This window comes from Triticum urartu, chromosome 7A (assembly GCF_056163025.1).
Source record: "Triticum urartu cultivar PI428250 chromosome 7A, HENAU_Tu73, whole genome shotgun sequence".
NCBI classification, from domain to species: domain Eukaryota; kingdom Viridiplantae; phylum Streptophyta; class Magnoliopsida; order Poales; family Poaceae; genus Triticum; species Triticum urartu.
In genome coordinates this window covers 92720240-92792328 of record NC_141879.1, presented here as the reverse complement: position 1 = coordinate 92792328, position 72089 = coordinate 92720240, and the positions used below count along the sequence as shown (strand labels likewise).

The 72089-nt window shown below is 45.7% G+C and overlaps 2 protein-coding genes and 1 pseudogene across 3 annotated transcripts; 2 read left to right on the top strand and 1 right to left on the bottom strand.

The window, feature by feature from the left end:
• Positions 1-54347: 54347 nt before the first annotated feature.
• On the top strand, positions 54348-55071 carry LOC125520326 (succinate dehydrogenase assembly factor). The gene has a single exon (XM_048685217.2). The coding sequence runs from the start codon at positions 54468-54470 to the stop codon at positions 54825-54827; it is 360 nt and encodes a 119-aa protein (XP_048541174.2). The 5' UTR covers positions 54348-54467; the 3' UTR covers positions 54828-55071.
• Positions 55072-61803: 6732 nt separating this feature from the next.
• LOC147958165 (non-specific lipid-transfer protein 3-like) lies at positions 61804-62570 on the top strand. Its single transcript, XM_087537677.1, has one exon. It carries the CDS (start codon positions 61861-61863, stop codon positions 62269-62271), a length of 411 nt encoding a protein of 136 aa, XP_087393803.1. The 5' UTR covers positions 61804-61860; the 3' UTR covers positions 62272-62570.
• A 3100-nt stretch (positions 62571-65670) lies between these two features.
• On the bottom strand, positions 65671-70987 carry LOC125532128 (medium-chain-alcohol O-fatty-acyltransferase-like; annotated as a pseudogene). The gene is made up of 7 exons (XR_015611608.1): positions 69343-70987; positions 68638-69221; positions 68442-68508; positions 68282-68351; positions 67643-67862; positions 67367-67504; positions 65671-66120 (listed from the first exon to the last, which is right to left on the bottom strand). The product of XR_015611608.1 is annotated as a medium-chain-alcohol O-fatty-acyltransferase-like (transcript).
• Positions 70988-72089: the final 1102 nt, after the last annotated feature.

The following is a 72089-nucleotide window of genomic DNA, read 5'->3' as shown; positions in this document are numbered from 1 at the left end:
ATGAGTAAGTACTGTCCCTTACTGCCATTTCCATTCCCCTGAATTAAGCCACTTATCTTGATCCGTTTTTGCTTTTGCAGGGATGCAGAGACGTTGGCCCAGAGGGTGAAGAGGGCCAAGGCCTTGGCGGGCGGCCAGCCCCCGGCCAGTGCTTCAAAGTCGCCACTGGTGGTGCTGAGCAGCCTGGACAGCAGCCCCCAGCACAGCCCCCAGCGTAAGTTCGTCACCCTCCTCTTATCGACACGTGGTGGGCGTTCGATGCTATGGTTTTGACCTTGTCGGGTTTGCAGGAGGGGAGCGGCAGCAGGAGGAGCCGTAGAGGGCTACCCCCATCGACTACACCGCCGCGAGGGGCATCCCCGGCAAGGGCATCAAGCACGGAGCCCACACCCATGGAGGAAGAGGGGAACTTGGGCGCTGGTGACTCTGCCACGGCGCCGAATGCTGGCAGGGAGGGGACTTCTGCTTCACAGCCTGGCACCGGTGAGTCGCCTGTCCTCCGTCTCTGTTTTTCCCTTATTCTTTTTCTTGGCTTCAATGCTCCCATTACTACCCAGGCCCTCCTTCAATAGGTATGGAGGACGTGGATACTATTGTTGGGAATATTGCTGAGGAGGCCGCGGTGGAGGCCGACAGGATTGCCGCCGAGGAGGCCGCCAGGGATGCTAACGAGGTCTCCGCTGATGAGGCCGCTGAGGATGCTGCCGAGGACACCGCTGCGGGGGCCGCCAAGGCGACCGGCGAGGCTTCTGCCGAGGGCGCCAATAGTGGGCCTGCCGGGGAAGCCGGCAAGGCCACTGCCGAGGAAGAGGTGGTTGATGATCAGCCTCCCTCCTCCTCAACCTCGGGCCCCGGCAGATATCTGAAGGTGGGCGACGATCTTTTTGTCCATCTCCCAGGGGCGTCAAGTTCCCGAGCACCCGCCGAAGGGGAAGTCTTTGACGGCGAGGTGTTTGCCGCCACCGGGCTCGAGGTTGTCGATGAGCCGGGCGTTGGCGGTGATGGTTCTCCAGAAGAGCAGCTTTTCTGCGCTATGGGGGCCAACTTCCGAAAACTCCAGGCGCTCTACTGTGTCCGTCTGCACAAGGTTAAGTCCAGGACGGCAACGGTGGACCAGGCGGAGGTGGATTTCAAGGCGCGCGTTGCTGAGACGCAGACCTGGTTCCACCAGACTCGCGAGGAGCAGAGGGCCTTTCAGGAGGAATTGGCCAAGCGCAATGTCGAGCTCACCATGAAGATGGCTGACATCGAGAAGGCCCAGGAAAAGGCGGCGAACTTGGCTGCCGCGGTCGAGGCTGTCCGGAACCGGCATCAAGCCGCACTGGATTCCCAGGAAGAGGACCTCACCGCGCGTGAGGCGAAGCTTGCCGCAGCGCTCCGTGGCAAGGATGAGGAGCTCGAGGCCCTTGTCACGTGGCGGACTCGTGAGCTGGAGCAGAGGCACAAGGAGGCACTCGATGCCCAGGCTCTGGCCCATGCCGGAAAAGTAAGGGAGTTGGAGGTGGAGCGGGACGAGCTGAAGGAGCAGGCCCTCAAGCTGTCCAACAAGAAGAGCACGCTCAACAGCGCCTTGGCGGAGGCACAAGGAGCGGTCATCAGCAGGACTGGGGAGCTCTCCGAAGCACAAAACTCCGTCAGAGATCTCAAGCTGAAGTTGGAGGATCTCGAGAAGATGTTGTCGGAGAGCAGGGCTCAGGAGGAGACCTTGACCAGGAGTCTGGAGGGGGAGAAGCAGCTGCGGGCGAACGAGGCCGCCTCCCACCAGTAATATGTGGCAGGCGAGAACAGATGGATCAGCCGTCTGGAGGACGTCGCCGGCAGGGTCACCTCGCTGTTGGCCACCATGGGGATGCCAAACGTGAGGTACGCCCCTGAGCGCAGCGGGACCGTCAACACCAAGCTGACCCAGTTCTTCGAGGGCGTCCTTGGAGCCTTGGCTTATCTTCACTCCAACCGAGCGGCCACGTTGGCCGGGGAAGCCCGGCGACTTTGCCGGGGGGTCATGACCAAGGTCCTCACCAAGATGGCGTACTGGAATCCCGACCTCGACTTCGATGCCGCGATGGATAGCTTGCCGGATGGTACTGACCTCACGGTGCTCAAGGAGCGCATCAAGCCCGTCGTCAGCAGCATCGACGAAATCAAGAGGGTGGAAGGCCAGCACCGGGATTAGGCATCCCGTTCTTCACCACCGCTGCAGGTTCACGACCAAGACAAATTTCATCTTTAGTTAGAACCGCAGCAATGATGTGATGTAATATAACTTTGTAGTACTCTTAATTTCATGCACATTATTTCCCCGTTCAATTCCTCTTTGTATGCGCGCCCTACGTCGATTGGGTAGGCTCGCCGGCGCGAAAGCCCCTAGCGGCATTTTGGGGACGGATCCCCATGGGCCTGCTGGGTACGCATGCTGCCGGACGAGCCACCTTTCCGTTCTGAACGCGGACGCTCGAACTGTCGAGCTTGACTCGAGTCAGAATCGAGAGCGTTGTTGATCGCGGAAGGCTACTCTGCCATTCTCAATGTAGCAGCTTGAGCTGTTGAGCGGACTCGAAACAGGGCAAGGGCGTTGCCGATCGTGGGAGAGCCCCCTGGCGTGCAGGTTTCTCATACAAAGGTGTGACATCTCCGGGGGGAATAACCTCATATAAGAAGGATAGAACAAATAAGGGTTCAGTGCAACTTAGCTTTTGTTTGAAATCGCTCGAGTGCCGATCTTCTGGCCTCCTTTCTTCTCCAAGGGTCACGAAGATGGAGTGTCGGGCTAACTGCTAAAGCCGATTCTCACAACTGCGCCCCCTACCTGGTGTGCCAAAGATGTCAGTGGGAACGACACCTATGGGATCACAAGAATCCCTATTGTGGTTAGCGGGGCGCGGGGTCGTGAGAAGAGTGTATCAAACAGATAGCACATGGTTCGTTTATCCAGGTTCGGGCCGCGAGGTTGCGTAAAACCCTACTCCTGCTTTGGTGGATTGTATATCTGTGTTCTTGAGCTAGCTATGGGGCATGAGGAGCTCCAAAAAGCCGAATCCTTCCTCTGGTCGCCTCGGGCCTCCTTTTATAGAAAAAGGGGTTGCCACAGTGGCACACAGGAGGTGGAAAGGGTACAGTGATGCGAGGTTATCCCTCGCATTACATGACAAGGCACATTTAATGCGTCTTGCCTGGGTATCCTTGCTTTATCGGGGATGGGGGAGAGATCTATCTCGTCCGTCTCCGCTCCTTCTTGTGTCGACACGCGCCCTGGTCAGCGATGCCTGAGATGCCATGTAGGTAGGCAGGCAGCTGAGGTGGCGCAATGGTGGGTCTTCACGAAGATCTGCATGCCGCCACGCAGGTGCCTACCCAGCTGGTTGGGTCGACAGCTGCATGCGAACGGCGGTGGAGGTTTAGTCGGCGCGGGCCTGGTGGTGGTCCTACGGATGTCCTTGGCAAGGGCCCTGCCGGGGCCCGGGAAAGGGTTTTCTCGAGGCGCCTGCTGTCATCCCCAGTAAGGCGCTTGCAAGGGGCCTTGTGGTCTTCCTCGGCTGGGATCCCGCCAAGGGTTATCGTCTCCTTAGTGCGTATCTGATCTTGAATGTCTTCACAAAGATCTGCATGCCACCACGGGGATGTCTCCCGAATCCTTGCCCTTTGGGGGCAGTGGATTCAAGGGTGATTTGCTCCGTAGGCGCGGGACGAGTCGCCGCGGCAAGGGTCTTGCTGGGGCTGCTAGAACTGTCTCCCGGCAAGGATCTTGCGGGGGGAGTCCGCTTCGTCCCCTTTACTCTTCATGGTCTCGGCCTTGGCGTCGTTCTAGTTCTCTTGAGCTTCGGTCTTACCCTGGCTCACCTCCCTTGCCTTGCTTGGTGTGGTGGTGCCCATGGCTCAGACTGCCCGTGCACAGTTATAGGGGTACAAAAGTGTACCCCTCTTTTTGTACACCGACAATATTGTTGCATTGTTTCTGTATTGATTGCCGGCACCGTTTCTTCTCGATAGGTTCCACTCCGAAAGGTGTTCCCGAGTACCTGTCAGAGGAGCCGTACCCCTTCGTTGTTCTATCAGGAAAGCAACCCCCCTTGAGCATTTCTATAAATCCCACTCTCTCGCCCCTGCTCCTTATACTGCATTAGGACAACAACGATTCAACTGTTACTTTCTGCTGCGGTAGTTGGACACATTTCCTCTGCATGACCTGTCATTGCCACAGTAAATAGTTGAAACCCACTAGCATGAGTAGGAGTTGCTTGAGCCTTGATGTGCCTGCTCATCCATGCTTGTTTTCTTTATGCCAGTTATGCTTAGAGTTGTGTCAGGTCGGATTCATCGGGAATGAATCGGAGTGGTGAACATGTCCTACCGATAAAGGCTAAGTGTGTGAACACGTTTTGGTAAAGGTAGCGATGAGAGGCCATGTAGGAGTACATGGTGGGTTGTCTCATTGGAACCGTCCCTAAGCACTAAGTTCTGTGTATGTTATCCAAGTCCAGTTACTACCACACATTGGGTTCCGGTTATCCGGCCCCTCTCGGCTTATTAATCCACTTGATCTCTGTCCAGGAGTTGCAACTAGTTTCTGGCATTTGTAGGTAGTGCTACTTGTCTACCAGGTGGTGTCTGATGGGACGGGCTTGGGACAGACTAGGCACCGTGGCACGGTGTACCAAGTGGCACCCGGATGGTGGGCTTGGGAACCCTGCACACATCGTTTGGGGCCGTATTGGAGACTTCGGCCGGAACTCCTTGCGGATGGAACTCGAGTAGGAGATAAACCTGGACAGAGACTTGTGTGGTTAGTCAGGTCATGGCCGACACCCTCGCCCGGCTTCCGCTTGAAGGTTGCCGAGGTACATGACGTGTACAGGGCGATAAGTGGCGAGAGCGTGTGTGAAGAAGTACACCCCTGCAGGGTTAACCTTATCTATTCGAATAGTCGTTTTCCTCGGATATGGAAACTTGGAGGACTTATGTAGTACATAGACAACTTTAAGTGGATACTCTAAAATCCGCAAGATAAGCGTGAGTGCTATGGATGGCCTTCTCGTAGGGAGACGGGAACGGATCCGTAGTGGAGTATTGATATGGTGAATATGTGGACTCGTGTGCGTCTTCTAACCTCAAAGAAGTTTCTGATACTCGTAGTATAGGTTAGCCACTGAGTCAAAGCTGGCTTGCTGCTGTTAAGACTCCACCACCCCCTTTGTTGATAATGTTGCATATGTAGATAGTTCTGATGTAAGACTTGTTGAGTACCTTCGTACTCACGTTTGCTTATTTATGTTTTGCAGTTGGTTACACTAGTGACTTTGACGAGTAGCTTGTATCCCAGCTACGATCTTGTACCCTTTGGAGGGTCTTGTAGGTAGTCAGGCTTCTCAGCCCTTTTCTTTTATAGTTGTGTGTACTCAGACATGTAATGCTTCCGTTGCTTGTATGCTCTGAATGATGGGTCATGAGACCCCTATTTGTATTGAATGCTATGTGGCTCTTCCGGGCCTTTATACATATGAGTTTGAGTTATGTTGTGATGCCATGTTGTACAGCACATACTTGCATGTTATGTGTACGTGTAACGTGTATTGCTATGTGTGGATCCGACAATCTAGTTGTTTATCCTTGGTAGCCTCTCTTATGGGGAAATGTAGTCTAGTGCTTCCACTGAGCCTTGGTAGTCCGCTATAGCCCGGTTTACTGGAGTCCTGTTAGCCCAGCACTACTGCTCCGGAACACTTAGACTGGCCGGCATGTGATTCACTTCGTTCCTGTGTCTGTCCCTTCGGGGAAATGTCATGCGGAGACATCCGGAGTCTTGTTAGCCTGCTATAGCCCGGGTTCCCGGAGTCCTGTTAGCCCAGTTGCTACAGCCCGGATTCATACGCTGTTGACCGACATGCTCGAGGTTGATTCATGTATGTTTGTCCTTGTAAGTTAGTGCCACTTTGGGTTCATGACTAGTCATGTCGGCCCGGGTTCTTTGTCATATGGATGCTAGTGACACTATCATATACGTGAGCCAAAAGGCGCAAACGGTCCCGGGCCATGGTAAGGCGACACCCGTGGGGATACCGTGCGTGAGGCCGCAAGGTGATATGATGTGTTACATGCTAGATCTGTGTGACCTAGGATCGGGGTCCCGACAGCGTTGGTATCAGAGCCTGACTAACTGTAGGATTACCAAGCCAAACTGGTCGAAGTTGAGTCTAGAAATGCTTTAGTTATATAAGGGAATTGATTGTGGAAGGGAACGTAAGGCTCTTTTTACTCCTTTACCTCATGTCATTCTTTCTGAGTCAGTCTCTTCTTTTCTATGAGGGTTAAGGACTAGGATTCTCCTCTATCTCTGAGGATGACGTGTTACTAAACCGTAAAGTCTTAGGATTGTTGGGTTTGTGTCTCTGTTCAGTTCTACTACTTCCCTGTGTCATCAGTTTGACCCAGAACCTTGATATTATGATGCTGAGTGATTATGCTATTCCTTTGATGAATGTCTCAAAATCCTTTTTGAGCATTCACAGCTGTTATGCTGCCGCAATTGTCCTAGGATTTCAAGAGTTTCCAATGCTTTTGCATTACATTCCGCATCCTTATGTCGATGCTAATTCCATCCTTGTTTCCTTGGTTTCTATGCCAGGATGTCATCTGCTAACCGAGGTTCAGTTGCTCATAGCAAGAACCACGGAGATGGTAGGGATGAGGATCCTCCTGACCAGCCTTCGATGGCAGAGTTCTTGTTAGCATCCGAGAGGAACAAGCGTGAGACTAACCGCTTGCTGGCACAGATTGAGCAGAACACCGCACATCAGTGTAAGAAGTTGGTTTCCATCACCGACTTCATTGGTGTGAAACCACCCACCTTCCATCATTCCATTGAGCCACTCGATGCAGATGACTGGCTCCGGAGCATCACTCACAAGTTGCATTCTTTGAACGTAGCTGAAGGTGACAAGGTCACCTATGCTACCTATCACCTGGAAGGTCCTGCTAGTATTTGGTGGCAGAGCTATGAGGCTATGCTTCCAGGTGGCCAGATTCCTACCTAGAGGGATTTCACCGAGGCTTTTCGTGAGCACCACATTCCTCAGGCTCTCATTGACCGCAAGAGGGAAGATTTCTGTAGTTTTACCCAGGGTAAGCTGCCTGTTGATGCTTACAGTATAGAGTTTGGAAACCTCGCCCGCTATGCTATAGAAGAAGTCTCCACGGACGCCAAGAAGCAGGCTAGGTTCCGGAAGGGTCTCAACCCTAAGTTGCGTCGTGATCTCCACATGCATCATTGTGATACTTTCCAGGCTCTTGTGAATAAGGCCATTAATGCAGAGACAGCTCAGCTCACTTACGAGGAGTCTCGTAAGCACAACCGTGATCTGGGTTCTTCCTCCCGCTCTGGCTCTCGGAAGCGACGAATTTGGATCCCGAACTCAGCTCTTCCACATGGATATGCACAGAGGCCATCCGATGTGGTGCCTCACCCAACTCAGCAACGTGCTCCACCCAGGCCTATTAGTGGACCACTTGCCAATGTAGGACCACGTCCTACCTCAGGAACTTGCTTCACCTGCGGAGAACCAGGACACTATGCACGTGACTGCCCTCAGTCTAGTTATACTGCACCCCGGTATGAGAGGTCTGTTGGCCGTGAAAAGCCACCAGGCAAGATGATCAGTACCAAGCCAACCACCACTGAACGAGCATGTGTGCACCATGTCTCAGCTACAGAAGCTCAAGATGATCCCGGCGTCGTATTGGGAACGCTTCTTGTCAATTGCCACCCAGCTTCAGTTCTGTTCGATACTGGAGCATCCCACTCCTTCATATGCAAAGGTTATGCTCGGTTGCATGACATGTCATTTTGTGATATGCCAACTCCACTAATAATCCAGACTCCTGGTTCCAAATGGCAAACCTCCAAGGTAAGCCATGGAAATGAAATCCTTGTTGACAGACTGGTATTCCTTGCTTCTTTGATATCTCTCAAGTCTTCAGATGTTAACATCATCTTGGGCATGGATTGGATGACAGCTCATCATGCCAAGATCGATTGTTACACTAGATCTGTTCAACTTACACATCCATCTGGCAAAATAGTCACTATCTCCACTAGAGTTGCAAGGCGTCAACTCTATTCTCTTAATGCCAGCCCTCTTCCAGACCTTGAAGATATTCCGGTAGTCCATGACTTCCCGGATGTCTTTCCAGAAGAACTGACAGGTGTCCCACCTGACAGAGATGTAGAGTTTGTCATAGAACTTATCCCAGGAACTGTTCCAATCTCTAGGAGACCATACAAGATGGCACCTTTGGAGTTAGCCGAACTTAAAAAACAGCTTGATGAGTCCTTGCAAAAGGGTTTCATCCGTCCCAGTTCTTCTACTTGGGCTTGTCCTGTCCTCTTCGTCAAGAAGAAGGATGGTACGGATCGGATGGTTGTAGATTATCATCCCGTTAATTTGGTCACGATAAAGAACAAGTATCCGCTCCCCAGGATCAATGACCTGTATGATCAGCTCGCGGGATCCTCAGTCTTTTCTAAGATGGATTTGAGGTTAGGCTACCACCAAATCAAAATCAGAAATGGGGACATCCCCAAAACGGCCTTTGTCACTCGTTATGGTCAATACGAGTACACCGTGATGTCTTTCAGCCTAACCAATGCTCCAGCTACTTTCTCCTGCTTGATGAACTCGATCTTTATGGAGTACTTAGATAAGTTCATCGTGGTTTACCTCGATGATATTCTTATTTACTCTAAGAACGAGGAAGAGCATGCCGAACATCTTAGACTTGTGTTAGAAAAACTCAGAGAGCACCGCCTTTATGCCAAGTTCTCCAAGTGTGAATTTTGGTTGCCGGAAGTGACCTATCTAGGCCACGTGATCTCTGGTAAGGGCATTGCTGTCAATCCCGAGAGAGTTAAAGCCGTTCTCGATTGTACTCCACCCGAAACGGTCAAACAAGTTAGGAATTTCCTTGGTCTAGCCAGTTATTGTCGCCGCTTCGCTGAAAACTTCTCCAAAGTGGCCAAACCCCTCACGGAACTTCTCAAGAAAGATAAAAGGTTTGAGTGGACCCCATAGTGTGAACACAGTTTTCAGGAACTGAAAAGACGCCTGACTTCTGCGCCCATACTCGTGCCACCGGATTTCACTAAAGACTTTGTTATCTATTGCGATGCTTCGCGTCAAGGACTAGGTTGCATTCTTATGCAGGATCGTTGTGACGCCCCCGATTCAATCGTACACTAATCATACACGCAAACGTGTACGATCAAGATCTGGGACTCACGGGAAGATATCACAACACAACTCTACAAATAAAATAAGTCATACAAGCATCATATTACAAGCCAGGGGCCTCGAGGGCTCGAATACAAGAGCTCGATCATAGACGAGTCAGCGGAAGCAACAATATCTGAGTACAGACATAAGTTAAACAAGTCTGCCTTAAGAAGGCTAGCACAGACTGGGATACAGATCGAAAGAGGCGCAGGCCTCCTGCCTGGGATCCTCCTAACTACTCCTGGTCGTCGTCAGCGGGCATCACGTAGTAGTAGGCACCTCCGGTGTAGTAGGAGTCGTCGTCGACGGTGGCGTCTGGCTCCTGGGCTCCAACATCTGGTTGCGACAACCAGGTAGAAGGGATAGAGGGAAAAGAAGGAGAAAGCAACCGTGAGTACTCATCCAAAGTACTCGCAAGCAAGGAGCTACACTACATATGTATGCATTGGTATCAACTGGAATAAGGCTATTATATGTGGACTGGACTGCAGAAAGCCGGATTAAGAGGGGGATAGCTAGTCCTTTCGAAGACTACGCTTCAGGCAGCCTCCGTCTTGCAGCATGTAGAAGAGAGTAGAGTGAAGTCCTCCAAGTATCATCGCATAGCATAACCCTAACCGATGATCCTCCCCTCGTCGCCCTGTGAGAGAGCGATCACCGGTTGTATCTGGCACTTGGAAGGGTGTGTTTTATTAAGTATCCGGTTCTAGTTGTCATAAGGTCAAGGTACAACTCCAAGTCGTCCTGTTACCGAAGATCACGGCTACTCGAATAGATTAACTTCCCTGCAGGGGTGCACCACATTCCCCAACACGCTCGATCCCATTTGGCCGGACACACTTTCCTGGGTCATGCCCGGCCTCGGAAGATCAACACGTCGCAGCCCCACCTAGGCACAACAGAGAGGTCAGCACGCCGGTCTAAACCTATGCGCACAGGGGTCTGGGCCCATCGCCCTTAGCACACCTGCACGTTGCGTACGCGGCCGAAAGCAGACCTAGCCTAGTGGCGTTCGAGTCCAATCCAGCGCGCGCCACTCAGTCGCTGACGTCATGAAGGCTTCGGCTGATACCACGACACCAGGATACCCATAACTACTCCCGCGTAGATGGTTAGTGTGTATAGACCAAATGGCCAGACTCAGATCAAATACCCAGATCTCGTTAAGCGTGTTAAGTATCCGCGAACGCCGACCAGGGCCAGGCCCACCTCTCTCCTAGGTGGTCGAAACCTGCCCTATCGCTCCGCCTCAAAGATCCACTCACGGGTGCTCCTACGAGCCGACCCGTCTTTAATCACCACATGTATCATGTATAAAGTATATAGTATATACCCTTCATCAACTCCTAAGTGATCACGGCCCGATAGTATAGCATGGCAGACGGACAAGGATGTAGGGCCACTGATGATAAACTGGCATCCTATACTAAGCATTAGGATTGCAGGTAAAGGTAACAACAGTAGTAGCAAGGACAGGCTATGCATCAGTATAGGATTAACGGGAAGCAGTAACATGCTACACTACTCTAATGCAAGCAGTATAGAGAAGAGTAGGCGATATCTGGTGATCAAAGGGGGGGGCTTGCCTGGTTGCTCTGGAAAGAGAGAGGGGTCGTCAACTCCGTAGTCGAACTGGGCAGCAGCAGCGTCGGTCTCGGTGTCTAGCGAGAGAAGAGGGGGAAGAAACAATAAATATTTAAGCAAGCAGGTGCATAGCGATGCATGACATGACAAGTATCGGTGCTAGAGGTGCCCTAACGCGGTATGAGGTGATACCAGTGAAGGGGGAAACATCCGGGAAAGTATTCCCGGTGTTTCGCGTTTACGGGCAGAGGAGCCGGAGGGGGAAAGTTGCGAGTTTGATAGGTTAGGGGGGTGTGGCGGACGAACGGGTTGCGTATTCGGATTCGTCTCGTCGTTCTGAACAACTTTTATGTATAAAGTTTTTCCATCCGATCTACGGTTTATTTTATATTAATTTTCAAAGTTTCTAATTCATTCTTAGAATTAACAGAATTAATTTAATTTAGAAAATGCCATTATGATGTCAGCATGAGGTCAGCATGATGCCATCAGCCAACCAGTTAGTTGACTTAGTCAAACTGACAGGCGGGTCCCACATGTCATTGGCTGAAGACTAATTATTTGTTAACATTTAATTAGCAGGTTTAATTAGAGTTAATTAACTAAATAGTGTTAATTAAGTTAATTAATTATTTTAATTAACTAATATTTTTATTTTAATTCCTTTTAATTCTTTTCTCTTTTTTTAACAGTGCAGGGGCGCGGGCCCCACATGCCAATGGCCCAGGAGGCCACTGGAGCGGGCGCAAACAGGCGCGCGAGTGCGGGCGCCCGGACGGGGCGTTGCCAGTCGGTGCCACTGGAGGGGAGGACGACGGCGCCGGCGTGGTAGCGGCGAGGTCGGCGAGCGGCGGCGATGCTGGGCAGTGCACGGGGGCTGCGGACGAGGCCAGGGGAGCGTGGGCGTGGGCAAGCACGGCTGCAACGGCGGGGCTCAACCCCGAGCGACGTGTAGGGAGCGAGCGGAGCGCCGGAGTGCGCGGGGAGCGGGGACAGGGGAAGGAGGAGGGCGGAGGCCGTGGCCTCACCGGGCTTTGTAGGGTCGGGGAAATGGGCGCGGTGAGGTTCGGGGAGGCCGACGGGGATGACACGGCGGAGCAGGAGGCAGTCCGGTGGGGGAGGGCGAAGCAGGCCGGCGATGGAGCGCTCTGGGACGTCGGCGTCGGGAGTGGTGGGGCGATGGCGCGCGATGGGTCGGGGCGTCGGTTGCCCCGATCCAGATCCACTCGGGGCGGGGCCAGTCGCCGAAGGACGGAGGGAGGAGTCGCTGGGCGGAGGCGATGGCTCCACGGCTCGCCGGAGCGAGGGGAGACAGAGAGGAGATGAGGACAGGGCGGAGGAGCTCCAAGCAGCGGCGATAGGGTGCCGGGTTCGAACCCCTCCCGATCCAGATGAGATCGAGAGGTGGGGGCTAACGAGAGGGAGTGGGGAGTGGGTGCGATGTGGGGGTTAGGGTTTCCTGGGGTGGGGGGATATGGGAGGCCGGTTGGGCCAGGGAGGAGTTGGGCCGGATGGCCCAGTTGGCCTGGGGCTTTCCATTTTTTTATAAACCTTATTTTCTTTTATAGTTTCTGTTTATTTGTTTTCTTTTATTTCTCATTTTAGTAAAATACTACAGTGGCACCAAAATAGAGGTTGCAAACTAAGCCACAGCCACAAACCACTTAGCACCGAAACAAAATAGTTTTGAAATTGTTTAACATTTTGAAAGCATTTAAATAATTATTATTGTTACTATTTTATTCATTTTAGAGTGTTTAAACATTTTATCAAAGTTTGGTTTCTCCACCATAATTACTTACGATTTATTTGTCACAACCCGAACATTTTAGTTTTGACGTTTGAAAACTTTTCTAGTTTGACTTTATTTAAAATTTGAATTTGAACGAGTTTTGAATCATCGCGAGATTAGGAACAGTAATCGAGGTGACGTGGCACCAATAGCAAAGGTTCACTGTAGCTTAAATATCCGGGCGTCACAATTCTCCTCCACTACAAGAAATCTCGTCCCGAGATTTAAGAGGGGAAGTAAGGGGGAAAGATCTGGTCATGAAATTCTAACGAATCTTCTCGGTCTTGGATGCTCTTCTCGAAGAGGTCGATCCATAACATTGATGTCTTCATACCTCAGCTTTGGGTCACCATGAGGAAGTCATCATATTTTTCTCCGGGAACTCCAACGTACTTACGAATAGGTAAGGGGCCGCTTGGCTACGACAGCATGCTTACGAGGGAAACAATCTGGGGTTAACCATGAATGAGCATAAGATTATCTCTCAAGTTGAACATATAAAACACATCGAGAGTACGATACGAAGGTATAATGGGAGGGTCCAAGCGGGTAGCTAGCTGCTCAAAGTCTGAACCAGAGTGAGAAAGGGGTTCAGAGCGGCGAGAGTAAGCGTTGCGTTTGATACCAGAATAGAGCAGTAGGAAGGTGGCTCAAGAATTACCTATGATGCCAAGCATAAGGGATAACTTTGAAGCAGGGATGTACAGGAGAGTCAGGTTTCGATCTTGTGGAATGGTGGGTTATGGGCCCACCATGTGGGTAAAGTAGGGGGGCACTGACATCTTGCACGGTCATGATAGCAAGGCATCATGATAGCCAGGCATGTCAGAGAAGAGACTGTCGGTTATGTTGGCAACAACGTTGGTACCAAGGGCGAGGGACGAAGAGAACCATTTTCCTGCTCGTTGAACGAGGCGGACCAATAGGCAAAGTTCTCGTCCATCGGTGGCTACTGAAATGTCATCAACAATAGTAACAGGGTCTTGCTGGCAAAATTGTACACTGAGGTGTTTACATAAGCAGGAGAATATTTCTTCTTGGATCATATAGATCACAAGAAAGGTTAAACCAAACAATGGAAAGGAAAATATGATTACCACATTGACAGAACAATGGAAAGGAAAATGTGTTAAAACACATATTCCCGGGGTAAATCCTTCCCACGGACAAGTAGGGCATGATATCCATGACAGGATTTAGAGTAGAAATCTCTTTAGGTAAGGGGAGAGAAATTTCATGATATTACCCATACAATGGTGTTTGGATAATTGAGCGAGAAACATTTAGCATTGGGCTTCAAATGTTCTTTGTGGAAAATTGGAGTACCACAGACATGCTTCGAGATAGTATTGACAAGGTCTTCAAGCGATGGTCGGACCTTGGATACACAAAGAATCCATCAGGAAAAATTTATAAATCAAATCATCCAATTCCCTCATGGAAGAAGGGTTCTCCTTGCCAAAAAGGAAATTATAACAATAGGTCCTTCGGTCAGGTGTGCTAGGCATGACATCACCTTACCGAGTCATATAAGGACCAATGTTATAACTCTTGGAAATATGCCCCAACCATCATATCTGACCGAGGTTCAGATCCGATTGGTGTCAGGATACCTCTAACTTAGGATGCCAGAGAAGAAAAGGTGCAACACAAATTGACGAGATGGCAATGTGAGATTCTCAAGAAATGAACTATGGGAGCGAGTTCTGAAACCAGAGTTCATCATTAAACCAAGGAGAGGATGAGGGGGTGGCTGATGAACTCAGCGACAGTTCCTCGAGACTTCCAAAAGAGGGGTTTCCACAATTATGTGAACAAGGAGATAACATTAGTCAGATCAAATGATATTATGATGTATGCTCGAGGAAATCATACACAATTAAAAAAAATGGTTGAAAGGTGCACCCGACATATGGGCTTAGGTAGCACGATCAATGTTAGAATGGTGATTCAATTATCGGAAGACTTAGAATGAAACTATCGCACATTCACTTCAAATCAATAGGGTTGCTTAGAAGTTTTGAATTCACACGTCATAGCTCAATTGTCGGTATTCCGGTCAAAAACAATACGGGGACCAAGGAATGTACGGAGATGGCGAGAAGTATTATCATACCAAGAATTTTTTAAGAGGTGGTGAAATTCTCACCACATTCTTGACAAAAGAGATGGTAATACTTCCAAGGTGAAGAAGAACAACTGCGGGGTAGCAAGGATCTCAACGTGTAACACAAAACACAAACAAGTTTATGTTGAACGGAAGGCAATAAAGTGGTCGATGATAATATAGATCACCGAGGGAAAAGAAGGTAATTCTCATCATGAATTCGATGGATATCCTGGAAGAGCCCAAGATGTTGGTGCTGATCTCGACACATTTGTCGAGAGATTTCATGAAGATGTAATCTATCGGCGATGACATCAAGTCAAAGGAATTATGAAGCAAAAGGTTATCGGAACCATGGGTACGACAAAAACTCAAAATCAAGCTTGTTGTCCAAGGTGAAAGATATGACGAGAAAGATCGACGTAAGCTTAGCTCATCGTCGAAAGTTGTGTTCCGGGAAGAAGGACCAGGTAGCACAGTTAAAATTTAGCACGATAATGATATAGCCAACCGGGCTAGGAATGACTTGAAGGATTATTAAACTCATAAATAGTTATTGATTTGGAGTACAGACTCGATTCACTGTCGGTGTCCTTGAGTGTCTAACAATTCAGAACCCGGGGAAAATTTTGGAATCAGTGAGAAATAATACTTGAAGAATAACTCATAAGAAGTTATGCAGTTCCGCGATAATCTCGAGATACCAGAGTGGGTAATACTCGATGACGGACCAAAGTAGAGGTTGGACTGGGGTATTGCTCTGCAGAAGACAAGTGCTTAAACTTGCACGAGAAATGGTATTTAAAGGAGAACATGGTCGGAATCCACGATCATAAAGGATCGAACCATGGATACAAGATGAACTTATAACAAGGGGTAATTATTTTTACGAGCAGCTTCCATGATAAGTTATACATCGTGTCCCTGGGCATGAACGCAAGGTTCAAGGTCGACTCCCACTTCTTCAATGTATAACCTTCCATTCACTTTTCGCTTTGATAAAGGCCTTAGTGTTGAAAGTTTTAACTGGTGAAATACCAGATGAGTATGACTCGTGAAAACTTCCGAGTTCACACATATAAAGGAAGGCATCGGATCAACCCATTAGGGTATCGTGGAAAAATATAACACAATCTTCAAGAGTAGATATCACCAGCTCGAAAGCAGAGCATGGTTGGCAAAAGGAGAGGATACAATTTACCAAAGGCATTATGTATCGGAGAAAGAACTCACAAGGTGATTAATTATGAAGGACACTATCAGATAATAATCCAACAGTGGATATGGCGATCCACAATGGAGCTGATGTGAGTATCAATACCCAATCAGAGGAAGAAAGAATGCAAATGCATCAATTTATAGAACATTTGAATAATTCAACATCTAAATAGCATAGTAATTATGATTTTCAATTCAAGGGATCAGGAGCAAAAGCTCTGATCAAGGATGGATAAGTCAACTAGACTTAGGGGTAAGATCGATGGCAATCTGATTGGCCAAGAACCAGCTCATGTTCGAAAGACGTCTGAGCCGGAAGGTAATTTATAATGATCAACTGATGATTGCGTGCATTCACACACATATAGAATCAACGAACTTAAAATGATAGTGACAAAGGATGCCAATAGGATTACTAGACTTATTGGATTAACCAAAATGTAAGCAAGCAGGAATTTCAAGAGCAATAGTCTCCTGAGGATTTTTGAAAGATCGAAAGGTATTTCAAAGTCCTTTGCGGAACACATGAACAACTGGGAATGAGCGGATACTCGATAAGTGCGAGGATTTATCCGTAGAGGTATTCATGTGGGTAATGAATTGCAAGGCAGTAGGCACAAAGTATTCTCGGAGCAATAGAGAGAATTTCCGAGGTATCTTGTAATAACAAGATCAATGGGATTGAAAGGACAAGTGTATGTAGTTATCCATAATAATATAACAGTGGTAGGGAATTTGCAAAGGCGATGGGCACAAGTGTCTCAAGAGACCAACGGAGATTATCTTTGGAATCTTCTGGTGAAGCAGTCGATCATCTGTAATGAAGGGGCTCTCCGGCAGGAAGTGGTAACGAGAACCTAGAGTTAGATTTTAGCAAAATCATTTAACCCGAATAGAAGAGAGATTAGAGTCCCAGAGTATAGGTCGAGGAATAAAAGATCCTAATACCACCCAATGGCGACGTGGGCCCATGGGCCACACAGTCATGTTAGTAAAGCAGTTTTCATCGACTAGACTCGACTTCGGCCAAGGAGTGTGGAAGAGGGATTCCTACAGGCAGTCGGCTCTGATACCAACTTGTGACGCCCCCGATTCAATCGTACACTAATCATACACGCAAACGTGTACGATCAAGATCAGGGACTCACGGGAAGATATCACAACACAACTCTACAAATAAAATAAGTCATACAAGAATCATAATACAAGCCAGGGGCCTCGAGGGCTCGAATACAAGAGCTCGATCATAGACGAGTCAGCGGAAGCAACAATATCTGAGTACAGACATAAGTTAAACAAGTCTGCCTTAAGAAGGCTAGCACAGACTGGGATACAGATGGAAAGAGGCGCAGGCCTCCTGCCTGGGATCCTCCTAACTACTCCTGGTCGTCGTCAGCGGGCATCACGTAGTAGTAGGCACCTCCGGTGTAGTAGGAGTCGTCGTCGACGGTGGCGTCTGGCTCCTGGGCTCCAACATCTGGTTGCGACAACCAGGTAGAAGGGATAGAGGGAAAAGAAGGAGAAAGCAACCGTGAGTACTCATCCAAAGTACTCGCAAGCAAGGAGCTACACTACATATGTATGCATTGGTATCAACTGGAATAAGGCTATTATATGTGGACTGGACTGCAGAAAGCCGGATTAAGAGGGGGATAGCTAGTCCTTTCGAAGACTACGCTTCAGGCAGCCTCCGTCTTGCAGCATGTAGAAGAGAGTAGAGTGAAGTCCTCCAAGTATCATCGCATAGCATAACCCTAACCGATGATCCTCCCCTCGTCGCCCTGTGAGAGAGCGATCACCGGTTGTATCTGGCACTTGGAAGGGTGTGTTTTATTAAGTATCCGGTTCTAGTTGTCATAAGGTCAAGGTACAACTCCAAGTCGTCCTGTTACCGAAGATCACGGCTACTCGAATAGATTAACTTCCCTGCAGGAGTGCACCACATTCCCCAACACGCTCGATCCCATTTGGCCGGACACACTTTCCTGGGTCATGCCCGGCCTCGGAAGATCAACACGTCGCAGCCCCACCTAGGCACAACAGAGAGGTCAGCACGCCGGTCTAAACCTATGCGCACAGGGGTCTGGGCCCATCGCCCTTAGCACACCTGCACGTTGCGTACGCGGCCGAAAGCAGACCTAACCTAGTGGCGTTCCAGTCCAATCCGGCGCGCGCCACTCAGTCGCTGACGTCACGAAGGCTTCGGCTGATACCACGACACCGGGATACCCATAACTACTCCCGCGTAGATGGTTAGTGCGTATAGACCAAATGGCCAGACTCAGATCAAATACCCAGATCTCGTTAAGCGTGTTAAGTATCCGCGAACGCCGACTAGGGCCAGGCCCACCTCTCTCCTAGGTGGTCGGAACCTGCCCTGTCGCTCCGCCTCAAAGATCCACTCACGGGTGCTCCTACGAGCCGACCCGTCTTTAATCACCACATGTATCATGTATAAATTATATAGTATATACCCGTCATCAACTCCCAAGTGATCACGGCCCGATAGTATAGCATGGCAGACGGACAAGGATGTAGGGCCACTGATGATAAACTGGCATCCTATACTAAGCATTAGGATTGCAGGTAAAGGTAACAACAGTAGTAGCAAGGACAGGCTATGCATCAGTATAGGATTAACGGGAAGCAGTAACATGCTACACTACTCTAATGCAAGCAGTATAGAGAAGAGTAGGCGATATCTGGTGATCAAAGGGGGGGGCTTGCCTGGTTGCTCTGGAAAGAGAGAGGGGTCGTCAACTCCGTAGTCGAACTGGGCAGCAGCAGCGTCGGTCTCGGTGTCTAGCGAGAGAAGAGGGGGAAGAAACAATAAATATTTAAGCAAGCAGGTGCATAGCGATGCATGACATGACAAGTATCGGTGCTAGAGGTGCCCTAACGCGGTATGAGGTGATACCAGTGAAGGGGGAAACATCCGGGAAAGTATTCCCGGTGTTTCGCGTTTACGGGCAGAGGAGCCGGAGGGGGAAAGTTGCGAGTTTGATAGGTTAGGGGGGTGTGGCGGACGAACGGGTTGCGTATTCGGATTCGTCTCGTCGTTCTGAACAACTTTTATGTATAAAGTTTTCCCATCCGATCTACGGTTTATTTTATATTAATTTTCAAAGTTTCTAATTCATTCTTAGAATTAACAGAATTAATTTAATTTAGAAAATGCCATTATGATGTCAGCATGAGGTCAGCATGATGTCATCAGCCAACCAGTTAGTTGACTTAGTCAAACTGACAGGCGGGTCCCACATGTCATTGGCTGAAGACTAATTATTTGTTAACATTTAATTAGCAGGTTTAATTAGAGTTAATTAACTAAATAGTGTTAATTAAGTTAATTAATTGTTTTAATTAACTAATATTTTTATTTTAATTCCTTTTAATTCTTTTCTCTTTTTTTAACAGTGCAGGGGCGCGGGCCCCACATGCCAGTGGCCCAGGAGGCCACTGGAGCGGGCGCAAACAGGCGCGCGAGTGCGGGCGCCCGGACGGGGCGCTGCTAGTCGGTGCCACGGGAGGGGAGGACGATGGTGCCGGTGTGGCAGTGGCGAGGTCGGCGAGCGGCGGCGATGCTGGGCAGTGCACTGGGGCTGCGGACGAGGCCAGGGGAGCGTGGGCGTGGGCAAGCACGGCTGCAACGGCGGGGCTCGACCCCGAGCGACGTGCAGGGAGCGAGCGGAGCGCCGGAGTGCGCGGGGAGCGGGGACAGGGGAAGGAGGAGGGCGGAGGCCGTGGCCTCACCGGGCTTTGTAGGGTTGGGGAAATGGGTGCGGTGAGGTTCGGGGAGGCCGACGGGGATGACACGGCGGAGCAGGAGGCAGTCCGGTGGGGAGGGCGAAGCAGGCCGGCGATGGAGCGCTCTGGGACGTCGGCGTCGGGAGTGGTGGGGCGATGGCGCGCGATGGGTCAGGGCGTCGGTTTCCCCGATCCAGATCCACTCGGGGCGGGGCCGGTCGCTGAAGGACGGAGGGAGGAGTCGCTGGGCGGAGGCGATGGCTCCACGGCTCGCCGGAGCGAGGGGAGACAGAGAGGAGATGAGGACGGGGCGGAGGAGCTCCAAGCAGCGGCGATAGGGTGCCGGGTTCGAACCCCTCCCAATCCAGATGGGATCGAGAGGTGGGGGCTAACAAGAGGGAGTGGGGAGTGGGTGCGATGTGGGGGTTAGGGTTTCCAGGGGTGGGGGATATGGGAGGCCGGTTGGGCCAGGGAGGACTTGGGCCGGATGGCCCAGTTGGCCTGGGGCTTTCCATTTTTTTTATAAACCTTATTTTCTTTTATAGTTTCTGTTTATTTGTTTTCTTTTATTTCTCATTTTAGTAAAATACTACAGTGGCACCAAAATAGAGGTTGCAAACTAAGCCACAGCCACAAACCACTTAGCACCGAAACAAAATAGTTTTGAAATTGTTTAACATTTTGAAAGCATTTAAATAATTATTATTGTTACTATTTTATTCATTTTAGAGTGTTTAAACATTTTATCAAAGTTTGGTTTCTCCACCATAATTACTTACGATTTATTTGTCACAACCCGAACATTTTAGTTTTGACGTTTGAAAACTTTTCTAGTTTGACCTTATTTAAAATTTGAATTTGAACGAGTTTTGAATCATCGCGAGATTAGGAACAGTAATCGAGGTGACGTGGCACCAATAGCAAAGGTTCACTGTAGCTTAAATATCCGGGCGTCACAATCGTCATGTGATTGCCTATGCATCTCGACAGTTGCATCCACATGAGGAAAATTATCCTACACATGATCTAGATCTTGCAGCCATAGTCTATGCACTTAAGACTTGGCGACATTACCTTCTTGGTAACCGATGCGAAATCTACACTGACCATCAGAGTCTCAAGTATATCTTCACCCAACCGGATCTGAATCTCAGACAGAGATGTTGGTTGGAGTTGATCTCGGATTATGACTTAGGAATCACCTACACCCCAGGCAAAGCCAATGTCATGGCTGATGCTTTAAGTTGTAAATCCTATTGCAACAACCTCATGTTGCAACAATGTCAACCAACCCTACATGAGGAATTCTATAAGCTTAACCTTCACATAGCTTCTCATGGTTCCCTTTCTACCTTGGTGGCGAAACCTACCCTTACGGATCAGATAATAGAGGCTCAGAAGCATGATACGGGAATCTCCCGGATCAAGAAAAATATTTCCAAGGGAGTTGCCGACTGTTTCTCTATGGATGAATGAGGTGTTGTTTACTTTGGAAACCGTTTGGTGGTTCCCAAATGTCAACAGATCCAGCAACTGAGCCTTAAGGAGGCCCATGAATCCCCTCTCACGATTCATCCCGGTAGTACAAAGATGTATCAGGACCTACGCCAGAGGTTCTGGTGGACTAGGATGAAGAGAGAAATCGCTCAGTATATTACCAATTGTGATGTTTTTCTTCGCGTTAAGGCAGAGCATCAAAGACCTGCTGGCACCCTTCAACCTTTAGCTATTCCCGAGTGGAAATGGGACAAAGTTGGTATGGACTTCATCACCGGCTTTCCCAGGACCAAGAAAGGAAATAATGCTATCTTCGTAGTCATTGATCGTCTTTCCAAAGTGGCTCACTTCCTACCTGTTCGAGAGAGTATCACTGCTAGTCAGCTCGCTGACTTATATATCTCCCGAATAGTGTCATTCCATGGTGTTCCACTAGAGATCAATTTAGACCGTGGCAGTCTTTTCACCTCTCATTTCTGGGGAAGTTTCCAGAATGCCATGGGAACCCATCTTTCTTTCAGTACTGATTTCCACCCTCAGTCAAGTGGTCAGGTGGAAAGGGTCAACCAAATTCTTGAAGACATGCTTAGAGCTTGTGTTATCTCATTCGGTATGGATTGGGAGAAGTGTCTTCCTTTCGCCGAGTTTGCTTATAACAATAGCTATCAATCCAGTCTTAGGAAAGCACCCTTCGAGATTCTGTATGGACGAAGATGTCGAACACCTTTGAACTGGTCAGAAACCGGTGAAATACAATTCTTTGGATCGGATATGATCCAGGAGGCAGAAGAGCAAGTTCGCATCATTCGTGAGAATTTGAAAACAGCCCAATCTCGTCAAAAGAGCCAGTATGACCGTCGTCATAAGGAAGTGGCTTATGAAGTTGGCGACAAGGCTTACCTTCGGGTTACTCCTTTGAAGGGTACCCATCGTTTCGGTATCAAGGGCAAGTTGGCTCCTCGTTTCATTGGTCCTTTTCGCATTCTCGCTAAACGAGGAGAGGTTGCCTACCAGTTGGAACTACCCCCACATCTTTCTCGAGTTCATGATGTCTTCCACGTCTCTCAACTCAGGCGTTGCTTCTCGGATCCCATCCGCGGAGTGGACCACGAAACGCTTGATCTCCAAGATAACCTCACTTATCGAGAGTACCCCGTTCACATTCTGGATCAAGCAAAGCGTGTCACTCGATGTCATAACATCAAGTTTCTCAAGGTTCAGTGGTCTCATCATTCCGAGAGAGAAGCTACTTGGGAGTGAGAAGATCGTCTTCGACTTGAGTACCCCGCTTTCTTTCCGCCGACTCCTGAATCTCTGGACGAGATCCTTTTGAGTGGGGGCGAGTTGTCACATCCCTAGTTCTAGTATGATCTAGGCTTGCTTTTTTGCATCATGTTTAAGTTTCATATGAATTTGAAATGGGGAATGTTTCAAACCCTAGCACCAAAGCAAATCAAATAGGTTCAAATTAAAAATGGAATTTCAATAAACCCAAAATGCTCTTCAAAAATGTTCATGGTCTTTGGAAAATGTTGCAAACAACAACCAGAGGTGATGCACATTTTTGCTAAACATTTTGGATTTTTGAATGAACCCATATGTATTTGAATTGGAGCTGTTTAAAATAATATAAATATTTTAAAGGCTCCAAAAATGTTGGAAGTTGGTGAGGGCCTCTGGTATATTATAACTAGTGGTCACAAGGAATCCCAACATTTTTAGAATTGTGCTAGTATTTATTTTAAGTCAAAAACAAATGTCAGAAATAGAAAAGAAAACAAAAAAGGGGGAAACTTACCTGGGCCACTTACCTGAGGCCTGGCACTGTGCGGCCCAGCTAGCCGGCCCAGCCAGCTGGCCCTGCCAGTCATCTTCTCCACCGCGCCAGGAGGACGCCAAGCGCGTGGCCGACGCACGCCGGCGCACGCCGGCCACCTCCTGCTTGCCGCTTTGCCCTGGCCTCTTTGGATGACGCCGCGCAGCCTCCCCGACCCCCTCTCACTCTCCCTCGTCCCTGTCTCCTCCTCTGTCTCTCTCTCCCGCGATCGCCATGACCGCCCGAGAACGCCGACGAGCACCTCCGTGGCCACCAGCTCTCCCTCACCCTGCCGCCAGGTCCAGAAGCTCCGCCGTGTCTCCCTCAACCTCCACTTCGAGCCAGGCTTCACCGGAGGCCCTGTAACACTATCCCCGACGTCTTCTTCAACCTCGGTGCCCGGAGATCCTCACCGTCAATTTGCTGCCCACCGGCCGTCCCAGCGCCTGCCGAGTCCTCCGTTAGCCTCTCTATGAGCTCCGCTGCCTTTTCCCCTCCTCCCCGAGCTTGTTCCTCTCCTCTAGCCGCCTCTGCCACCAGAGCCGAGAGCTCCGGGCCGCCGGCCATGGCGCCACCGTGGCCAGAGCCCGAACCAGCCGCTCCCGCATGCGTCGTCGTTCTCCTCACCTCCCCAGGAGCATGTAGCCACCATCAGCTCCTCCCCACGTGCCCCCTAGCTCCAACCCGAGCATGCCCGAACTCCGGCCGCCGCACTCGTCGTCGCCGGCGCCACTCCGGCCACTCCCCAGCCGCGCCACCACCACGGTTGGATGCGGACGAGCATCCGCATCCCGTAGCTGCGCTCCGCGCGCCAAATGGCGCCCGGTAGGCAAAACCCGCAGAGCACCGTCGCGTCTGGCCTCGCCGGCGTCGAGCCGCCGGCAGGTTTGCCCAGTTGACCAGGGGATTTGACCTCCCCTGGGTCTATGACATGCGGACCCCGCCCGATTAATTAGTCTAGTTTAGGTTTAAAACTAATTAGTTTAACCTAGGTTAGTGCTAATTAAACTAGGTTAGTTTAGTTAGTCACAGACCAGTGGGTCCCACTGGTCAGGTTTGACCTGGACCGCGCCTGTTGACTTGCTGACATCACACCGACGTCATGCTGACGCAATAAGTCATTTCTAGATTTAGTTTAAATTAGAATAATTAGGAAAATCCAGAAAATGGTATAAACTTCTAAATTCATAGAAATTCAACCGTAGCTCAGAATGAAATAATTTATATATGAAAAATTATAAGAAAAATGCAAGGAATCCATTTATGTCAGTTCCATGCATGAAAAACTAACTTATACATGCTGTGTAAGTGAAAACATAATATGGGCATTTTAAATGCTTCATTTCGAGTTTGCATTTGAATCTTTGATTCAAATGGGCTTCAACCGATTTGGTAGCATCTTGCATTAGCCCAAACACTACCATTCGCACATGTCATGTTCATGCATCATATTGTTGCATTGTTTCTGTATTGATTGCCGGCACCGTTTCTTCTTGATAGGTTCCACTCCGGAAGGTGTTCCCGAGTACCTGTCAGAGGAGCCGTACCCCTTCGTTGTTCTATCAGGCAAGCAACCCCCCTTGAGCATTTCGATAAATCCCACTCTCTCGCCCCTGCTCCTTATACTGCATTAGGACAACAACGATTCAACTGCTACTTTCTGCTGCGGTAGTTGAACACATTTCCTCTGCATGACCTGTCATTGCCACAGTAAATAGTTGAAACCCACTGGCATGAGTAGGAGTTGCTTGAGCCTTGATGTGCCTGCTCATCCATGCTTGTTTTCTTTATGCCAGTTATGCTTAGAGTTGTGTCAGGTCGGATTCATCGGGAATGAATCGGAGTGGTGAACATGTCCTACCCATAAAGGCTAAGTGTGTGAACACGTTTTGGTAAAGGTAGCGATGAGAGGCCATGTAGGAGTACATGGTGGGTTGTCTCATTGGAACCGTCCCTAAGCACTGAGTTCTGTGTATGTTATCCAAGTCCAGTTACTACCACACATTGGGTTCCGGTTATCCGGCCCCTCTCGGCTTATTAATCCACTTGATCTCTGTCCAGGAGTTGCAACTAGTTTCTGGTGTTTGTAGGTAGTGCTACTTGTCTACCAGGTGGTATCCGACGGGACGGGCTTGGGACAGACTAGGCACCGTGGCACGGTGTACCAAGTGGCACCCGGATGGTGGGCTTGGGAACCCTGCACACATCGTTTGGGGCCGTACTGGAGACTTCGGCCGGAACTCCTTGCGGATGGAACTTGAATAGGCGATAAACCTGGACGAGAGACTTGTGTGGTTAGTAAGGTCGTGGCCGACACCCTCGCCCGGCTTCCGCTTGAAGGTTGCCGAGGTACATGACATATACAGGGCGATAAGTGGCGAGAGCGTATGTGAAGAAGTACACCCCTGCAGGGTTAACCTTATCTATTCGAATAGCTGTTTTCCTCGGATATGGAAACTTGGAGGACTTATGTAGTACATAGACAACTTGAAGTGGATACTCTAAAATCCGCAAGATAAGCGTGAGTGCTATGGATGGCCTTCTCGTAGGGAGACGGGAACGGATCCGTAGTGGAGTACTGATATGGTGAATATGTGGACTCATGTGCGTCTTCTCACCTCAAAGAAGTTTCTAATACTCGTAGTATAGGTTAGCCACTGATTCAAAGCTGGCTTGCTGCTGTTAAGACTCCACCACCCCCTTTGTTGATAATGTTGCATATGTAGATAGTTCTGATGTAAGACTTGCTGAGTACATTCATACTCACGTTTGCTTATTTATGTTTTGCTGTTGGTTACACTAGTGACTTCGACGAGTAGCTTGTATCCCAACTACGATCTTGTACCCTTTGGAGGGTCTTGTAGGTAGTCAGGCTTCTCAGCCCTTTTCTTTTATAGTTGTTTGTACTCAGACATGTAATGCTTCCGTTGCTTGTATGCTCTGAATGATGGGTCATGAGACCCCTGTTTGTATTGAATGTTATGTGGCTCTTCCGGACCTTTATATATATATGAGTTTGAGTTATGTTGTGATGCCATGTTGTACAACACATACTTGCATGTTATGCGTACGTGTAACGTGTATTGCTATGTGTGGATCCGACAATCTAGTTGTTTATCCTTGGTAGCCTCTCTTATGGGGAAATGTAGTCTAGTGCTTCCATTGAGCCTTGGTAGTCCGCTACAGCCTGGTTTACCGGAGTCCTGTTAGCCCAGCACTACTGCTCTGGAACACTTAGACTGGCCGGCATGTGATTCACTTCGTTCCTGTGTCTGTCCCTTCGGGGAAATGTCACGCGGAGACATCTGGAGTCCTGTTAGCCTGCTACAGCCCGGGTTCCCGGAGTCCTGTTAGCCCAGTTGCTACAGCCCGGATTCATACGATGTTGACCGACATGCTCGAGGTTGATTCATGTATGCATGTCCCTGTAAGTTAGTGCCACTTTGGGTTCACGACTAGTCATGTCGGCCCGGGTTCTCTGTCATATGGATGCTAGCGACACTATCATATACGTGAGCCAAAAGGCGCAAACGGTCTCGGGCCATGGTAAGGCGACACCCGTGGGGATACCATGCGTGAGGCCGCAAGGTGATATGATGTGTTACATGCTAGATCGGTGTGACCTAGGATCGGGGTCCCGACAGGCTGGCCTCCCCTCCCTCCTTTATATACATGGGGAGGGGGGCACCCTAAAACACACAAGTTGATCAGTTGATCTTTTAGCCGTGTTCGGTGCCCCCCTCCATCATAATCCACATCGGCCATATCGTAGCGGTGCTTAGGCGAAGCCCTGAGTCGGTAGCATCATCATCACCGTCATCGCATCGTCGTGCTGACAGAACTCTCCCTCAAAGCTCTGCTGGATCGGAGTTCGTGGGACGTCACCGAGTTGAACGTGTGCTGAACTCGAAGGTGCCGTACATTCGGTACTTGGATCGGTCGGATCGTGAAGACGTACGACTACATCAACCGCGTTCTCATAACGCTTCCGCTTACGGTCTACGAGGGTACGTGGATGAAGCTCTCCCCTCTCGCTGCTATGCATCACCATGATCTTGCGTGTGCGTAGGAATTTTTTGAAATTACTACGTTCCCCAACAACTTGGATATTAAAATTTTATTTGACTCAAAGACAAGCTTGTAGCCATTTCTACACAGAAGAGATCCGCTAACAAGATTTTTATTGATGGAAGGGACATAATGCATGTTCTCCAGCCGCACGATCTTCCCCGAAATAAACTTCAGATCGACCGTGCCAACACCACGAACAGAAGCACTTGAACCGTTGCCCGTCAGCACAATGGAAGTCCCTCGGTCTGATAAGACAAAAACATGGAAATATCGTTGCATACATGCACATTAGCACCCGTGTCAATCAACCAATCAGGAGAATGACATACTGAAAGAATAGTGGAAAATATACCATACCCAATATCTTTCATGTCAGTTCTTGCCGCCTTACCCAAGATGACGCTTGTCATAACGATTAGGGCAACTATGAGCCCAATGGTCAGGATCTCCGCACACATGACAAACACCTTTCTTCTTGTATTCTTCTTCTTGAAGTTGGTGTGCTGTACAGCCTTGTTCTTCCCATCAAATTTTGCTTTACCATCAATCTTGCCCTTGTTCTTGAACTTGTGGGGCTGGAAGTTTTTCTTTTGTACCAGATTGGCACTAGAACCTCCCTCAATACCTCGAGCACGGTTGTCATTTGCTCTCGCCTTTTCTTCCACATCAAGAGTACCAATGAGATCCAGAACAAAAACTCCTGCCTCTTATGCTTCAGTAAGGTAGCAAAGTTCCTCCACGAAGGAGGAAACTTAGTGATGATACCTCCAGCAACAAACTTGTCCGGTAGCATATAATTGAAGTGCTCAAGTTCTCTAGCAAATGACTGTATCTCATGAGCTTGCTCAACCACGAAGCGCTCTTTAGGCATTCTGTAATCATAGAATTGCTCCATGATGTACAGCTCGGTGCCAGCATCCGAGACCCCAAACTTGGCCTCGAGTGCGTCCCACATATCTTTTCCATTATTAATTGATGCATAAGCATCAACTATGTTCTCACCAAGAACACTCAAGAGAGCAGCCTTAAACAGGGTATCCATTTTCTGAAAAGTGTGTTCCTGTTGAGCATCATACTCTCCTTCAGGTTTGCCAAGAGTGGCGTCATAGCAACTCATGGTTTGAAACCATAAGACTGCTCTCACACGCCACCTCTTATAGTGGATACCCTCAAATGTAGGAGGTCTCATGAAAGTAGCAAAACCACTTGGGGTAAATTGCCTATAATGAGGTTTTTGGATTGTTGGAAATATGAGCAATTTACCATATGATTTTATTAACAGAAATACTAGATAAAGCATGACTAAAATAGCAGAGATAAAGCAAGTCATGCAATCTGACAAAGAGAAGATAAATAACATATGCAAATATGTACTAGACCGAACATATCTAGAGCAGACAGTAGAGCAAGTTGCATATATGAAATAGAACTTAACATATGTAGGGAAAACACTAGAACAAGGAACTGTGGCAGGACCTCTAACAGAAAGAGTAAGAACACGTACGGGATAGCAGCAGCAGCAGTAGCACTGGACTTGCGGTCGGTGTCCTCGCCAGCCATGTCGTCGAGGAGGTTGTCGACATCGGGGAAGAAGTCCTCAGAGTCTGGGGCATCCGTGATGAAGAAGTTAGTGGTTGCGCGGAACGCTCCCCAAAAACCTTATCACCCTTCTCCCGTACAGGACTCAAAGATGTGCGGTTTCGCGGACCTACTGTTCCGACTCGCGGTGCACGCCGCATGCCAGGATGAGGAAGACAACAACAGCTCAGAGATTGGAACCAGTGGCGAGAAGAAGAAGTTCTGGTGCGTCTCTCTGAGAGGAGCGACCTCCCTTTGATAGGCGCAAGAGTAGGAGGGCTCGGCTCATTCCCGCGGCGCTATGTGGCTCTTCCGGGCCTTTATATATATGAGTTTGAGTTATGTTGTGATGCCATGTTGTACAGCACATACTTGCATGTTATGCGTACGTGTAACGTGTATTGCTATGTGTGGATCCGACAATCTAGTTGTTTATCCTTGGTAGCCTCTCTTACGGGGAAATGTAGTCTAGTGCTTTCACTGAGCCTTGGTAGTCCGCTACAGCCCGGTTTACTGGAGTCCTGTTAGCCCAGCACTACTGCTCCAGAACACTTAGACTGGCCGGCATGTGATTCACTTCGTTCCTGTGTCTGTCCCTTCGGGGAAATGTCACGCGGAGACATCCGGAGTCTTGTTAGCCTGCTATAGCCCGGGTTCCCGGAGTCCTGTTAGCCCAGTTGCTACAGCCCGGATTCATACGCTGTTGACCGACATGCTCGAGGTTGATTCATGTATGTTTGTCCCTGTAAGTTAGTGCCACTTTGGGTTCATGACTAGTCATGTCGGCCCGGGTTCTCTGTCATATGGATGCTAGCGACACTATCATATACGTGAGCCAAAAGGCACAAACGGTCCCGGGCCATGGTAAGGCGACACCCGTGGGGATACCGTGCGTGAGGCCGCAAGGTGATATGATGTGTTACATGCTAGATCGGTGTGACCTAGGATCGGGGTCCCGACAGCGTTGGTATCAGAGCCTGACTAACTGTAGGATTACCAAGCCAAACTGGTCGAAGTTGAGTCTAGAAATGCTTTAGTTATATAAGGGAATTGATTGTGGAAGGGAACGTAAGGCTCTTTTTACTCCTTTACCTCATGTCATTCTTTCTGAGTCAGCCTCTTCTTTTCTACGAGGGTTAAGGACTAGGATTCTCCTCTATCTCTTAGGATGACGTGTTACTAAACCGTAAAGTCTTAGGATTGTTGGGTTTGTGTCTCTGTTCAGTTCTACTACTTCCATGTGTCATCAGTTTGACCCAGAACCTTGATATTATGATGCTGAGTGATTATGCTATTCCTTTGATGAATGTCTCAAAATCCTTTTTGAGCATTCACAGCTGTTATGCTGCCGGAATTGTCCTAGGATTTCAAGAGTTTCCAATGCTTTCGCATTACATTCCACATCCTTATGTCGATGCTAATTCCATCCTTGTTTCCTTGGTTTCTATGCCAGGATGTCATCTGCTAACCGAGGTTCAGTTGCTCATAGCAAGAACCACGGAGATGGTAGGGATGAGGATCCTCCTGACCAGCCTTTGATGGCAGAGTTCTTGTTAGCATCCGAGAGGAACAAGCATGAGACTAACCGCTTGCTGGCACAGATTGAGCAGAACACCGCACATCAGTGTAAGAAGTTGGTTTCCATCACCGACTTCATTGGTCTGAAACCACCCACCTTCCATCATTCCATTGAGCCACTCGATGCAGATGACTGGCTCCGAGCATCACTCACAAGTTGCATTCTGTGAACGTAGCTGAAGGTGACAAGGTCACCTATGCTACCTATCACCTGGAAGGTCCTGCTAGTATTTGGTGGCAGAGCTATGAGGCTATGCTTCCAGCTGGCCAGATTCCTACCTAGAGGGATTTCACCGAGGCTTTTCGTGAGCACCACATTCCTCAGGCTCTCATTGACCGCAAGAGGGAAGATTTCTGTAGTTTTACCCAGGGTAAGCTTCCTGTTGATGCTTATAGTATAGAGTTTGGAAACCTCGCCCGCTATGCTACAGAAGAAGTGTCCACGGACGCCAAGAAGCAGGCTAGGTTCCGGAAGGGTCTCAACCCTAAGTTGCGTCGTGATCTCCACCTGCATCATTGTGATACTTTCCAGGCTCTTGTGAATAAGGCCATTAATGCAGAGACAGCTCAGCTCACTTACAAGGAGTCTCGTAAGCACAACCGTGATCTGGGTTCTTCCTCCCGCTCTGGCTCTCGGAAGCAACGGATTTGGATCCCGAACTCAGCTCTTCCACATGGATATGCACTGAGGCCATCCGATGTGGCGCCTCACCCAACTCAGCAACGTGCTCCACCCAGGCCTATTAGTGGACCACTTGCCAATGTAGGACCACGTCCTACCTCAGGAACTTGCTTCACCTGTGGAGAACCAGGACACTATGCACGTGACAGCCCTCAGTCCAGTTATACTGCACCCCGATATGAGAGGTCTGTTGGCCGTGAAAAGCCACCAGGCAAGATGATCAGTACCAAGCCAACCACCACTGAACGAGCATGTGTGCACCATGTCTCAGCTATAGAAGCTCAAGATGATCCCGGCATCGTATTGGGAACGCTTCTTGTCAATTGCCACCCAGCTTCAGTTCTATTCGATACTGGAGCATCCCACTCCTTCATATCCAAAGGTTATGCTCGGTTGCATGACATGTCATTTTGTGATATGCCAACTCCACTAATAATCCAGACTCCTGGTTCCAAATGGCAAACCTCCAAGGTAAGCCATGGTAATGAAATCCTTGTTGACAGACTGGTATTCCTTGCTTCTTTGATATCTCTCAAGTCTTCAGATGTTAACATCATCTTGGGCATGGACTGGATGACAGCTCATCATGCCAAGATCGATTGTTACACTAGATCTGTTCAACTTACACATCCATCTGGCAAAATAGTCACTGTCTCCACTAGAGTTGCAAGGCGTCAACTCTATTCTCTTAATGCCAGCCCTCTTCCAGACCTTGAAGATATTCCGGTAGTCCGTGACTTCCCGGATGTCTTTCCAGAAGAACTGACAGGTGTCCCACCTGACAGAGATGTAGAGTTTGTCATAGAACTTATCCCAGGAACTGTTCCAATCTCTAGGAGACCATACAAGATGGCACCTTTGGAGTTAGCCGAACTTAAAAAACAGCTTGATGAGTCCTTGCAAAAGGGTTTCATCCGTCCCAGTTCTTCTACTTGGGCTTGTCCTGTCCTCTTCGTCAAGAAGAAGGATGGTACGGATCGGATGGTTGTAGATTATCGTCCCGTTAATTTGGTCACGATAAAGAACAAGTATCCGCTCCCCAGGATCAACGACCTGTATGATCAGCTCGCGGGATCCTCAGTCTTTTCTAAGATAGATTTGAGGTTAGGCTACCACCAAATCAAAATCAGAAATGGGGACATCCCCAAAACGGCCTTTGTCACTCGTTATGGTCAATACGAGTACACCGTGATGTCTTTCAGCCTAACCAATGCTCTAGCTACTTTCTCCTGCTTGATGAACTCGATCTTTATGGAGTACTTAGATAAGTTCATCGTGGTTTACCTCGATGATATTCTTATTTACTCTAAGAACGAGGAAGAGCATGCCGAACATCTTAGACTTGTGTTAGAAAAACTCAGAGAGCACCGCCTTTATGCCAAGTTCTCCAAGTGTGAATTTTGGTTGCTGGAAGTGACCTATCTAGGCCACGTGATCTCTGGTAAGGGCATTGCTGTCAATCCCGAGAGAGTTAAAGCCGTTCTCGATTGTACTCCACCCGAAACGGTCAAACAAGTTAGGAGTTTCCTTGATCTAGCCAGTTATTGTCGCCGCTTCGTTGAAAACTTCTCCAAAGTGGCCAAACCCCTCACGGAACTTCTCAAGAAAGATAAAAGGTTTGAGTGGACCCCATAGTGTGAGCACAATTTTCAGGAACTGAAAAGACGCCTGACTTCTGCGCCCATACTCGTGCCACCGGATTTCACTAAAGACTTTGTTATCTATTGCGACGCTTCGCGTCAAGGACTAGGTTGCATTCTTATGCAGGATCGTCATGTGATTGCCTATGCATCTCGACTGTTGCATCCACATGAGGAAAATTATCCTACACATGATCTAGATCTTGCAGCCATAGTCTATGCACTTAAGACTTGGCGACATTACCTTCTTGGTAACCGATGTGAAATCTACACTGACCATCAGAGTCTCAAGTATATCTTCACCCAACCGGATCTGAATCTCAGACAGAGATGTTGGTTGGAGTTGATCTCGGATTACGACTTAGGAATCACCTACACCCCAGGCAAAGCCAATGTCATGGCTGATGCTTTAAGTTGTAAATCCTATTGCAACAACCTCATGTTGCAACAATGTCAACCACCCCTACATGAGGAATTCTATAATCTTAACCTTCACATAGCTTCTCATGGTTCCCTTTCTACCTTGGTGGCGAAACCTACCCTTACGGATCAGATAATAGAGGCTCAGAAGCATGATACGGGAATCTCCCGGATCAAGAAAAATATTTCCAAGGGAGTTGCCGACTGTTTCTCTATGGATGAACGAGGTGTTGTTTACTTTGGAAACCGTTTGGTGGTTCCCAAATGTCAACAGATCCAGCAACTGAACCTTAAGGAGGCCCATGAATCCCCTCTCACGATTCATCCCGGTAGTACAAAGATGTATCAGGACCTACGCCAGAGGTTCTGGTGGACTAGGATGAAGAGAGAAATCGCTCAGTATATTGCCAATTGTGATGTTTTTCGTCGCGTTAAGGTAGAGCATCAAAGACCTGCTGGCACCCTTCAACCTTTAGCTATTCCCGAGTGGAAATGGGACAAAGTTGGTATGGACTTCATCACCGGCTTTCCCAGGACCAAGAAAGGAAATAATGCTATCTTCATAGTCATTGATCGTCTTTCCAAAGTGGCTCACTTCCTACCTGTTCGAGAGAGTATCACTGCTAGTCAGCTCGCTGACTTATATATCTCCCGAATAGTGTCACTCCATGGTGTTCCACTAGAGATCAATTTAGACCGTGGCAGTCTTTTCACCTCTCATTTTTGGGGAAGTTTCCAGAATGCCATGGGAACCCATCTTTCTTTCAGTACCGCTTTCCACCCTCAGTCAAGTGGTCAGGTGGAAAGGGTCAACCAAATTCTTGAAGACATGCTTAGAGCTTGTGTTATCTCATTCGGTATGGATTGGGAGAAGTGTCTTCCTTTCGCCGAGTTTGCTTATAACAATAGCTATCAATCCAGTCTTAGGAAAGCACCCTTCGAGATTCTGTATGGACGAAGATGTCGAACACCTTTGAACTGGTCAGAAATCGGTGAAATACAATTCTTTGGATCGGATATGATCCAGGAGGCAGAAGAGCAAGTTCGCATCATTCATGAGAATTTGAAAACAGCCCAATCTCGTCAAAAGAGCCAGTATGATCGTCGTCATAAGGAAGTGGCTTATGAAGTTGGCGACAAGGCTTACCTTCGGGTTACTCCTTTGAAGGGTACCCATCGTTTCGGTATCAAGGGCAAGTTGGCTCCTCGTTTCATTGGTCCTTTTCGCATTCTCGCTAAACGAGGAGAGGTTGCCTACCAGTTGGAACTACCCCCACATCTTTCTCGAGTTCATGATGTCTTCCACGTCTCTCAACTCAGGCGTTGCTTCTCGGATCCCATCCGCGGAGTGGACCACGAAACGCTTGATCTCCAAGATAACCTTACTTATCGAGAGTACGCCGTTCACATTCTGGATCAAGCAAAGCATGTCACTCGATGTCATAACATCAAGTTTCTCAAGGTTCAGTGGTCTCATCATTCCGAGAGAGAGAAGCTACTTGGGAGTGAGAAGATCGTCTTCGACTTGAGTACCCCGCTTTCTTTCCGCCGACTCCTGAATCTCTGGACGAGATCCTTTCGAGTGGGGGCGAGTTGTCACATCCCTAGTTCTGGTATGATCTAGGCTTGCTTTGCGCATCATGTTTAAGTTTCAAATGAATTTGAAATGGGGAATGTTTCAAACCCTAGCACCAAAGCAAATCAAATAGGTTCAAATTAAAAATGGAATTTCAATAAACCCAAAATGCTCTTCAAAAATTTTCATGGTCTTTGGAAAATTTTGCAAACAACAACCAGAGGTGATGCACATTTTTGCTAAACATTTTGGATTTTTGAATGAACCCATATGTATTTGAATTGGAGCTGTTTAAAATAATATAAATATTTTAAAGGCTCCAAAAATGTTGGAAATTGGTGAGGACCTCTGGTATATTATAACTAGTGGTCACAAGGAATCCCAACATTTTTAGAATTGTGCTAGTATTTATTTTAAGTCAAAAACAAATGTCAGAAATAGAAAAGAAAACAAAAAAGGGGAAAACTTACCTGGGCCACTTACCTGAGGACTGGCACTGTGCGGCCCAGCTAGCCGGCCCAGCCAGCTGGCCCTGCTAGTCGTCGTCTCCACTGCGCCAGGAGGACGCCAAGCGCGTGGTCGACGCTCGCCGGCGCACGCCCGGCCACCTCCTGCTTCCCGCTTCGCCCTGGCCTCTTTGGATGACGCCGCGCAGCCTCCCCGACCCCCTCTCACTCTCCCTCGTCCCTGTCTCCTCCTTTGTCTCTCTCTCCCGCGATCGCCACGACCGCCCGAGAACGCCGACGAGCACCTCCGTGGCCACCAGCTCTCCCTCGCCCTGCCGCCAGGTCCAGAAGCTCCGCCGTGTCTCCCTCAACCTCCACTTCGAGCCAGGCTTCACCGGAGGCCCTGTAACACTGTCCCCGACGTCTTCTTCAACCTCGGTGCCCGGAGATCCTCGCCGTCAATTTGCTGCCCACCGCCCGTCCCCGCGCCTGCCGAGTCCTCCGTTAGCCTCTCTGTGAGCTCCGCCGCCTTTTCCCCTCCTCCCCGAGCTCGTTCCTCTCCTCTAGCCGCCTCTGCCACCAGAGCCGAGAGCTCCGGGCCGCCGGCCATGGCGCCACCGTGGCCAGAGCCCAAACCAGCCGCTCCCGCATGCGTCGTCGTTCTCCTCACCTCCCCAGGAGCATGTAGCCACCATCAGCTCCTCCCCACGTGCCCCCTAGCTCCAACCCGAGCATGCCCGAACTCCGGCCGCCGCACTCGTCGTCGCCGGCGCCACTCCGGCCACTCCCCGGCCGCGCCACCACCACGGTTGGATGCGGACGAGCATCCGCATCCCGTAGCTGCGCTCCGCGTGCCAAATGGCGCCCGGTAGGCAAAACCCGCAGCGCACCGCCGCGTCTGGCCTCGCTGGCGTCGAGCCGCCGGCAGGTTTGCCCAGTTGACCAGGGGATTTGACCTCCCCTGGGTCTATGACATGCGGACCCTGCCCGATTAATTAGTCTAGTTTAGGTTTAAAACTAATTAGTTTAACCTAGGTTAGTGCTAATTAAACTAGGTTAGTTTAGTTAGTCACTGACCAGTGGGTCCCACTGGTCAGGTTTGACCTGGACCGCGCCTGTTGACTTGCTGACATCACACCGACGTCATGCTGACGCAATAAGTCATTTCTGGATTTAGTTTAAATTAGAATAATTAGGAAAATCCAGAAAATGATATAAATTCTAAAATTCATAGAAATTCAACCGTAGCTCAGAATGAAATAATTTATATATGAAAAATTATAAGAAAAATGCAAGGAATCCATTTATGTCAGTTCCATGCATGAAAAACTAACTTATACATGCTGTGTAAGTGAAAACATAATATGGGCATTTTAAATGCTTCATTTCGAGTTTGCATTTGAATCTTTGATTCAAATGGGCTTCAACCGATTTGGTACCATCTTGCATTAGCCCAAACACTACCATTTGCACATGTCATGTTCATGCATCATATTGTTGCATTGTTTGCGTATTGATTGCCTGCACCATTTCTTCTCGATAGGTTCCACTCCGGAAGGTGTTCCCGAGTACCTGTCAGAGGAGCCGTACCCCTTCGTCGTTCTATCAGGCAAGCAACCCCCCTTGAGCATTTCGATAAATCCCACTCTCTTGCCCCTGCTCCTTATACTGCATTAGGACAACAACGATTCAACTGTTACTTTCTGCTGCGGTAGTTGAACCCATTTCCTCTGCATGACCTGTCATTGCCACAGTAAATAGTTGAAACCCACTAGCATGAGTAGGAGTTTCTTGAGCCTTGATGTGCCTGCTCATCCATGCTTATTTTCTTTATGTCAGTTATGCTTAGAGTTGTGTCAGGTCGGATTCATCGGGAATGAATCGGAGTGGTGAACATGTCCTACCCATAAAGGCTAAGTGTGTGAACACGTTTTGGTAAAGGTAGCAATGAGAGGCCATGTAGGAGTACATGGTGGGTTGTCTCATTGGAACCGTCCCTAAGCACTGAGTTCTGTGTATGTTATCCAAGTCCAGTTACTACCACACATTGGGTTCCGGTTATCCGGCCCCTCTCGGCTTATTAATCCACTTGATCTCTGTCCAGGAGTTGCAACTAGTTTCTGGTGTTTGTAGGTAGTGCTACTTGTCTACCAGGTGGTATCCGACGGGACGGGCTTGGGACAGACTAGGCACCGTGGCACGGTGTACCAAGTGGCACCCGGATGGTGGGCTTGGGAACCCTGCACACATCGTTTGGGGCCGTATTGGAGACTTCGGCCGGAACTCCTTGCGGATGGAACTTGAATAGGCGATAAACCTGGACGAGAGACTTGTGTGGTTAGTAAGGTCGTGGCCGACACCCTCGCCCGGCTTCCGCTTGAAGGTTGCCGAGGTACATGACGTATACAGGGCGATAAGTGGCGAGAGCGTGTGTGAAGAAGTACACCCCTGCAGGGTTAACCTTATCTATTCGAATAGCCGTTTTCCTCGGATATGGAAACTTGGAGGACTTATGTAGTACATAGACAACTTGAAGTGGATACTCTAAAATCCGCAAGATAAGCGTGAGTGCTATGGATGGCCTCTCGTAGGGAGACGGGAACGGATCCGTAGTGGAGTATTGATATGGTGAATGTGTGGACTCATGTGCGTCTTCTCACCTCAAAGAAGTTTCTAATACTCGTAGTATAGGTTAGCCACTGATTCAAAGCTGGCTTGCTGCTGTTAAGACTCCACCACCCCCTTTGTTGACAATGTTGCATATGTAGATAGTTCTGATGTAAGACTTGCTGAGTACATTCGTACTCATGTTTGCTTATTTATGTTTTGCTGTTGGTTACACTAGTGACTTCGAAGAGTAGCTTGTATCCCAGCTACGATCTTGTACCCTTTGGAGGGTCTTGTAGGTAGTCAGGCTTCTCAGCCCTTTTCTTTTATAGTTGTTTGTACTCAGACATGTAATGCTTCCGTTGCTTGTATGCTCTGAGTGATGGGTCATGAGACCCCTGTTTGTATTGAATGTTATGTGGCTCTTCCGGACCTTTATATATATATGAGTTTGAGTTACGTTGTGATGCCATGTTGTACAACACATACTTGCATGTTATGCGTACGTGTAACGTGTATTGCTATGTGTGGATCCGACAATCTAGTTGTTTATCCTTGGTAGCCTCTCTTATGGGGAAATGTAGTCTAGTGCTTCCATTGAGCCTTGGTAGTCCGCTACAGCCTGGTTTACCGGAGTCCTGTTAGCCCAGCACTACTGCTCTGGAACACTTAGACTGGCCGGCATGTGATTCACTTCGTTCCTGTGTCTGTCCCTTCGGGGAAATGTCACGCGGAGACATCTGGAGTCCTGTTAGCCTGCTACAGCCCGGGTTCCCGGAGTCCTGTTAGCCCAGTTGCTACAGCCCGGATTCATACGATGTTGACCGACATGCTCGAGGTTGATTCATGTATGCATGTCCCTGTAAGTTAGTGCCACTTTGGGTTCACGACTAGTCATGTCGGCCCGGGTTCTCTGTCATATGGATGCTAGCGACACTATCATATACGTGAGCCAAAAGGCGCAAACGGTCTCGGGCCATGGTAAGGCGACACCCGTGGGGATACCATGCGTGAGGCCGCAAGGTGATATGATGTGTTACATGCTAGATCGGTGTGACCTAGGATCGGGGTCCCGACAGGCTGGCCTCCCCTCCCTCCTTTATATACATGGGGAGGGGGGCACCCTAAAACACACAAGTTGATCAGTTGATCTTTTAGCCGTGTTCGGTGCCCCCCTCCATCATAATCCACATCAGCCATATCGTAGCGGTGCTTAGGCGAAGCCCTGCGTCGGTAGCATCATCATCACCGTCATCGCGTCGTCGTGCTGACAGAACTCTCCCTCAAAGCTCTGCTGGATCGGAGTTCGTGGGACGTCACCGAGTTGAACGTGTGCTGAACTCGGAGGTGCCGTACATTCGGTACTTGGATCGGTCGGATCGTGAAGACGTACGACTACATCAACCGCGTTCTCATAACACTTCCGCTTACGGTCTACGAGGGTACGTGGATGAAGCTCTCCCCTCTCGCTGCTATGCATCACCATGATTTTGCGTGTGCGTAGGAATTTTTTTGAAATTACTACGTTCCCCAACAACTTGGATATTAAAATTTTATTTGACTCAAAGACAAGCTTGTAGCCATTTCTACACAGAAGAGATCCGCTAACAAGATTTTTATTGATGGAAGGGACATAATGCATGTTCTCCAGCCGCACGATCTTCCCCGAAATAAACTTCAGATCGACCGTGCCAACACCACGAACAGAAGCACTTGAACCATTGCCCGTCAGCACAATGGAAGTCCCTCGGTCTGATAAGACAAAAACATGGAAATATCGTTGCATACATGCACATTAGCACCCGTGTCAATCAACCAATCAGGAGAATGACATACTGAAAGAATAGTGGAAAATATACCATACCCAATATCTTTCATGTCAGTTCTTGCCGCCTTACCCAAGATGACGCTTGTCATAACGATTAGGGCAACTATGAGCCCAATGGTCAGGATCTCCGCACACATGACAAACACCTTTCTTCTTGTATTCTTCTTCTTGAAGTTGGTGTGCTGTACAGCCTTGTTCTTCCCATCAAATTTTGCTTTACCATCAATCTTGCCCTTGTTCTTGAACTTGTGGGGCTGGAAGTTTTTCTTTTGTACCAGATTGGCACTAGAACCTCCCTCAATACCTCGAGCACGGTTGTCATTTGCTCTCGCCTTTTCTTCCACATCAAGAGTACCAATGAGATCCAGAACGAAAAACTCCTGCCTCTTATGCTTCAGTAAGGTAGCAAAGTTCCTCCACGAAGGAGGAAACTTAGTGATGATACCTCCAGCAACAAACTTGTCCGGTAGCATATAATTGAAGTGCTCAAGTTCTCTAGCAAATGACTGTATCTCATGAGCTTGCTCAACCACGGAGCGCTCTTTAGGCATTCTGTAATCCTAGAATTGCTCCATGATGTACAGCTCGGTGCCAGCATCCGAGACCCCAAACTTGGCCTCGAGTGCGTCCCACATATCTTTTCCATTATTAATTGACGCATAAGCATCAACTATGTTCTCACCAAGAACACTCAAGAGAGCAGCCTTAAACAGGGTATACATTTTCTGAAAAGTGTGTTCCTGTTGAGCATCATACTCTCCTTCAGGTTTGCCAAGAGTGGCGTCATAGCAACTCATGGTTTGAAACCATAAGACTGCTCTCACACGCCACCTCTTATAGTGGATACCCTCAAATGTAGGAGGTCTCATGAAAGCAGCAAAACCACTTGAGGTAAATTGCCTATAATGAGGTTTTTGGATTGTTGGAAATATGAGCAATTTACCATATGATTTTATTAACATAAATACTAGATAAAGCATAACTAAAATAGCAGAGATAAAGCAAGTCATGCAATCTGACAAAGAGAAGAAAAATAACATATGCAAATATGTACTAGACCGAACATATCTAGAGCAGACAGTAGAGCAAGTTGCATATATGAAATAGAACTTAACATATGTAGGGCAAACACTAGAACAAGGAACTGTGGCAGGACCTCTAACAGAAAGAGTAAGAACACGTACGGGATAGCAGCAGCAGCAGTAGCACTGGACTTGCGCTCGGTGTCCTCGCCAGCCATGTCGTCGAGGAGGTTGTCGACATCGGGGAAGAAGTCCTCAGAGTCTGGGGCATCCGTGATGAAGAAGTTAGTGGTTGCGCGGAGCGCTCCCCAAAAACCTTATCACCCTTCTCCCGTACAGGACTCAAAGATGTGTGGTTTCGGGGACCTACTGTTCCGACTCGCGGTGCACGCCGCATGCCAGGATGAGGAAGACAATAGCAGCTCAGAGATTGGAACCAGTGGCGAGAAGAAGAAGTTCTGGTGCGTCTCTCTGAGAGAAGCGACCTCCCTTTGATAGGCGCAAGAGTATGAGGGCTCGGCTCATTCCCGCGGCGCGGCGGCCGGCGGAGGAGGAGCGAGCGTGAATGTCCCTCTTATTCTCATGCTCATACATGTGGGGAAGCATCTTCCCTTATAAGGTGGTCCAACTTCCATTAAACTATGGGACTAAACTTTAGTTCGACCTCTAGATACAATACGGAAGGATTCCTAAACACAGAATAGAGAAGAAAAAACAATACAGAAGGGTTCCTAAACAAGTTTTACTCTAGATACAAGCTTTCCAAAAACAGAGGCAGAACCTATGTTGAGCTGGCCATTCAAGGGAATGCTAAATGCGACACTCCTTTGGTCTCCCAGTAAGTGAGATGTGGCTATAACGTACATATATGGCTTCACGTGAGTTGGATCAAGCGCTCGCCCTTCTATGGTCAGCAAATGGGCCAGGCCCAACTACCAAGTAGCAAGTCGGTCCCAAACATCGCTCAAGTTCCGGTTTTCTTTCTCTTTGTTTTTCATTACTTTTACAGATCCCCAAAATATATAGTTAGAGTGATATTTTATTTTGCTACGCAAATATGTTCATCATGCAGTTGAAAATAGTTATTCTTCGTGTATTTCAAGAAGTTTGTTGCATGTTTAAAAATTTACTTCGCCTATTACAAAATGTTGATTGTGAATTTCGAAAAAAAATCAACTTGTATTTTAAAGAAATTCATCTCATACCTAAAAAATATTCACATTTTTAAAGTGTTTATTGAATTCAAGAAAATGTTCAACGTGTATTTAAAAATGGTTATCATGTATTAAAAAATTCATCAGGTATTTTCAAATTTATTCAGAAACATTCGCGTGTGCATGAAATTTTTCTTCCAGTTTTTGAAAATGACATAATATTCACAATGAAGTTTTCATTACACAGACGAACATTTTCCAAAAGTGATGAACAATTTCTAAATACACATTGAACAATTTCTATACATGATGAACATTGATGGGAAAGGGATAAAACAATTTCTATAGTGAATATTAAGAAATGGTCATTGTGTCTCTACTCCTATAAAAAAAAACTCAGTTGGTGATGATGGTGTGTCTGCCGTCTGTCGTTTCTAATCATTAGATCTGCATCTAACGACTGCGAGATAAGTTGTGGTCTTTTCACAATAATAGTCCTCTTCTCTACTCCAATTGGTACAAAACCCCTTATTATCTTCAAACCAACCACACCCCTCCCTCACCTCATCAAAACAGCTTGATTAATATATTTTGATTAAAACATAATATATTTTTAATGATATATGTATATCAAAACTAGAGTGTTTTCTTTCAAGCTTGTGAAAAAAGTATTATTCTACTTTGGATCCGTGCAATGCACAGGCACATTGCTAGTAACTCAAAAAAGGTATGTTAACAAGATTGATCACGTATCTAAAAAATGTTTAATGATTGAAAAAAGTGTTCATCAAGTATCAAGAAGATGTTCCTTCTATATTTAAGATACATTCGTACGTGTATTAAAACATGTTACCATACATGAACTTTTAGAAAGTACATGATCAACATTTTTTTAATACAACAGTAAACATATTTTTAGTATGCTACGAATGTTTTTTAGAATATGACATGAGTCTTTTTTTAATACACAATGAATAATTTCTAAAAATACTATGATTATTCTTGTTATACATGATGAAAACAAGAAGAAAATAAAAAGAACAGGGGAATGACAAAATAAAAAAGAAACAAAAATATAAGGAAAATAAAGTGAATAACAAAACAGAAAAGGGATAAAAGAAAAACTAATAGAAAATAAAAAAGCAAAAGCGAAATACTTTTTGGGCGGTCGGTTAGCACGCACAAAGAGGGCGCGTATGACTAATAATTGGTTCATCTAACAAAACCCCAAAAATTGTTTTTTGGGCGGTGGATTATAAATAACCGATGTAGGAGAGTGCTATATCCAGCTCGCTCTATCTATGCGTAACTCGAGTCCTCCGATTGGATACATGTTGGTGTGTCCTCCTAACCGGGGATCCGGCTTGCCTTGTACACCGGTTAGTGGGGCATTTCCTATTTGGCGCCTAGAGCCCGTTAGAGTGCAATTTGCAAACGGGCGCCTGCAGCCGAGTTAGCTGGGCTTGGCCCATTTTTCTTTTTTTTTCTTCTTCTTCTGTTTTTCGAGAAAAAAACGAGAAAAGTGCATGAACGAGGGATCGAACCAGAACCTCAACGCCGCGAGCTCTTCGCTCTAGCCACCCTGCCATGACAACTTCTGTTAATATATATTTCAGTCCACTTATTTATTATCCACGTCAGTTTAGTTTTTCCTTTTTATTTTTTCTTTTTTCCTCATCCTTTTTCAAATTCTGTGAACTTTTTTCAAAATCAATGAATTCCTTTTCAATTTCGATGAACTTTTTTTTGACATCTGATGAACTTTTTTTCAAATCCAATGAACTTTTTTCAGATTCGGTGAACTATTTTCGAAATCAATGAACCTTTTTTCAAATTTGATGAACTTTTTTCCAAAACGATGAACTTTTTCCCAAAATCTATGATTTTTTTCCCAAAACAATGAACTTTTTAAAAATATTGATGAACTTTTTCCAAAATGATGAACTTTTTTCAAATTCGTTGAATTTTTTTAAAAAAATTCATTCAAATTCGTCAACCTTTTTTTAACCTGTGAAATTTTTGTTGTGAATGATTTTTTTAATTCCTGATTTTTCAAAAAAGCATACACCTATCTTTTGAACAGTCAACGGTCAACTAGTCACACCGTTCAATTGGTGAACGCAGATCGCAAGGAGATTCAGAGAGAGATGGAACACTTGGATGAGCTTCTGTACAAGGAGGAGATGTTATGACGCCAAAGATCAAGAGTTGATTGGCTCAAAGAGGGTGACCGGAACACTCAGTTCTTCCACCAGAAAGCTGTTTGGCGTGCTAGGAGAAATAAAATTAAGGGGCTTGTTGACGACATGGGTGTCCTTCATACAGATCAGGAAACAATGCAAGGTATGGCTGTAGACTATTTTAAAGTTCTGTTTGAAGCTGATCCGGGCTTGAATGCTGCAGCTGTGGTCTCCCTGTTTGAGCGTGTGATTACGAACGAGATGAACGACAAATTGTGTGAGCCCTTCTCTGATAAGGAAATTGGGGACGCTATGTTTCAGATTGGGCCATGGAAGGCGCCGGGGCCGGACGGATTTCCGACGCGGTTTTTTCAGAGACATTGGGCAGTTTTGAAGGACGGTATTGTGGCTGCTGTTAGACTGTTTTTTGAGACAGGACATATGCCAGAAGGTGTAAACATGACAACCATTGTGCTAATTCCCAAGGTTGACGCGCCGACCAAACTTACGGAATTCTGGCCCATTAGCCTTTGTAATGTGATATATAAGGTGATTGCAAAATGCTTGGTGAATAGGTTGCGGCAGATTCTTGGAGATATTATATGCCCAGAACAAAGTGCCTTTGTCCCAGGCAGACTTATAACAGATAATGCCTTGATTGCGTTCGAGTGCACACACTACATCAGGCAAGAGGACCCGAACAAAAGTTTCTGTGCATATAAGGTGGATCTATCTAAAGCATATGATCGTGTTGATTGGACTTTCCTGGAGCAAGTGATGCAATAGCTGGGCTTTGCTCACCGGTGGGTGCGATGGATTATGTCGTGTGTCACCTCGGTGAGATATACTGTCAATGTTAATGGAGCCTGCTCAGATTCATTTGCACCGTCACGAGGGCTACGGCAGGGTGATCCTCTCTCACCGTTCTTATTCTTATTTATTGCTGATGGATTGGCTGCATTGTTGAAGCAGGGAGCTGAGCAGGGGAGCATCACCCCACTCAAGGTGTGTGCGAGAGCTCTGGGCATATCTCACTTACTCTTTGCAGATGACACACTCCTTTTTGTTGGAAATATGCCCTAGAGGCAATAATAAATTAGTTATTATTATATTTCCTTATTCATGATAATCGTTTATTATCCATGCTATAATTGTATTGATAGGAAACTCAGATACATGTGTGGATACATAGACAACACCATGTCCCTAGTGAGCCTCTAGTTGACTAGCTCGTTGATCAATAGATGGTTACGATTTCCTGACCATGGACATAGGATGTCATTGATAACGGGATCACATCATTAGGAGAATGATGTGATGGACAAGACCCAATCCTAAGCCTAGCACAAGATCATGTAGTTCGTATGCTAAAGCTTTTCTAATGTCAAGTATCATTTCCTTAGACCATGAGATTGTGCAACTCCCGGATACCGTAGGAGTGCTTTGGGTGTGCCAAACGTCACAACGTAACTGGGTGGCTATAAAGGTACACTACGGGTATCTCCGAAAGTGTCTGTTGGGTTGGCACGAATCGAGACTGGGATTTGTCACTCCGTGTAAACGGAGAGGTATCTCTGGGCCCACTCAGTAGGACATCATCATAATGTGCACAATGTGATCAAGGAGTTGATCACGGGATGATGTGTTACGGAACGAGTAAAGAGACTTGCCGGTAACGAGATTGAACAAGGTATCGGGATACCGACGATCGAATTTCGGGCAAGTATCGTACCGATAGACAAAGGGAATTGTATACGGGATTGATTAAGTCCTTGACATCGTGGTTCATCCGATGAGATCATCGTGGAACGTGTGGGAGCCAACATGGGTATCCAGATCCCGCTGTTGGTTATTGACCGGAGAACGTCTCGGTCATGTCTGCATGTCTCCCGAACCCGTAGGGTCTACACACTTAAGGTTCGATGACGCTAGGGTTATAAAGGAAGTTTGTATGTGGTTACCGAATGTTGTTCGGAGTCCCGGATGAGATCCAGGACGTCACGAGGAGTTATGGAATGGTCCGGAGGTAAAGATTTATATATGGGAAGTCCTGTTTTGGTCACCGGAAGAGTTTCGGGGTTTATCGGTAACGTACCGGGACCACCGGGAGGGTCCCGAGGGTCCACCAAGTGGGGCCACCAGCCCCGGGGGGGCCACATGGGCTGTAGGGAGTGTTCCTTGGCCTACATGGGCCAAGGGCACCAGCCCCACTAAGGCCCATGCGCCTAAGAGAGAGAGGGGGGGCAAACCCTAATGGGATATGGGCCTTAGGGCCCATATTGGTGCGCCTCCCTCTCCCATCCCCTCTTGGCCGCCCCTTGCCTCCCCATCTAGGGCTGCCGCCCCCCCTAGGGGTGGGAACCCTAGAGGGGGCGCAGCCCCTCCCCTTCCCTATATATATTGAGGCATTGGGCTGCCCATAACACACGTGATTCGATCCCTCGTTGGTGCAGCCCTGCATCTCTCTCTCCTCTTCTGTGGTGCTTGGCGAAGCCCTGCAGGATTGCCACGCTCCTCCATCACCACCACGCCGTTGTGCTGCTGCTGGATGGAGTCTTCCTCAACCTCTCCCTCTCTCCTTGCTGGATCAAGGCTTGGGAGACGTCACCGGGCTGTACGTGTGTTGAACGCGGAGGTGCCGTGCGTTCGGCACTTGGTCATCGGTGATTTGAATCACGACGAGTACGACTCCATCAACCCCGTTCACTTGAACGCTTCCGCTTCGCGATCTACAAGGGTATGTAGATGCACTCTCCTTCCCCTTGTTGCTAGTCTCTCCATAGATAGATCTTGGTGACACGTAGGAAATTTTTTAAATTTCTGCTACGTTCCCCAACACTTTTCTTTCGGGCTACAGAAGAGGAGGCTACTCGAATTAAGGGAGTGCTGGACACCTATGCTAATGCCACAGGACAACTCATCAACCCGGATAAATGCTCGATTCTCTTTGGTGAACGTTGCAGGCAAACAGATAAAGAGCTTGTAGTCCGGGCTCTGCAAGTGAGAAACATCAGCTTTGGGGAGAAAATACTTAGGGCTCCCGACGCCCCACGGCCGTATGAGCAAGGGTCGGTTTAAAAGCATTTTGGAGCGGTTGACCAAACATTTGGTGCTTTGGGCTGACTCTCAGCTAGCTCAAAGTGGAAGGGAAGTACTGATTAAGGCTGTTGCACAAGCCTTGCCAACCTACTTGATGAGTGTGTTCAGACTCCCCGCTTCCATTTGTGATGAACTCACCCGCATGATCAGAAGCTATTGGTGGGGTGCGGAGAAGGGGAGACGGAAGACTCACTGGCGAGCTTGGGATGTATTGATCCAACCAAAGTCCCATGGTGGTCTCGGGTTTAAAGATTTCCGCCTATTTAACCAGGCACTCCTCGCGAGGCAGGCTTGGCGCATTCTCACAAAACCTGAGTGCCTCTGTGCACAAGTTCTAAAAGCACGATACTTCCCAACTGGAAATATGGAGGATACAGTTTTTTCAGGTGGTGCTTCGGCGACTTGGTAGGCTGTTATGCATGGATTGGAGCTCCTTAAAAAAGGGCTTGTTTGGCGTGTGGGCAATGGTAAAGCCATCCGCATTTGGAGAGACAAATGGATAATGCGGGGTGGCGCTGGGCTGCCGATTACCACCCAAGGTAGATGCAGGCTGCGTCGGGTGGCCGACCTGCTGGATGAGCATGGACAATGGCGTGTGGACGTACTGCAGCAATATTTTCACCATGTTGATGTTGAAGAGATTCTAAAGATCAAAACATCGCGGAGAGCAGGTGATGATGTGCTAGCTTGGGCACCGGAACGAAGCGGTGTCTTCTCGATTCGGAGTGCGTACTGACTCGCGCTAGATGAACGCCATCGTCCTTCTTCAGTCGCGGCGAGCAGGGCACCGGACAGGCGACGAGCCGTCTGGGCTTTATTATGGAGGTGCCCTGCTCCTCATAAGATGCGTGTATTCGCCTGGCGCCTAATAACCGATTCACTTGCCACGTGGGTGAATAAAAAACGACGAAATCTGGAGGCGACTGACTTATGCCCACTCTGTGCTTCCGAGCCGGAGGATACGTTCCACACTTTTTGCAGATGTCCTCGTGCTGTGTCCTTGTGGCAAGCAATGGCGACACACTCGAACCTCCCGGCTGTGAACAAGATGGTGCGAACTAGGCCTGAATGGCTGCTACAGATCCTCGGCGAAATCTCGGAGATGGGGAGGCTGCAACTGCTCATGACGCTGTGGCGCGTATGGCATGTAAGAAACCAGATTGTTCACGATAAACGGCCGCCAGAAGTAGAGTCCTCGAGACGTTTTCTGCTGAGCTATGTCAATTCCTTGGAAGCAGTCCGGCTACACCCCCATGCTGATCACGTTAAAGGCAAAATGGTGATTGGTGGGGAGCATTCTAGAGGCTCGTCATCAACTGTGGTTCAGCCCAAAGAGCCAGGACTCCGGTGGGCGCTGCCGCCGGCGGGATGGATGGCACTGAGCGTTGACGGCTCATTCTGCGTGCACGATGAGACAGCAGGTGCTGATATGGTCTTACGGGATGCTGCAGGAGCGATCATATATATTCTCTTCTTGCAGAGAGCTGCGGTCCTGTACGTCGCCGCTCGAAGCAAAACTTGAAGCATGCAGGGAGGGGATCCAGCTTGCGCTCCAATGGACAACGTTGCCAATTATAGTAGAGATGGACAGCCTGGAGGCTACACAGCTCGTCCAAGACAAGAGCTTAGACAGATCAGCGAATGCTGTGCTGATAGAAAAAATCAAGACTAGTCTTCAATCTGGAAGGGAGTTCTTAATCAAGCACATTAGACGTGAGCAAAATAATGTAAGCCACTACATGGCTAACTTTGGCAGGAGAGAAAGACGTACTGCCGTTTGGCTTAAATCTGGACCTGGAGATGTACTGAACATTTGTAAGGCAGATGTACCTGCTGCTTGATTAATATATAATTCATTTTCCACCGCAAAAAAAAAGAACATTGTTCCTCAAATTAGTGAACTTGTGCGCCATAGTTTTTGAGAAATGCGCGCATGTTTTGATCACTAGCACCCGAGTGATACAGTGGTAGCTAGTATTGTCGTGGCGTGAGTTCGATCCCTGGCGACGCCTGCCTTTTCTGTATGTTTTTGCGCTACAGTATTTCGGTACGTTACGTGTTCATGGGCCGGCCCAGTAGATTCTCCTGTGAGCGCCAGTTTCGCTTCGCGGCGCTTAAGGCGCTGACTAGGACCTCCCAGATAGCACCCATGCAACCTGGTTTATCTCATCGTAGCATAAATGGGCCGGCCCGCCAAGCATGCAACCGATCTCTCTCATCCAGGCAGCACCTGGTTCATCTCGGTTAACCAGTAAATTTTTTACTTTTAAAAAAGGGGAAAAATTCCCAATAGGTTTGCAAATTTAAAAAAAATCAAGACTGAACCTATTTTGAAAACAATTTCACAAATATTCATTGATTTAATAACATGTTTGGGAATTTGATGAACTTTTTTACAAAACTGAACCTATTTTGAAAACAATTTCACAAATTTAATAAAGGTTTGTCTATTTTGAAAAAAATTACAAACCTAAAAAAAGAGAAAAAGAAAAAATAAACAGAAATAATAAAAAAGTAAAAAATTAGGAAAATAAAAAACCCAGGTGAAAAACAAATAAAAAAACCGGACGGGAAGAATATTGGTCGACCCGCTACTAAACCTATAAGGGCGGCGCGGTGGGTGTGCGCTTGTACGAAATTTCATTTAAGCGGCCATGTGACGCCTGAGGCTAGTCACTAATGGTCAGGCTACTCTGGTGTGTTCAGTTGATGTGTGTTTGCTTTGTTTTTTCCTCTTCAGTTTTTGTCGTCGGGTTTTTTGTGAAAAAGACATTTGTCATATTTTTTTAAGCGATCCACAATTAAAATACTATATAAAAATACAAGTAACTTAAAAAATAGTAAGTGTGTATTTTGCAAAAAAAATATCAGTGTCTACTAGAAAAAAGTTCGCTAAATATTAAAATAAATTTATATTAAAAGGTTCAGTATGTATTCGAAAATTATGTTCACCGTACAATGAAAAAATTGACAATTACTAAAAATATGAAAACTGTTAACCCATTATTAAAAGCTTATTAGCCTAATATTAAAACAATAGTTGAGAGCATTCAAATAAAAATGTTTGCGAGATTCATAAAACGTCACCTGTTTTGAAAAAAGGACGTGACATTTTTGGAAAATTTACAATGTAAAAAAAGTTTGCATAGTTCAAATAAAAGGTTTCATATCATTCAAAAACACTTATGTTGAGTTTTAACATATATTTAAGAGTTAAAACAATTAATATGTTTGTCACATGTAAATAACTATACTCTATCTGTAAACTAATATAAGATCTTTTATTAATTATCTTATATGAGTTTACACAGGGAGTACAATATAAACAAATGTTCAAATAGATTAAGAAAATGTTTTATATCATTCCTGAAAAGAATGTATCTGAAGTATTTTAACACATGTTAACAAATGTTAACAATGTATATGAAAAACGTTAAAATTCTATAAAAAAAATTAGATGTATACCAAACATGTATAATGTATAGGAAAATTTATGACATCATATTAGAAAAAAAAAGAAGTTGAACATGTATAAATAAAATATTTCTGATATGTGCGCAAAATGTAGAATGTGTATAAAAATGTATACATGTACTAAAAATAGAAAAAAGGAGAAATAAAATAAGAAACAGAAGAAACCTACAAAAACTGGTAAAGAAACAATGAAAACTAAAGAAAATAAGAAAAAAGAAAACCAAAGAAAGACAAACGAAAACCAATGTAACACAGTGTAAACCTAATAAGAAAGTCATTGAGAGAAAATCTCGCGTGATAGATAAAATATTGGGCCGGCCCATTAGATCCGAAGCTACGTATCGAAGTAAGCAAGACTTATCTCCCGCGATGATACCTTGGCCAGCATAGGGGCGGTTCGATCGATCTAGAGTAGCTCATAGCCGACGCACTCCCTGACAGGGTCCCACCCAGATATGTGTTTGTGCTACAGTATTTCGGTGTGTTACGTGTTCATGGGCCGGCCCAGTAGATTCTCCTGTGAGCGCCAGTTTCGCTTCGCGGCGCTTAAAGCGCTGACTAGGACCTCCCAGATAGCACCCATGCAACCTGGTTTATCTCATCATAGCATAAATGGGCCGGCCCGCCAAGCATGCAACCGATCTCTCTCATCCAGGCAGCACCTGGTTCATCTCGGTTAACCAGTCAATTTTTTACTTTAAAAAAAGGGGAAAAATTCCCAATAGGTTTGCAAATTTAAATAAAATCAAGACTGAACCTATTTTGAAAACAATTTCACAAATATTCATTGATTTAATAACATGTTTGGGAATTTGATGAACTTTTTTACAAAACTGAACCTATTTTGAAAACAATTTCACAAATTTAATAAAGGTTTGTCTATTTTGAAAAAATTTACAAACCTAAAAAAAGAGAAAAAGAAAAAATAAACAGAAATAATAAAAAGTAAAAAATTAGGAAAATAAAAAACCCAGGTGAAAAACAAAGACAAAAACCGGACGGGAAGAATATTGGTCGACCCGCTACTAAACCTATAAGGGCGGCACGGTGGGTGTGCGCTTGTACGAAATTTCATTTAAGCGGCCATGTGACGCCTGAGCCTAGTCACTAATGGTCAGGCTACTCTGGTGTGTTCAGTTGATGTGTGTTTGCTTTGCTTTTTCCTCTTCAGTTTTTGTCGTCGGGTTTTTTGTGAAAAAGACATTTGTCATATTTTTTAAGCGATCCACAATTAAAATACTATATAAAAATACAAGTAACTTAAAAAATAGTAAGTGTGTATTTTGCAAAAAAATATCAGTGTCTACTAGAAAAAAGTTCGCTAAATATTAAAATAAATTTATATTAAAAGGTTCAGTATGTATTCGAAAATTATGTTCACCGTACATTGAAAAAATTGACAATACATAAAAAAATCCAGTGTGTATTTCAAAAAATGTATCCATACACTGAAAAAAAATCCAGTGTGTATTTGAAAAGTATTCGTTGCTTATTGGGAAAATGTTGAAAAATAAAAAACAAATCTAAGAAAAACCAAATCTGGAGGAGAAACATAAAAGACCATAAAATAAAAAGCAGAAAAAAAAAACCGCAATAGCAACCGCACGCAAACAAAGGCCAGTTCACCTCACTCTGCTGCGAGCATGGCCTCGCCTAGTTGACGCTTGCAGGCGTCAACTAGGATTTGCTTTTACTCAAAAAAAAGTAGGATTTGCCATGCAACCCACTTTTTTAGGTCAAAAAACACCATAGCGGAGGTACGCCCCCGCCTATGGAGCAATCTAAGTGGCCGGCCCCATAGAGTTAGTCTAGCAGTCTTGTTTGTTTTTTTATGTATTGTTCTTTTTCACATTTTTCGTTTATTTTTATATTTTTAGAGAATCTAAAAACACATATTCCCAGAAAAGAATTTACTTAATTTACTTAAAATATTTTAAAACAATTACTGAAAATATGAAAACTATTAACCCATTATTAAAAGCTTATTAGCCTAATATTAAAACAATAGTTGAGAGCATTCAAATAAAAATGTTTGCGAGATTCATAAAACGTCACCTGTTTTGAAAAAAAGGACGTGACATTTTTGGAAAATTTACAATGTAAAAAAAGTTTGCATAGTTCAAAAAAAAAAGGTTTCATATCATCCAAAAACACTTATGTTGAGTTTTAACATATATTAAAAGTTAAAACAATTAATATGTTTGTCACATGTAAATAACTATACTCTATCTGTAAACTAATATAAGATCTTTTATTAGTTATCTTATATGAGTTTACACAGGGAGTACAATATAAGCAAGACTTATCTCCCGCGATGATACCTTGGCCAGCATAGGGGCGGTTCGATCGATCTAGAGTAGCTCATAGCCGACGCACTCCCTGACAGGGTCCCACCCAGATATGTGGGGTTTTGGGTGTATAAAAGCGCTCGTCAGATTGCTTGTGTACTGCGGTTTCGCCGGGTCTCCTTCGACGTGAGCTGTGGTGCATCACCCCCGGACGGAATGTACACATTGAAAATTGTCTGTGAACATTTTTTTAGGGATCCCATACTTTATTAATTTGGAAAAATAATCAAAGGGATACAAAGGGGGTCAGAGGGGAAATAAGCCACAAGTGACAACCTGTGCAAGCGAGGCAGAAAATTTTACAAGATTATGAGCCTCCTGAATCGAAGCACGATCTTCGAATGTAAAATCACAACTAGCAAAAAAGTGCTCTCCTATTATTTATCTTCTTGACGACTGTGATACGAGGGCCTCCTACCCCTTTTCTGATGTCATTCATAATTGTTCTGCAGTCACTAGCAATTACCAAGCGATCCAAAGATAGGTCAGCCGCAAGTGCGAAAGCCCGCCGGCACACAATTATCTATGAACATGTGTGGGCACGTCTTCGTTTCTCTAATAGCGAGCCCGAGGTATGCCCTGCCTTAGCCTTAGGGGACACTCTATGTGGGCCGCCCTAGTAGAGTTAGTTCAACCATTTTGTTTCTTTTTATATATTATCTGTTTTCCTTTTTATTTTTTTTAATTTTTTATGAGATTCTAAATACATATATTACAAAAATATTAATTTAGTTAATGTATTTAAAAATTTGTAAATGTATACGGCTAGTATGAAAAATGTTAACACAGTATTTAAACTTCGTTAGCTTAATATTATAAAACAGTTGAGACCATTCAAATGATATGCTTGCGAGATTTATAAAATTTTCACTTGTTTTGAGAAATGTATGTGACATAAAAAAATTTATACAATTTAAAACAATGGTCTTGGAATTCAAAAAAAGGTTTCCTACCATTTAGGAAAATGTACATTAAATTTTTTGAAATATGTTTATGAGTTATTATAATATGTTTGTGACATGTAAAAAACTATACAACATAAAAAATGTTCACATAGTTTTAAGAAGAATTACTTTGTATCACTTAAGAAAAAGAATGTTTCAGTCTGTATTTGAAAATTGTTTAACACATATTTAAAAAAATCAATCATGAATTTCGAAAATGTTAAACTTGTACAAAAAATGTTTTAGATGTAAACCAACAATGTACAATGTGTATGAAAAAATAGACATCCAAATATATATTTGAAATAAATGTTAATCATGTATTTTAAAATGTTAGACATGTATAAATAAAATGTTTCTGTTATGTAATAAAATTCTAGATATGTACTGAAAAATAAAAATAAGAAAAAAACCGAAGAAACCTATGAAATCTGAAGAAAGTAAGAAACCAAAAAAACCAGAGAAAACAGATGAAAACCTATGTAACATAGTGAAAACCTGATAAGAAAACCAGAGAGAGAAAAACTCGCGCGATAGATAAAATACTGGGCCGGCCCAGTAGTGACAAAGTTACGTCTCGCAATAAGCGATATTCTTACCTCCCGCGACGATACCTGGGCCAGCATATCTTTAGCTGGGCCTAACTGGTGTATGCACGAGACCGACCAGTGCGCGACGTGGTCAGCGTGAGCACCGCGCACGGGCGCACCGCCCCCGAGCGCACGAGCCGTCTTCTGATCCCGCGAGCACACGCTGCGATCTCGACTCAAGCAAGGCAGCGAGACGAGACCAAACCATGGCGGCCAACCACCACCTCCGCCGCCTCGCCTCCGCGTCCGCCCCCGCTCTCTCCCGCCTCTCCAAACCCCCTGCTTCGCCGCTCCTCCGCCCCGCGTTCTCCAGCTCCGCCTCCCCCGCGGATCAGCTGGCGGCGGCGGGGGCCGCTGCAGCCGAGAAGGGCGAGGCCCAGGGCGCCGTGAAGGAGGCGGGCGGGGCGCAGGGCGCTGATGCTGGCGCGAGGAAGGCGGGGGAGGAGGAGGAGGATGACGGCGGCCTGGACATAAACAAGGCCACGGGCGAGATCGGCGGCCCGCACGGGCCGGAGCCCACCCGCTACGGCGACTGGGAGCGCGGCGGCCGCTGCTCCGACTTCTGAGAAACCGCTACCAACTGGGAGGGTAAAAACTTGCTCTCCGATTCGTTCTAAGTTGTAATCACAAGGATATGGCATGGCATGGCATGGTGATTCTGTTTTACTCTGTTGGGGGAATAAATCTTGTTGTTATACTGAACATGGTTCTGAAGTTTCAGATTACTGTACCATCTTAGCATGTATCTAAGCTTTCTAAGTTCTCTGTATGAATTCTGTTGAGTGGTAACTGATTGTTTGTTTAGTTTGATTTTCCCCCTTAAGCTCCATGATGAAATTGAATTAGTATGATTGATTCACAGCAATGCCACATCGCGAGTCCTTGCAATTTCACATGAGCGAGTGATTCCTTGGTACCTACCGAGGTTACCCGTAGCAGGTGTATACGGTATTACGTGCTTCTTGTGCTTCCTTCCTAAAACTTGGTGTCTCCTTAGCTAGCGCTTCTGGTTATGTTGTCCCCAAGTTTTTTTTAGCCTTGGAGAAATTGATCAGGCTGGACAGGAAGTTGAAACTTGGGTTGGGGTGACGGGCGGTTGTTGCTGGAATTTGGCATGCTTCAAGTTTTGGGGTGGAAATCAGAGTGAACACCAAGTAGGAGAGCGTTGGTGATCTGATGTTGCTATTGAAGCCAGGCATCTACTGGGATTGCCGGTTGCAGTGAAATACATTTTGTTTATCATGATGACACTTTCTATATAGGATGATTTAATATGAAACGACAGTAACCTGAAACTTCAGATAACAACAGTAACCTGAAACTTCAGATAACAGCAGTAACCTGAAACTTCAGATAACAGCAGTAACCTTGAGCCATCTTATTTTCAGAACTACCTTGGGCCGTCTTAAATAAAAATAAATATCTCTAGTAGAACGGTATTGAATTTATATCTAGCCTTCATGGGTAAAATATTTTGCTCTGTTTGCCTTGAGCTTGCCATATGATCAGATAGGACACATTTATTTAAGTGGGGTATATGAAATTTCTGAATACTTACGATTTATGGTCTCAGTTCAGAAGATAATTTCTGAACGCTTCTCATGGTTGCTTCCTAAACCTTGGTGTCTCCCTGACTAGCATTTCTGGTTATGTTGCTCTCAGTTGTTTTTACTTTTTAGCCTTCGAGAAATTGGTCAGGCAGGAGAGGAAGTTGGAACTTTGATGGGGTGACTAGCTGTTGTATCTTGAATTAGTCATGCTTTCGATTACGGATTGGCAACTATAGAGTGAACACCGAGTAGGAGAGCATTATATTTTCGTGATTTGATGTTGCTACTGAGATCAGTCATCTAGTGGGATTGGTACCGAGCAGGAGAGCATTACATGATGGGTTCAAATGCATTTTATTCAGCATCAGGACAGTTTCTATATTGGATGATTAAATATGATGAAAAACGGCAGTAACGTTGAACTTCAGATAACAACAGTAACCTTCAGCCATCTATTTTCAGAAAAACATCGAATCATCTTTTCTTGTCAGAACAACCTCGCTAATTGATGAAAGTGAACATTTCTTGTAGAATTGTGTTGAAGTTACATAGGGATCGGTAGGTGTTCATGGGTGTAGTATTCTGCCCTGCTTACAAGGGCTTAAGGAAAATAACATGATCATGATTTCCCGGTTCCCCCCTTTCTGTTTGCTCTGAGCTTTGCTGTGTGATCAGATAGGACACATTTATTTAAGTAGATTATACTATGAAATCTTGGAACGAGTTAACCGATTCGTCGTCTCTGTTCAAAAGTTCTTCTATTAATTTGTTAATTAGATTAACATTCATTTTAAATAAATTTTGGTTACATCTTGGTTTTGCTTGTCTGGTTTAGCTCAAGTTTTGTGTTGGTTTCTAAATTATGGGTAAGATAATATCAAATGTACAGGTTTCTAAGGACGCATTTCAATATTTTATCGGCTTGTTTCTCACCGTAGTTCTCCCTTTTAAGGAAGGCCACCCTACAGTCCTAGTGAGTTATATTTTTTTATTAGCAAAAACCATGATGATTTTGAGAGCAATACAATTTATTATAAAAGAATGATCGATAGAAACAAACATTATATTTAGTCCCTTGAAGTTGTCGTCTCCACTTGTAGCCTTTGTATCTCAACTTCCTCCAAAGCTTTGCAGAAAACCCCAAAGGACCAAATCTACATAGGCTAGAACTAGAACATATGCCCGTGCATTGCAATGGAAGAAAAAATAGTGTGCATTTAAAGTTAGTGAGAATTATATGTGCAAACAAAACCCTATATGCATGTCGAGAAAGAACATTTAGGTTCTGGGTTTCGCCCTGTGTGAAGTAATCAATCCGCTATTTTTCCTTTCATTGATTTATGGGTTTTAAGGGTTTTGTTAGGTCTTCGCACGCCAGAGAAGGCTCGTGAGTTATCCAATTTATTTTTCCAATCCATTCAAAGGGATTTTAAGGTATAAACTTCCATAATATTAGGGTATTCTCTTTTGAGCCGGGTCTTCTCTTTTCCATGCATCTAGCTCATGATCCTTTTGCACCGAGTTCATGTAGCAATCCATCCATCTAGCTCACGTACCGGAGTTAATTCCATTTTTTTTGGAGAAATTCAGGTTCCTTTTCCGGCTAGTATTCCATTTTTTAAGAAAATTCAGGTTACTTTTCCAGCTAGCTCATGCACAAATCCATACATCCTTCGTCCAACTTAATTCATCCACCCTTCATCCAGCTTACTACAAGTAGTCATGCACACATATATAAATCGGTACGACTATATGTAAAGGAGCAATGTGAGACTATTTTTAAAAAGCCTTTAATTTGTGAACATTTCACTAAAACAAGAATATTTTTCAAATTTAGAAGAAAAAAATTAGAATGCATTTTTTAAATCTCTAACTATTATTTAAAACACAAAATAAATTTTCGAAAATGGTAACATTTTTTTATTTTTGAGCAAATTTCGGAAAGTGAACAAAAAAATTAAAGTTCCGAACATTTTTCAAAATGAGAACAAAAATTTGAAATTCTGAACATTGTTTTTTAAAATTTGATATTTTTTCAAATTCTGAATGCTTTTCTGAAAAAAATTAACTTAAGAGAAAAATAAAGTTGGAAGAGAAAAAAGAAACATGAAAAAAAGGAGAAAGGAACAGAAAAAGAAAAGGACAAAGAACACAGAAAAAGGAAAACAAGTCGGCCCAGTATTGCGTGCCCTGTGCAAGCGGCGACTATTTCTCACCATGTGCGGAAAATAGGATTTAATAGCTGCATAGGAAGGAAAATAAGTGGACTGGCTTTGTTGGGCCATAGAGCGGATGCCACCTATGAAATTCTGGACAAACTGTTTTTTTTCTAGCAGACGAACGCAAAAAAAAAATAGTACCACCTCGGATAGAAAAAAATTTAATGATGAACGGATGAAAAAATGAAGAAACGCACCTTACTTTAGTACTCCACAAATAGATAAGGTAATAGGTATAGATAAACCTCAAATATTCTGAAGAACCACGTGGGTCGTCCACCTCCAATAGGTGATAATCGTTAGACCACTTATCACACAATGACTGGGACAATCCCCTCACAAGAAAGTTTATTCGGGCCGTTGTTTCTTGGTAGAACCGTCGAAAAAGAAGACTAAGGCCAACTCCACCATTGCGCCGAACCAATTGGACGCGGATTTGGGTCTGCTTTTTGTCCATTGGGTCGGCTAGAGACACATTGTCCAGCTACGTCCGCGCAAATCTGGCTGTTGCGTCCAACCGGCCGACCTGTTTGGTCCACCCGACTATTGGAAGGCCAAATTTTCACAATTAGACATTCTATGCATATAAATCCAAATAAAAAGAAACATTACAACCAAATAAAATCACATAGTTTTTAACATCATAACACATACTCCATCTGTAAACTAATATAAGAGCATTTAGATCACTACTTTAGTGATCTAAATGCTCTTATATTAGTTTACGGAGGGAGTAGTTTACAAACAAATGAAATTTAAATTGTCAGAAATACATTGATAAAAAATAACTGGTATATTTATTAGTTGCCAAGATGAGTCCACATAGTCAAATTTTTTTTACTTGAAGTTAATGTGAGTTGTCCAATCACGCATTTTTGTATGATATTGGGTGAACTGTGCAAATGTTGCGAGTCCATGCTCAGGCTCAACATTTTCACCCTGAAAATCAAACCCTTGGACGAAGATGTTGTCATCATGCTCATCCTCCATGATCATGTTGTACATGATTACACAAGTTGTCATCATCTCCCACATCTTCTTTGTGATCCATATTCTAGCAAGGTGCCGAACAACAGCCCATCGAGATTGGGCAAAGCTATCCCTCTTTTCCCCTACCGGCTTGGAGATTGTCTTCACAAGGTTGACTAATGATCATGTTGTACATGATTACACAAGTTGTCATCATCTCCCACATCTTCTTTGTGATCCATATTCTAGCAAGGTGCCGAACGACAGCCCATCGAGATTGGGCAAAGCTATCCCTCTTTTCCCCTACCGGCTTGGAGATTGTCTTCACAAGGTTGACTAATGAGGATAGATACCATCAGCTAGGTAGTATTCCTTGTTGTAGTGGTGGCTATTGATCTCAAAGTTGACCTCCGAGCAGTTGCCCTTCGAACACCGGAGACCGCTGAAGCATGTTGATGTCCCTGTGTGAACTTGCCATGCCAAAAAAGGAGTGCCAAATCCATATATCTTGTGATGCCACAGCTTCAAGTATGACCGTGCAAGCTTTGACATGCCCCTTGTATTGCCCCTGGCAAGCAAATGGACAATTCTTCTGCTTTCAGTGCATACAATCTATGCTACCAAGCATTCTTGGAAAACCTCTCGATTCATTGATCGCCAACAACCGGGCTGTATCCGCAGCATTTGGTTCTCTCAAGCGCAACATTTGGTTCTCTCAAGTACTCCGGGCCAAATACTGCAACCATAGCTCGACAAAATTTGCACAATGATGCAAGGCATGTGGACTCACTCACGCGGACATACTCATCCACAAGATCACCAAGAATTTTGTATGCAAGCATCTGAATAGCCGCAATGCATTTCTGATAAGAGGGGAAGCCAACCTTTCCAAGGGCATCATTCTTGCATCTAAAGTAATCATCATACACCAACACTCCCTCCCGAATACGGTTAAATACATGACTAGCCATCTGGAAAATGGTGCCAGAAAAGCATGGGATTGTAGAGTGGGGACGTGCACTTAAAATAATCGCTAAAGAGTAGGCAATGGCTGCTCTCTCTGTTGCGATTTAACGCCGTAGCATGGCCCGGGATCGACCCCCCTAAACCTCGGTCACTGCCTAGAAATGTGATCATTGACGACCAAAGTAGCAACCACAAGATCATCATCGTCGGATGATGAATCATCTGGCAAGCGTACGACATTATTGTAAAAGAACTCACCTGCTTGTCCATGTTATCTTGTGGGCAAAAGACAGAACACCTTGCGGGCATTGAAGCTTGCGGGCGCGGTGGAGTAGCGGGCGGACAAGGGCACTGTCCTCTCCCCATGTCGGCAGCAGGCATGTCCAAGTCCGTAACATCGGCGGTGACCTGGAGGCGAGGGCGGTGAAGGACAATGCCGGCTCGTGCTCCGATGGTGGCGAGAAGCGGACGCAAAAGGCGAGGAGGTCGGCCTTGGTGAATGTGCGTGGCGTGGAGGTGGGGAAGTGGGTGGATGCGGCGGCAGCCTGAGTGGTGTCCAAGCGGTCGGAAGTGGGAGGCGACGATGATGGCGACGAGGGCGGGGGAGTTGAGTGTGGAGTGGGGAGGGGAAGAATGGCCGTTTGTGTAACTGATGCAGGCCAGGGGGACACGAGGGGACATCACACGCTCCGCGCCAACGTGAACTTGGCCCAAATTTGGACTGAAAATGGGTCGCGACAGACAAAAAACAGACGCATGTGCGCGTTGGGTTGGCGTTTCTATTCAACCCAAATAGACACACGCGGATGCATTTCTAGGCAGTTTTAAATCATAAATGTGTGTGAGGTAAAAGTCTCATATCCGAGGATGTGTTTTTGAGATTTAGGTTCAAGGCGAAATATCTTTAGAGAAACTAGCAAAAAGGCCCGTGCGTTGCAACGGGAAAAAAATCCACTCATATCTCTAGCTGGGTCAGTTGGATAAACCATGCGTGGCCGGTTGGCAGGTTATGAGATCGAACACTCCCATCGGTAATTTTATTTTTCTTCGGACATGGCCACAGTGCACCGCCAGATGGGCTTCCTTCGTTGGGTCAAAACGGATGGCAAGTAACGAAACCAAATAGCGTACGTGAAATTAATTGAATCGGGACCAAACGAAGCGGGACGAAAGTAAAAATATCACCTCCCTTTAATAGTAGGTATAGAGTATAGATATAGATATAGATGTGTACTAGTTGAAAGCTCTTTTTAGAGTAGCAGAAAGTTGACTGAATCTACTAGTTGGAAGTTGGAATTTTTGTACTAGGAAGTTCAGGCTCTCGCAGGGAATATTTTGTGAAGAAAACCAGAAGCCTCTCTGAATGAACTGGAAAGCCTGTGTGAATGTATTGGAAAGCTTTGACTGGGAAAGTTTATGGGAACTAAGTGGGAAGGTGGACGGCTATTACGCCGTACCGTATAATCACGTAACAAATCATTGCTGCCCAAAACGAAGCACAAAATCAGGACGTGATTAATCTCCGGTTTCCAGGACTAAGCAAGAAAATCACGTAGGATTAATCTTTGCTCTCCCAAACGAAGCAGACAATTATGAAATTTAATCCACCCTTTCCAAAACGAAGCACAAAATTACGTGATTAACCATTGCTTCCCAAAAAGACTGCCGGAGACAAATTACCATCGCCTACGCAAACGCAAGAGACTTCCTACGTTTTTCCATGTCGGCCCCGACATTCCTTACTCATCATGCAGTCGCGAGACTGACGCGCGCCACGTACTACATATACGTACCTTCCAAGAATCCATCCGAGGCAGCACGCATCCCACCACCGATCACCCTCGTCCAAAGACCAGACCGTTGCGGCGCAACCACCTTCATCCCGGTCTTCCACCATGACGCCGACCCGCCACTCGCCGGCCGCGGTGGCCGTCGCGCTCCTCCTCGCCGTCCTGGCCGCCGAGGCGGGGGGCGACGAGAGCGACTGCAGCGTGGCGCAGACGGCCTTCAGCGAGTGCACCGGGTACGTGGCCGGCCTGGACGACGAGGTCCCGCCGCAGTGCTGCTTGGGGCTGGGCGACGTCAAGGACCTGGCGCCGGGCGCGGACCAGCGCCGGGACCTCTGCGCGTGCCTCCTGTCGGAGATGCTCGCCGCCGGCAACGGCAATGTCGACTCCGGCCGCGCCGCCAGCCTCCCGTCCGCGTGCGGCCTCAGCGTCGGGTTCCTCCCAACCAGCCCCGACTTTGACTGCTCCCAGTACGTATTTCTGCTTCCCCCTTGTTTTGTTCGTCCTTCCATCAGCTGATTTCTCAAGTTTTGCGTCACTGAACGAAATACTGAATTTCCTTGCAGGGTCCCCTGAATACTGAATACTTTCTTAAGTTCGTCCTTCCATCAGCTGCTCACTCTATCGCTGGCCTAAGGATCGAAGAGCACAGATAAGAAGAAGCACGGAGCTTCCAGTTGGCAGATTTGTTGGTTCTCCCTTCGCTTTGCTTAGCTACCTAGGAGTTGGCAGAATGATTATCTCTTGGAAAATATGAATGACAATCTTGTTGAATGATTCTTCTTTTATAGTGGAAGATCGTCGCGAGCTTTATCTGTTACGGGTTTAGTAGCGGCTGAATGTCAGCACGCTATGGCTTAGCGCAGTCGTTTGTCATATGCGCGCTCACTGCTCTATCGTGAGTGTAAACTCAAAGATGAAATACATTCAAAAGGATGCATATAATAAGGAATTCTTTTCATCCACACTAATTTTATTTATCGCATGAAAAAATCGAGAGGTGGTAGTACTTACTTTAACTAAACACTAGGAGTTGTACACACACACACAGGGGCGAACCCAGAACAAAAATGACCCGGTGTCCACATGTACATCACATATACATAGGAACATACAATGCTATACATAAAAATAACATACTTAGGGTGCGTTTGGTTACAATGTATTTCAAGAATACTATTTTGACAAAGTACCGTTTCAAATACTTTGAGATGTTTGCCTCTAATTAAGATTGCAGTATTTCCCCGCAAAAACAATCAGTGCAATTTCTTGTAGTCAAATACATTACTACAGCAAAAATACATTAGTGCATTATTATTTTTTGCTTTCAAATACTGCAAAAATACTTTAAAAAATTGCAGTATTTGAAAGTATCCACAAAACTATGGTATTTTTGCTGTATGAAAAAAAAAAGATCGGGACCTCTATTTTAAAAACCGAGGAAAACAACAAAGGACACTAGTGGTGGTCAAATACAATACTACATAGTATGTTGCTTGCCAAACACGGCACCATTTTTGCAGTAGTTTTAGAAACTGATGGTTTCATAAGCTAAAATATTCATTGTCATCATGGGGTTAAAAACTGTAGTCTCAAACAAATTACTCCCAAACAGAGCCTTAGCAATTACTAGCTGATTATATATGAAGTTAAAAAATAGTAAAGCATAAAAACTCCAAGCAATGGAAACAAGGATGATCGGCAAAAATGATAAGCACTCCCAAAATTTGGAAATTCACAATAATTCAATTCTCAAACAAATTCGTAGCGGCATACATATTGAAAAATCCCGGTAATCCTATTCTCAAATACACGTGCATAGGTCCCAAAAAAATGCAGTAATCCAATATGTAATTGTAACATCCTTAAGATTTGAAGCCCTAGTTCGGTGTTTGAGAAACAAAAATTGTGAGAAATAGAGATACGCACTTGAAATAGATCGAGGGGTTCTCTTGCCGTACCTTTTTCTTTCCGGTGATCTGGGCGAGTCACGGAGTTAGGCGGGGCGACACTGGCGCGCCGCGATGTTTCGATGGCGGGCAGAGAGGTGGGCGGCGATAGGGCTAGCGTGAGCTTTGTGAGGAATCAACGCGAAGATGCGAGAAGCCAACAGGCTGGAGGCCCACGTACACAAACCAAACCAGATCGATCAAACTCTATCTTGTCGTGTGCCTGGGCTATTAGATGGGCTTTGCTCGTACACCGTTTTGCTGGCTCTGGCCGGTGTCCATCGACTAATTTTACCGGTGTCACAGGAGTATATGTGCCTTATATAATACGTAACGAGAAATTTTACCCGGTGTCCTGTGACACCGGCAACGACCACGTGGGTCCACCCCTGCACACACACACACACAAATTTATTTGGCGCATATACGTGTAGAAGTTGAGGTAGGGTCCTGATTTAGTTGTCCATTGCTTAGTCATTCTTAGTTGACGTTGAAAGTCTTGAAGCCGCGTCCTTCATGACCGTGAGGGTCTATTGATAGGATTATCTTGATAGTGCTTCTGTAGCTTTGGTAGTGAATAATCAGAGCCTACAAAAGCAATCCTGGCAATTAATCGCCCATCGTGGTAAAGAAAGAAATGAATTACCCTAAGGGTTTACTAATTTTTTCCAAAAAAAAGGGTTTACTAATTTTAAAATTGTTCTAGTGCAAAATTGAAGAAAATTGAGCTAAAGCATCCCTCAACCAATTACTCTACCAGCCCGAATCAGGGGCGGACCCAGAACAAAATGTCCCGTTGTCCATTGTACATCACATATGTGTGGTTATCAAGCAACATCCATGTAATTGCTGAGCTCGCCCTCAATCTTTTTAATTGCTTAGCTTAACCACTAGAGCTTCAGAACGCTAGTGAACAAAAGCAACGCAAATTGTTTTAGAACTAATGCAGTTGCGGTATTTATTACTTGGCCATTTACAATATCACTGAGATTTTTGAGTTATTTGATTTTTTTGAAAATGTATATTTTTAATGAAAAACAGTTCTTTAAATTTTGGAAAAAGTTCATCGATTTTAATATATATATATATAATTGAAAAAAGTTCATTGAATTTGAAAAAAGCTCATTGATTTGGAAAAAAAGTTCACAAATTTTGAAAAAAAGTTCATTGATTTTGAAAAAAATATCAATTTGGAAAAAAGTTCATTCGATTTTGAAAAAAAAAGTCATCAAACTTGAAAAAAGTTCATCATATTTGAAAAGAAGTTCATCTAATTTGAAAAAGTTCATAGATTTTGAGAAAAAGTTCGCGAGCTAAAAAACTGCGCATTTAAGAAAAAATAAAAGGAAAAGGAAAAGAAGTAGAAAAAAGAAAAAGAAAAAGAACAAAACGAACTGACAAACAAATAAAAGAGAAAAATGAAGAAATAGTGCAGAAGCGGGTTTTTGGCCCGGTGGTTGTAGCGCATCCATTCGAACGATCAGGTCGCGAGTTCGATCCTTTGCCCCACACCTTTTTTTGGAAAATTAAATGAACAAGCAGGCGAAGAAGAAAAACAACGAAACATGCAGACTGGTTGTGAACAAAAATAATGGGTTGAGCTCAACTAATGTGCGTGTAGGCGCCCATTTGCAGAAACAGTAGTAACGGACGCCTACAACACCAATAGGAATTGCCGAGCCAGCAGCCCCTCCAGTGGCAACCCTGGTGCGTCCCTGGCCACAGTCACGCAGGACCTTTTTTTGGAAAATTAAATGAACAAGCAGGCGAAGAAGAAAAACAACGAAACATGCAGACCGGTTGTGAACAAAAATAATGGGTTGAGCTCAACTAATGTGCGTGTAGGCGCCCATTTGCAGAAACAGTAGTAACGGACGCCTACAGCACCAAATAGGAATTGCCGAGCCAGCAGCCCCTCCAGTGGCAACCCTGGTGCGTCCCTGGCCACAGTCACGCAGGACCTTTTTTTGGAAAATTAAATGAACAAGCAGGCGAAGAAGAAAAACAACGAAACATGCAGACTGGTTGTGAACAAAAATAATGGGTTGAGCTCAACTAATGTGCGTGTAGGCGCCCATTTGCAGAAACAGTAGTAATGGACGCCTACAGCACCAAATAGGAATTGCCGAGCCAGCAGCCCCTCCAGTGGCAACCCTGGTGCGTCCCTGGCCACAGTCACGCAGTGCAGCCGCTTTCAGCTACCCATCTTGTTGTCCGTGCGGTAGACGGCAGCCGTCGACATTCATGCACCCACACGGCTTCGACGATGGCTCCCTGGCGGTCGTCGACGTTCATGCACCTACACGGCTTCGGCGATGGCTCCCTGGTGGTCGTCGATGTTTATGCGCCCAACCGACTTTGGTGATGGCTCCCTCCTGGCCGCGGTGACTCCCGTCGCTCAACCATCATGGATGGCAACCTGTGAACAATGATTTTCATCGGAGCTCCTTCGTCCCCATCCTTTATGCTATGCATGTCTGATTGATTCCTATTTGTTTCTTTCACATCATTCCTATTTAATTTTTCTTATGTTTGTTACTCAAGATTTGGCACCTAATTTCTTCCCCCCGAACACATATCGGCTCTCCTCGGTTGTAACCGAGCACCGAACCAAAATCTCGGTGGACCGAAGCATCGGTTATTGGTTTCTTAGAAAACCATTCGGTTAGCAAGATCAGAAACTGAAATTCCAAATAAACCGAAGCGCCGAACTGAACAGTTCGGTCTAACCGAACGCCCAGGGCTCCACATGAATAATTTCCGTTAATTTGCTTATTATACGCATTTAAACAATTTGTCGGCGAATCCTTATAGCTATACGATGCCCGCGGGCGTCAAATGGATGTTGTGACGCCCACCTGCAAAGCTAGTTGGGCCAGCTTAGATCAAGGTTCACCGTGCTGCTTCTGCTATTTCGCTTTTTTGTGGTTTTCTGGGTTGGTTTCTCCCTCTCCCTTATTTATTTATTTTTTCTTTCCTTTTTTATTTTCCCTTTTCTTTTCTGTTTATCTTTCCTGGTTATCTGTTTATTTATTTTATTTCCAGTTTTGCTTTGGTTCTTTTTGGTCCTTCTGTTTCTTTTTTTATTGCCTTATTTTGGAAATATTTATTTTATTTTTTAAGTATGCATATATTTTTTACACACACATTTTTTTAATATAATGTGAACATTTATTCAAAACAGAGTGAACGTTTCTCAATATACTCTGAACATTTTTAATAGATGGAGAATATATTTGGATATACGATGATTTTTTTGTATATATGGTGAATATTTTTTAAATAGACACTGGATTTTTTCAAAAGTATATGGTAACCATTTTTATATACTCTAAGATTTTTAAAAATACAATTAATCATTTTAAACACAAAATGAACATTTTTTAAGTACACAATGAATATTTTTTAAACACACGTAAACATTTTTAAAATATACGATGAACTTTTTCCAGTGCACAACTTTTCCTAAGAAGGACATAATAGTGTTCACAATCTAAAGCAAATTAAATCAATATACCCGTTCAAAGTTTAAGATATCTTTGTGTTATCAGTTTATTAGTGGATGATTGTGTTTAACAAAAGTACATGCCTAATCAGTTGCATTCTTATTGAAATTAAGTAACTTATGAAAAAACTGGATGTAGGCAAGATCATGGGTTCACTACCTCTGGAATCCCATAGACGCTAGGCGCAAGGAAAGCCACCGGGTGTCCACATAACTCTACTTGTTCAGCTGGTCCAACCATGTTTGAGAAAACTATTGTTGTACGTGTGAATAGACACCGAAAGATTGAAGTTCCTACCTAGTTCAATCATCACGACGTAATGCAATTTGAAGCATTAAAACGAAGAAGAAGAATTATGAGCTGTTACTTAATTTTCTAGATTAAGTTTTTTGTAATTTAATTTTAGATTGAGCGAAGGGAAACAAAGCAGTATACCTTGACACCAAAAACTTTCGTGAAAATTAGACCAATCTTATATGTGAATATCACTTCGAGTGACCTCTTTTTCCTATCAAGAACCTTCTTTGCCTTGCGAATATATGCAAGTGGATCATCGTGCATGGCCAGATAAAATGGAAGAATAATGTGGCCCAGTTTATTTCCCCATGTCACCTCGTTCCTCTTATCAGATTCTATCACATTAACATATGTCTGTTCATAGTGGTAAAATAAGAAAAATAAATTAAAATACTGATAATCTACGAAATATGATGGTGATATCATCGGACCATGTTCAGAGATACTCCCTCTGTATCAAAATATAAGGCATTTTTTAGGCTAGTTTAGCCTACAAAAACGTCTTATATGTTGGTATAGAGGTAGTACATATATTTAGAAAATCGATGATGCATGGCATTTAGCATCCATTGCATATACTCCCTCCGTTCCTAAATATTTGTCTTTCTAAACATTTCAAATGACTATTACATTCGGATGCATGTAGACATATTTTAGAGTGTAGATTCACTCATTTTGCTCCGTATGTAGTCATTTGTTGAAATGCCTAGAAAGACAAGTATTTAGGAACGGAGGGAGTAGGAGTAGTTTGTGAAAAAGTAAGTGCATCTTAACTGTAGGCTAGTGGCTGGCCTTGTGTTGACAGGAAGGAGTGATCGCAAACAGATTTTGCTAGTGTTAGTGTCACCTGACATTGAAGTTAAGTAAGGAAGCGTTTAGTAAAAACAATTGTACCATTAAACACTTGCTTGTTAGTTGTTACCCTTGAGGTACTTACCGGACTTGCGGAAGTAATATCTTGATAGGGCAGCAGAAGTCACTGCAACCAGCACATCATTGACAGTCTGTGGTTCCCAGCAAAAAAGAAAGAAAATTAACAGTCTGTGGGGAAAAAAAGAATTTGATGAACAAATTAAACTGCTAGCTTAGCTTAATTATACGTACGCAGTTCATGGAGCTCTTGAGGAACTTACGTCATCAAGGCTAAGACTCCGGTGGACAAAGCGCTTGGCGTGGAACTCATCGTCGTCGGCACGCTTGAACAGCGTGCGCGGTCACTCAAGAACAGAATCGTGGCGGCGAAGTAGGCAAGGTCCGCCGCGGTGTTCCACGCGACCACAAGGTACGACCAGACCCACGCAACGAGCGCCAGGGCGCCCGCGGAAAGCGGGGGCCGGCGCTGCGACGCGTAGATGGCGCCCGTGCGGGTAGGACGACGCGGAGGCGTGGCTGGCCGAGCCTTGGTGTCGGCGGAGGCGCTGCCCGTGGACATCATGAGAAGCGCCATTAGAGACATGTCGGCGCCGTAGGCGTGGTGCATGCGGATCGCCACGGTGGAGGCCGCCTCGGAGGTCGGGAAGTCGAGGAGATGGAACTCCGGAAGCGCGCGGGAGCGGTCCGTGGGCAGCGCGGACAGCGAGGCGACGTAGTCCTCCATGACCTTGTCTGGGTCGGCGGCCACGGCGGCACCATCCAGCCTGGGGACGATCATATGATCCTCGACGTTCACAGCCATGCGCGCCCATCGCGCCCCTCCATTGTTTGACCCATCCGCCACCTGTACGTGTGTCCCATGCATGAAATATAGTACGTACTAGGAGTACATGTTCTTCCCCGGTTAAGCAGTCGTAGACAGTGACAAGAGCACGGACTTGAAGACCTTAAAAAAGTGTACGCACTTGAATGCATCCCAAGCGCGGGCATCGGGCAAGTAGAGATTCGATGCCGGCTCGGAAGATGCTCAGGTTTATCCGCGTGTCGAGGCCGATGGTGACGACGATATAAATACCTATATCTTCCATGGCTCTTGCAGTAGGGCTCACGGGCTCCTCCGCGGGGTTCTCCGGCGTCCACTCAGCGCCGGCAGGTTCTGTTGACACGCGGATCGGGAGCAGTCGGTTTCCTGGAACTGACGCCCATGGACTACCACTCACAGGGTCCATTTCTGCTTCCCTATGCATGAACTCTAGCTACTCGATCGGTCGTATGTGCAAAGGCTCTGTTCCCTAGCTGTTATATATAGGACTCCCGAAGGTCGTGGCACAACGTACCGGTTCCATTCCATCTATTCTGCAACTATTTCCGATGTGTTTTTTTGAACAGAAAGTTTTTTTTATTAATTAAGCACATTTTACAGAGAGGAGCATGAATGGATTCATGCTATGAACAGAAAGTATGTCCCTAACTGGACATTGACCTGCATTTGAACATAAACACCTGAATACTAAAGATCTGTTCTGAATCTTAATTGCTAAATGAGCCTCATGATGGGCTTTTACATTGGAGCTCCTTGGCAAATGATTGATCATGTTTGCCTGGAAGGACTTGCTAGATTGAATAGCTGCAATGTGGGGCCTAATCATCCAGTGACCTCAAGCAGCTACAATGTTAGTTGCGGCAGATGCAGATGCCAAAACAGAGTTATCTGTGTAGAAGCGAGGTTCTTGAAGTTGAAGTATGTCAGCAATCTTGGTGGCGAGAAGAAGTCCAAAAGTTTCAGCCTGAAGTGGCGACAACGCCGGGGGAGACATCGCCGAATCATATGTCTGCTTGCAATGCTGGTTATGCTCCATTCGAATGTAGATGCCTATGCCTGCTGGAGATGAGAGCATACCTTGCTGCAACTTCCAAGCTGCGTCACAGAATATGGCTTCACCTGTAAACTTTGAAGGAGTTTGAACCATTGGCGCGAATGTTGAGCCTGCTGTAGTTTCTATTGATTTTTGGAGCAGCCATCAACCTCAAGTTTTAATTCCTGCATGATAGCATTTGAAAAAGGAAAAACATGGGCAGGACTAGAGCATCTTCTATTAAAAATACGATCATTTCTTGCTTTCCATAAACATCACTTTTTCCGATTTGATTTCCACCAAACAAATCAGTAATATGCAATAGCTATTCTACAATTTTGGGAGACCGACAGTTTGAGTAGGCAAATGGTGTTCGATTGAGCTGAAATTTTGAGGGAATCTTAGGAACTCATCTGTATATTTGTCTGTCAAATTTGGTGCTGTTTGGTTCAGCGGTTTAAGAGCAGTTTGTAAAATACGAAAGGGGAAAGAAGTTGTGCAAACTTTGCTTTGCTAAAATCTGACCTCTTGTGGTTGTTGTTGCTGCTGTTGGTTGGCAACGTGGAGAGTGTGTTGTAAATCTCTCTAGAGGTTCTAGAGAAGATTTTGTACTCACCATTCTCATAGTGAAGTTGTGTGGACCAGTGGGTCAACAACCGTGTTTTTTTTACTCCTCAAATTGAGGAGGTTTTTTCACGTTAAATCATGTGTCACATGTGCATATTGTTTGTGTTATTCGGCTACTTGTTGGTTGAAACTGTCCTCAAAATTCATTACAAGTGGAGGGGAAACTGTTAGTTTTTTCTTTTTTTTGGTAGGGGTTGGCAAGGCAAATAGTTGTGTATTTTCGAATAGGGATATTTCATAACCACATCAACTAAAATTAAGTTTTTGAGGGGTAAAATAATCGTATCAAGTATTACGAGTCTGTGCAAAAAAATCACACATCAATAATTTTTAAAAACACAAAAGTAGACTATGCGGGATATGTTTCTCACACTTAAATTTTGTTTTTTAGTAGTCGATGTGTGTAGTGTATCTTTCTCCTAACTTCTGTTGCGTTGTGTTACATATGCTAATATATATATATATATATATATATATATATATATATATATATATATATGAAATAAGCCAGGAAGATATGTATCTTGCCATATGGATCGAATTAATTCACAATCTCTCCATCCCTTCATTGGTGACGTAAAATTCACAAAGATGTGTATCTTGCTACTATGACATGAATGCCTCCTTGAGGCCAATGATTGTGCTTTGTGCAACATAAGTGGGAAAACGGACGCACTGGATCCAACAATTAAGATTATAATACATGTGTCTATTATGTGTTATCATTTTTTGAATAACTTTACATCTGCCCAATTGTGTGATATCTGCAATTTAACTCTTCCGATTTACATCTTAATAGATTTTTATTAGTAATTATATATCCTTATAATAGCTAGGCCATGCGGGTGCACAAGTTGATGACTAGTTCTACTAATGCATATCCTTCTTATACAAATTCTTCACATTCAAAACACGGCACTAGATTTATACTACAAGGCATATTCAGTACAATTAGCTACCTAAGGGCATCTCTAACGTTGACCCGCAAATGGACACCACAAATGTCCATCTTTATGTCAAGACGTGGTCCGTGGGCATGATACCGGAGAAGGCCATCTGATGCTATTTACAAATTAATTTGTTTGGGAGGAGAGAGAAAGTAGAGGAGGACCATGCATGTGGTGGAATATTATGGTTTGGTGTCCGATCGTAAGGATAAAGAGAAGAGGGATACCATGTAGGGGCGAATCTACTTGGGGGGGGGGGGCTTTAACAGGCTCAAGCCCCCC

Bases quoted from the DNA above. Each gene is read 5' to 3' on its own strand.
- LOC125520326 (XM_048685217.2), top strand. From the start codon at position 54,468: ATGGCGGCCAACCACCACCTCCGCCGCCTCGCCTCCGCGTCCGCCCCC.
- LOC147958165 (XM_087537677.1), top strand. From the start codon at position 61,861: ATGACGCCGACCCGCCACTCGCCGGCCGCGGTGGCCGTCGCGCTCCTC.